This window comes from Pongo pygmaeus, chromosome 9 (genome assembly GCF_028885625.2).
Source record: "Pongo pygmaeus isolate AG05252 chromosome 9, NHGRI_mPonPyg2-v2.0_pri, whole genome shotgun sequence".
Classification (NCBI taxonomy): domain Eukaryota; kingdom Metazoa; phylum Chordata; class Mammalia; order Primates; family Hominidae; genus Pongo; species Pongo pygmaeus.
In genome coordinates, this window is record NC_072382.2 from 992,157 (window position 1) to 1,063,379 (window position 71,223).

General features: G+C 59.1%; 1 protein-coding gene across 1 annotated transcript; it reads left to right on the forward strand.

Moving 5' to 3' along the window:
* Positions 1 to 13,775: 13,775 nt before the first annotated feature.
* Positions 13,776 to 51,749, forward strand: MUC2 (mucin 2, oligomeric mucus/gel-forming). Its single transcript, XM_063672213.1, has 56 exons — positions 13,776 to 13,851; positions 14,529 to 14,799; positions 16,713 to 16,827; positions 17,211 to 17,301; positions 17,382 to 17,491; positions 17,571 to 17,781; positions 18,159 to 18,284; positions 18,782 to 18,899; positions 18,978 to 19,116; positions 19,375 to 19,482; positions 19,572 to 19,641; positions 19,920 to 20,057; positions 20,148 to 20,312; positions 20,786 to 20,880; positions 21,088 to 21,214; positions 21,558 to 21,813; positions 22,047 to 22,099; positions 22,224 to 22,324; positions 22,723 to 22,874; positions 23,212 to 23,350; positions 24,290 to 24,400; positions 24,482 to 24,661; positions 24,793 to 25,032; positions 26,041 to 26,197; positions 26,474 to 26,605; positions 27,299 to 27,446; positions 29,228 to 29,271; positions 29,671 to 29,877; positions 30,365 to 30,382; positions 30,974 to 32,088; positions 32,767 to 33,415; positions 33,473 to 33,868; positions 34,196 to 35,609; positions 35,856 to 36,398; positions 36,588 to 37,913; positions 38,103 to 40,583; positions 40,656 to 40,966; positions 41,698 to 41,886; positions 42,155 to 42,420; positions 42,731 to 42,905; positions 43,392 to 43,639; positions 44,257 to 44,440; positions 44,774 to 45,002; positions 45,730 to 45,908; positions 46,299 to 46,368; positions 46,507 to 46,607; positions 46,852 to 46,883; positions 48,416 to 48,593; positions 48,893 to 48,997; positions 49,247 to 49,287; positions 49,416 to 49,538; positions 49,789 to 49,887; positions 50,522 to 50,650; positions 50,888 to 50,927; positions 51,142 to 51,268; positions 51,377 to 51,749. Exons 1-56 carry the CDS (start codon positions 13,776 to 13,778, stop codon positions 51,594 to 51,596), a joined length of 14,868 nt encoding a protein of 4,955 aa, XP_063528283.1. The 3' UTR covers positions 51,597 to 51,749.
* The last annotated feature ends 19,474 nt before the right edge of the window (positions 51,750 to 71,223 follow it).

Here is a 71,223-nt window from a genome sequence, read left to right on the forward strand (position 1 = left end):
GCGAGGACATCCGGCACAGGCCACACCCTGGGTCCAGCCCCACTGGGGTGGAGTCTGAGGCCCCTGGGAACCCCAGAGTCTATGCACCGCTGTGCCCAGCTAATTTTTTTTAGCATTTCTGCAGAGACAAGGTCTCCCTAGGTTGCCCAGGCTGGTCTCGAACTCCCGGCCTCAAGCGGTTTTCCTAACGTGGCCTCCCCAAATGCTGGGATTATAGGTGTGAGCCAGTGGGCCCGGCCATGTGCTCTTATGTAGCTTATCAGAGTGTATGACGCTGCCTGTCCCATTGCTGGGGATGTTAACCTTGACCCCTTGGTTCAGGTGGCGTCTGCCAGGTCTCTGCACTGCAACATTACTATTTTGCGACTTTGTAATTAATAAATATCTTAGGGAAGATACTTTGAATTCACGTAAATAACTTGTTTCTCTTCTAACCTCAGCCTATTGACTTTAGCATACCTCTGTAGACAGCTGTTAATCCTGTGGTGTCTGATGGTGATTTTCTATTTACTTCATTTCTTCTGCATTAATTAACTGGAATTCTATTAAAATAAGCTGTTTCTTCTTATTTGTTTGTGCAATTATTTACTTCACTATGGGTTTGTAGATACTTATTTTATTATTTGGGTTATAATCCAACATTATCTTTATTTTATTGCTCAAATTGTTCCAGTGTTGGCCATGGCAGCCCGTTCACAGTGGCTCCTGTGTGCTTTCACCCCATCTGTTTTTGAGCCCTGTCTCATTTTCTGACACCACAAAATGCTCCAGGTTTATCTTGTAATTTCCTTCCCCAGAGACCCAGCTACTTCTCTAAGGAGTCCTGATTCTTTTCATTGGAAAATGGTATTTAGAAACCAAGATCTGGGCATTGGTTGTGGTAGTTACTACTGGGGTGTCATTTTTTTTTTTTGTAGAGCTTCTCAGGGGAGAATACTAGAAAGCATATGTATATACCCTAATCCATGCACACACACATTCACACACACAAACACACACACACATGCGCACACACATTTCTACCTATCTCTTCTATCTCTCCGTCTATCATCCATCAAACACTTATTGTTTTAAGCCCTTGGTTTTGGGTGCTTTGTTATGCAGCAATAGCTGACTGATACATGTGGCTGGGATTGTGCACACTGTATTTTCAGGCTCTTTGGCCAGATGGCTTCCTGGAAGGCACTGGTGGGAGGTGAGGAGAGGAGATTTCTGTTCCTTCACCAGCTTCTTTCAGGGCCCTCCAGCCACAGAGGGAGGTGGCTACTCCAGCCCACCACTTCTTTTGGCACTCCCAATACCGGCTCTGCCACTCCCTCCTTTCTCTGTGCTCCTGGGTTCTGGCAGCCCAACCTCTTTCATTTGTTCCCCCAGCCCTAGGAGTGGAAGCTGCTTCCTGCTGTTCACAACGTCAGGTGCCTCAGTGCCCACCTTCTCTTCCAGCCTCCAGCACCTGTGTAACCAGTTTTCTGTATTAACTTCCTTCTGTTTGAAATAACGAGCATGGCTTCCTTTTCCTGACTGACTGCACAGTGATGGATGCCAAGTGGACTTTCAAGGTGAGTCCGAGGTACAGAAGCTGGAGGTGCACTAGCGGGTGGATGAGGAGACAGACCCTCAGGAGGGAGGGGAACGTGCGGTTTAGCCAAAGCTGCATGTAGGGAAAATCCACCACGTTCCACTCCTACATGGGAAAAGAAGGAAAGCTCGAATCAATGATCTCTCTACCATAAGAAATTAGGAAAGAAAGAGAAGAGCAAATTAAGCCCAAAGTGAGCAGAAAAAGTAAAATTATTGATAAAATGACAAAATGAAACACTAGAGAAAAGTCAACAAAACCAAAAGCTGGTTCTTTGAGTAGATCAATAAGACAGATAAACCCCTAGCCAGGCTGGTAGAATAAAAGAGAAAACAGACAAATTACCAATGTTAGGAACAAGAGAGGTGACGCCACTGCGGATTCTACAGATATTACAAAGATATTAGGGGAACATTATGAACTACTTCACATCGAAACATTTGGCAGCCTGGACGGAATGGACAAACTCCTTGGAGACAGGATGAATCGAAGATTACTTGGGCAGAAATAACTTGAATGGCCCTATATGTTAAAGGAATTGAATTGTAAATAAAACACAACAAAACCTTCCTGCAAAGAAACCCCAGGCCCAGATGGTTTCACTGGTGAATTCTACCAAAGATTTAAGAAAGAAGTATATCAACTCTGCACAAACCCTTCCAACAATAACTGAAAAGAGAGGAATACCTTCAACTCTTCCTCTGAGGCCAGTATTACCCCGATTTCAAAACCACATAAAAACATTATAAGAAGACTATGAACCTTTCCTTTGAAAGCAGTCTTTAGATGCAAGCTTTATCTGACACATTAACAGGTTAGACTGCTTTCAAATGAAAGTCTGTGTATCAAATGAAAGAAGGGGCTTATGAAGGTATTGGAAATGAGATCATCGGGAAAAGAGTGTGGGAAGGGGCTTTCCTGTCACTCTTATTTACAACCCAACTTAATAAACACACAGTATACTACTTCCTGCTATTCTTTGTCCTTTGTTTCCCGGTTATTTTGGTAACATACTTTACCACTGTGGCCAGTTCTGGCCAGTTCTTCTCCTGACTCTTTCACGTAAATAAAGTGTCCATATTTCTGAAAAAAAAAGAAAAAAAAAAAGACTATGAACCAACATCCCCCATAAACACAGATGTAAAAATTCTAAACAAATTAAAAAAAAAATTTTACTTTAAGTCCTGGGATACATGTGTAGAACGTGCAGGTTTGTTACTTAGGTAAACGTGTGTCATGGTGGTTTGCTGCACCTGTCAACCCATCACCTAGGTATTAAACCCCACGTGCATTACCTATTTGTCCTGATGCTCTCCCACCCCCCACCCCCCACCCCTCACCCCCCACCCCCCACCAGGCCCCAGTGTGTGTTGTTCCCCTCCCTGTATCCATGTGTTCTCACTCTAAACAAGATTTTTTCAAATTGAATCAAACAATTTATTAAAATTTTAACCACAGGGGATTTATTCCAAGAATCCAGAGTTGGTCTAACATTCAAAATCAATGTAATTCATCATATGAACAGACTAAAGATGACAAATCATGTGATCATGTCAGTCAATGCAGAAGAACGCACTTGACCAGATTCAACACCCACTCCTGATAAGAACTCTCCTAAAAATAGAATATAACTTCCTCATCCTCATAATGGCATTTATAAAAAGCCTGCAGATGACATCATACTTAAACACTAATGCTTTCCCCTGAAATCAGGAACAAGACCAAGATACCTGCTCTCACCACTTCTAATGAACATGGTGCTGGAAAGCATAGCCAGGCAACCGGGAAGGTGGATACACTTAAAAGATCTAGACTGGAAGGGCGAAGTGAAACTGTGACAGACGATGTGATCATCTGTGCATAATCGAGAATCTACAAAAGGCAACGGCAGTTGTCCCTTGATATCCATGGGGCATTGGTGCCAGCAACCCTAGGAAGGACACAAAATGTGTGTGTGCACTAATCCTCTACATAAAATGGTGTAGTCTTTGCATATAATCTACATACATCTTCCCATGTACTTTATTTATTTATTTACTTATTTTTTTAAGACAGAGTCTCTCTCTATCACCCAAGCTGGAGTGCAGTGGTGTGATCTAGGCTCACTGCAACCTCTGCCTCCCGGGTTCAAGTGATTCTCCTGCCTCAGCCTCCCGAATAGCTGGGACTACAGGCAACTGCCACCACCCCTGGCTAATTTTTGTATTTTTAGTAGAGACGGGGTTTCACCATGTTGGCTAGACTGGTCTCGAACTCCTGACCTCAGGTGATCCACCCGCCTTGGCCTCCCAAAGTGCTGGGATTACAGGCATGAGCCACTACACCCGACCACATCCTCCTATATACTTTAAATCATCCTTATATCATGTTAAAATTTCTATTAGGGGCCAGGCTCAGTGGCTTACGCCTGTAATCCCAGCACTTTGGGAGGCCGAGACAGGTGGATCATTTGAGGTCGGGAGTTTGAGACCAGCCTGGCCAACATAGCAAACCCCTGTCTCTATTAAAAATACAAAAAAAATTTAGCCAGGCATGGTGGTGCATGCCTGTAATCCCAGCTACTCTTGTGGCTGAGGCAGGGTGTGGTGGCTCATGCCTGTAATCCCAGCACTTTGGGAGGCTGAGGTGGGCGGATCACCTGAGGTCAGGAGTTCAAGACCAGCCTGGCCAACACAGCAAAATCCTGTCTCTACTAAAAATAGAAAAATTAGCTGGGTGTGGTGGTGGGTGCCTGTAATCCCAGCTACTTGGGAGGCTGAGGCGGAAGAATCACTTGAACCTGGGAGGTGGAGGTTGCAGTGAGCCAAGATTGTGCCATTGCACTCCAGCCTGGGTGATAAAGCAAGACTCCACCTCAAAAAAAAAAAAAAATTAAAAGCAGGTCTTGAAAAGATATTTGCACACTCATGTTCATAGCAGTATTATTCACAATAGGTAAAGCGTTGAAGCCACCCAAGTGCCCCTTGACAGATGAAGGGATAAACAGAATGTGGTCTGTCTTTACAGTGGAATATTATTCAGCCTTGAAAAGGAAGGAAGGAAATTCTGACACAGGCTGCAATACATAGACGACATGAGGCTGAGTGAAATAAGCCAGACACAAAAAGACCAACACTGTATCATTCCACTTATTTGAGGTATCTCAAGTTGTCAGATTCATAGCAACAGAAAGCAGAATGGTGGCTACCTGGGGCTGGGGGAGAGAGGAGGGTGTGTTTAGTGGGAACAGAGTTTCAGTTTAAGAAAAACGAAGGTGTTCTGGAGCTGAATGCTGGTGATGGCTGCACAGCATGGTGACATAGTCAATACCACTGAGCCATGCACTTAAGACTGGGTAAGATGAGAAATTCTGTTATGTGTATCTTTCCATAATAAAAAGTCCCAAAAAATCAACTGTATCTCTCTAGATTAGCAATAAATAATTGGAAATGGGAACAAACAATATCATTATAACAGTACAAAAATATGAAATACTTAGGGAAAAATCTGACAAAGGATGTGAAAGATGAGTACACTGAAAACTGTAAACCACTGGGAGGGAAATTAGAGACCTGCAGAAACAGGTATGTACACCTTGTCCATGGGCTGGAAGACTCCATATTGCTAAGATGTAAGTTCTTTCTAAACTGATAATTATATTTAATGCAATTTCAGTCAAAATCCCTGCAGGCTTTTTTTTTTGGTAGAAACTGACAAATTGAGACTAAATTCAGAGGGAAATGCAGAGGACATAGAAGAGCCAAAGCAGTCCCGAAAAAGGGGCAAAGTTGGAGGAAACTGAAACATTGGCTGGGATTGAGAACTGTTACAAAGCTACAATAATCAAAACAGTGCAGCATTAGCATAATGACAGACAAATAGGTCAATGAACAGAGTAAAGTCCAGAAACAAATTCATGTGTATATAAACAATAATTATTTTTTCTTTAAAAAAAATTTTTTTTGAGACAGGGTCTGACTCTGTCACCCAGGCTGGAGTGCAGTGGCATGATCTCAGCTCACTGCAACCTCCACACCCTGGGCTCAAGTGATCCTCCCATCTCAGCCTCCCCAGTAGCCATATAGGCACACATCACCCCACCTGGCTAATTGAATTTTCAACAAAGGAGCATAAGTACTGCAATTAAGAAAGAATAATCTTGTCAACAAATGGGGCTAGAACAATTGGATATCCATACATAATAAGACAAACTTCAAGCCACACCTCACTCTATACATAAAAAATTAACTCAAAATGCATCATGTAAAACCCCAAACTATAAAATTTCTAGAAGAAAACATAGGGGAAAATATTTGTGTGATCTTGGGTTAGGCAAAGATTTCCTACACATAATACCAAAGGCAAAATTTATAAAAAAGTAAATTGATCAATTGGACTTTATCAAAATTTTAAAACTCCTACTTTAAAGAACACTATTGAGAGAATGAAAAGACAAGCCACAGACTGGGAGAAATATATCTACAAAGGATCTCTCCAATAAATGACTCATATCTAGAATACATAAATAATGTTTAGATCTTAAAAAGAAACCCACCCCAATAACCCAATAAATAATGGGCAAAAGATTTGAGTAGGCATTTCACTAAAGAAGACATATGGGGCTTATAAGCCTGGGAGTAAACTGACTTTTTTTTTTTGTAAGAAATTAGATATCCTAAGTTAAACAGTCACACAAAGGATGTGAGGAGAAAGTGCTTTGACAGGAATTGCTATACTAGTCACAAGTACATTACCAAAGATTTCTCTATAATGGATTTAATATTTAAACACAGCACCCAGTATTTGTTGAAAAAGCAAAACTATATAATAGGGGTTTTTAAAATAATTTTTTTTTGAGACAGAGTCTCACTCTGTTGCCCAGGCTTGAGTGCAGCAGCACGATCTTGGCTCACTGCAACCTCTGCCTCCTGGGTTCCACCGATTCTCCTGCCTTAGCCTCCTAAGTAGCTGGGATTACAGGTGCGCCACCATGCCTGGCTAATTTTTGTATTTTTAGTAGGGATGGGGTTTCATCATGTTGGCCAGGTTGGTCTCGAACTCCTGACCTCAGGTGATCTGCCTGCCTTGGCCTCCCAAAGTGCTGGATTACATGTATGAGCCACTGTGCCTGATCTAAAATAAAGTTTTTTAAAAAGTGAAAAAAAAGGACATATGGATGGCAGATACGTGTATAAAAAAATTCTTAACATCATTAGTCATTAGGGAAATACAATTTCAAGTAATAATGAGACAACATCACACACTTACTGGAGTGGCTAAAATTAAAAAGACTGACCATCCCAAGTGTTGACAAGGCTGTGGGGTAACGGATGTCTCATACACTGCCGGTGGGAATGTAGAAAAGTACAACCACTTTGGAAAGCAATTTAGTGATTTCTCAAAAAGTTGAACATAGACCTAACTGTCTGATCCAGATACTCTACTCCTAGGTATTTACCTGGCAGAAAAGAAAGTGTATGTCCACGCTAAGATTACACAATGTTCGAAGCAGTTTTGTTCATAGTGGCCTCAAATGGACAATGAGCCCAGTGTCCATTAGCAGGGAATGAATGAGCCCAGGAAGGAATGAGCTATTTACACAGCAATACTGGATGCAATCTCAACATAATTATGCTTAGTGAAAGAGACCGAACAATGCATACGGTATAGTTCCATTTACACAGAATCCTAGAAAATGCAAACAAATCTACAAAGTCCTAGAAAATGCAAACAAATGCCACGGAAAAGAAACCCTGGGTAGCTCCCTAGTGGGGAAGGGTGGGAGGGAGAGATTCCAAAGAGGTGTAAGGAGTCCTGTGTGGGTGATGGGTGTGGACATATTCACCCTGATTGGAGTGGTGGTTTCCCAAGTTCAACCTATTTATGTCAAAACTGACCCAATCATACACATAAACATGTGTGGTTTATTGTATGTCAATTCCACCTCAGTTAAGCTGTTTTAGCCTGTGTCAATGCATTTTCCTGACCAGTAAATCCTAAGTGTTTTCCTTGTTGCCACATAAAATCCCAGTCATAATTTATAGCGGCTGCATGTTATTCTAGAGTTGTTTGGCTCTTAGAGATTTAAAATTAATCAGAAAAATATATTAGAGCCAAAACTATAGTGACGGTAAAAAATGACCAGTGGTTGCCAGGGATTTGTGGGGAAGGATGGAATAGCTGAGACACAGGGCATGTGTTAGGGTGGTACAACCATTTTGCATGCTACTGTCCTGGTGGATATTTGACACTCTACATTTGCAAAACCCAGAAAACTTAGTAGTGCAAAGAGTGAACCTTGATGTACACAAACATAAAAATATTCAGGAGGTTGAGGGATGCCACAGATGAAATGCAGAATGTGGCAAAATAATCTAACTGTATTTCAAATGCATGAAATAAACTCACAGAAGGGGGCGGGGGTGGGGGGATGTTGAAGGGCCCTGACCTTTGGACACCTCGGCAAGGAGCAAGGGGGCACTGAGATTCCTGCCCTGGGGCTATGACACCACCCAGGAACCCCTGATCTTTCTGTTACTTATGATTGGGGTTTCTCCAAAAAGCAACAGTCTCCTTTGCAAAAAGTGGCCACACCATTATCAAGTGGTGGACAGTGTATGTTTGGGGCTGGGAAGATTCTCTGGGACCACATTGCAGCTCTGCCATTCTTGGGCTGGGTGAGCCGAAGGAGTGCTTTCACTGTCTCTGAGTCTCAGTTTCCTTGTCTATAGGATGGAGTGAGGTGAGTGCCTTCCTCCCAGGGTTGAGGGCTCCAGTGAGGTGGGGCTATAGAGCAGTTGGCCTGTACTTGCTCATCAAGAGCCCTTGTGAGGTGGAGCCCTGTGGAGCTGCCACAGAAGGTGAACTCCAGTACCAGGGAGATTTCATTTGTCCATCCATGTACCCAACCACCCACCCATTAATCCATCATCCACCCACCCACCCATCCATCCACCCACCCACTCATCCATCTATCTGTCCATTTGTCCATCCATCCATCCATCCACCCACCCACCTACCCATCCACTCACTCATCCTTCCCTTCCTCTGTCCATTCATCCATCCATCCACCCATCTACCCATCCACTCATCCATCTCTCCATTCATCCATCCACCTATCCATTCACTCACTCACCTATCCATCTATCCATCCATCCTTTCATCTATCCATTCTTTGACCCATCCACACATCCATCCCTCCATTCATCCATGCCTCCATCCATCCACCTATCCATTTACTAACCCATCTATCCATCCATCCATCCATCTATCCATCCATCCTTCCATTCACCCATCCATTCATCCATCCATCCATCCACTCACCCACCCATTCATCTATCCATCCATCCACCCACACATTCATCCATCCCTCCCTCCCATCCATCCCTCCCTGACCCATTCATCCATCCCTCCCTCCCATCCATCCCTCCCTGACCCATTCATCCATCCCTCCCTCCCATCCATCCATCCCTCCATCCATCCATCCTTCCATTCATCCATCCATCCACTCACCCATCCATCCATCCATCCATCCCATCCATCTACCCACCCACTGACCCATTCATCCATCCTTCCCTCCCTCCCTCCCATCCATCCATCCTTTCATTCACCCATTCATCCATCCATCCATCCACCCACCCACCCACCCATTCATCTGTCCATCTAACCACCTGTCCCTCCCTCCCTCCATTCATCCACTCATTCACCCAGCCAACCACCAATTCATCCATCCATCCACTCATTTACCCACTCATTTATTGATCTATCTATCCATCCATCCATCCATCCATCAATCCATCCATCCATCCAGCCATCCAGCCATCCATCCACCTACCCACTGACCCATTCATTCCCCCTCCCTACCTCCCATCCATCCATCCATCCACCCACCCACCCACCCAGAAGCAAAGTTATTGAGTGCATCTGCTGTGAGGGTGGCCATGGGGGACCCACATGGGCTGCTGCCCTTGAGGCATTCGGAGCAGGATGGCCAGCAAGGGTCACACGGTGTGGCCAGGGTGGTGAGAACAGTGTTCAGTGTGAGGATGGGACACCTGGACCAAGTCTTGAGGGGCAAGTGCCCCAAGGTGTCTGGACTCCTGAAGCACAGCTATCCACTTGATGGCCCTGGCCCTGGGCTGCCCTTTCCTCAATGGAGCCTGCCCAGTGCCCGCCTGCCCAGTGGAGGCCTGGACTGGTTGAGGCCTCTCTCGATCCCTCACCTGAGAACAAACGCCTCTGTGTGCTCACTTGCTCACCCTCCACACCTCACAGAGCAGTGGCACCAACATCCCGCCTTTCACCTCTGCAGTCCTTGGGAGGTGACATCCACACCTCTAGGTGTCTCAGAACCTTTGGAGGCCCAGAAAGTGGACATGCTTGGGGTGTCTGAGTCTGCCCTGGAGAGTTGGGCATGACTGGCGTTTTATTTGCCCTCACGTGAATCCCCAGATGCTCACGTGCCAGGGTGTAGGTCTGGGCCTTGCCACTGTGTCCCTGTGTAGGGCTGGGGTTGGAGCTGGGGTCCTCCTTGGTATCCAGAGGGCTGAGAACCACGGCTTTTCTGGGTGTGCTCTCCACCTGCCCACCAAGGCAGGGCCAGAGCCGTGGCTCTGGGGTTGGGTGCCAGCCCCCACCACCCTGGTTAAGCCCAGTTGGCTGGGGGCTGGGCAGCCTGGTGCTGGCAGGGTTGGCTGCGGCAGGATGGCTCTGGCCCGCAGAATGGGTGTGGGCCAGCCTGGCCTCTCGTGTTCTGAGGTGCTGGCCTTGCGATGGAGACATGAGATGCTCGGTGACTCAGTTTCCCCTTCTGTAATGTGGGCTAATAATCAGACCAACCACATAGGGTCATGGAAAAATGGCCCCAGATGACACATGTGACTGACGTGTGGGCGGCCTGCACTTGCTGGAGGCCGACATTTCAGTAATCAGCAATGGGGGACACGTTTGGACCAACACAGGAGATAGGGAGAGAGGGGCTGCCACACGGGGATGCCTGGGGCTGCGGTGTGGGTGGGTGGAATGCTCTCCAGGAAAGCAGGCTCTGTGACTGGTCTCCCGCCCCCGTGGGAGGGGTTTTGGTCACATGGGGAGTGCTTGGTGGGGTGGATGGGGATCCTCCAGGGAAGCAACCAGCGGGGTGTGGGCCATTACTTTAGGCAGCCTAGGGTGGGCCACAGGCTGGAGACCCCCGGAGGCCATCAGGAGGCAGCACGTCCTGCTCCTTGGAGGACCGACGTCTTTTCTTTCAAGGCCCTGCACTGATTGTGTCAGACCCACCTGCCTCGCCAGGGTCACATTTGAGAAATCCCTTCACAGCAGCATCCAGCCCGGCGCCATGCCAAAGACTGGAGCCACGGCCAGACAGGCCGACTCACACAGCCACTGTTCGAGCGACCGGGACGCGTGCAGGGGACGCACCTGCTGTCTTCGGCTCCCCCAGCAGCATAGGCGTTCTCTCTTCTCGCCCCCTCCCCAGCCTCCTCTTCCTCTTCCTCCTCCTCCTTTCCCTTCTCCCTCTTCCTCAGGTGGCTCTGACCCCCACATGCCCCTCACCCGGGCTTCCTGGTGAGTCAGGTTTGTGGATACACAGCAGAGGGGCTGTCACTTCAGGTGCCGTGTGACGTCGGTGCTGCCTCCTCCCTGCAGTCACTACTGCAAATTCCATGTAGCCCTTGGCAACAGTGTCTTGTCACGGCAAACACGCTGGGCGTGGGCAGGGTGGGGAGAGGCTGGGGGGGGCCAGGATGCTGTCTGTGTGGGAGCTGTACTCCAGGATGCTGTCTGTGTGGGAGGCTGTACTCCAGGATGCTGTCTGTGTGGGAGGCTGTACTCCACGCAGCCTCGTTCTGAGTCCCAGCCGGGGCCTGAGGCTGGGGCAGCCTGACACGGGGCTGGGGCTGTGGGCTCCTGGCTCAACTGTGTCCGGCCCGCCGTTGGGTGGGTGGTCATTCCCACCACTGCTGTCACGTTCTTGTCACAGAAAGCAGAACCGACAAGCATTTTCCTCGGAGTGGTCAAAGCCCCCACTCTCTCCCTCCACCAGGGCCCCTCGAACCCCATGGGAAAGCCACAGAGTGGCGATGGGGTCCCAGGGCAGTACGGCTGCCCACTCTCCCACTCTGTACTTGCTGGAGGCCGACATTTCGGTAACCAGCAATGGGGGCCACATTTGGACCAACACAGGACTTGGGGAGAGAGGGGATGCAGCGCTGCTGAACTGCCCGGCCCCCATCACCTCCACGACCCCAGTAGATGCTTCGAATCTGGCAGTGGGGACCGGCTGAGGCTTGGAAGCAAAGAAGCTGGGGACACTCTTGCTTTGGGGGTGCCAGTGACTCCATAGTCACCCTGGCCTGATGAAGCCCTCACTGTCCTCTTCCCCAGAACAGCTCCCTTTCCCCGTTAGGAATAGGGTTCAGCTCTCTGCACCCTGCCCCATGCAGGACTGCCTGTGAGCTCAGACAGGGCTCCTACCTGGGATCTTGCCATGGGCCAAGAGGGGTGTTAGGGTCAGACCCCTGAGCCTGGGCACCACCACTGCCCGTCCAGAGGGGACACAGGGTCAGATCCAGGGGACCTACCTCAGGCTTCAGGGCCGGAGGGGCTGTGCTGGGCAGCTTGTGCTCTGCTGGGATTCCTCCAATCCCCCCAGGGCAGGGGGAGCCTGGCCTGGAAAATCTCTGTCCTGAGGCCCGCCTGGGGCATATCAGGGTCAGGAGACTGCAGTTGGGGCCGTCCTTGGGTTTCCCCAGGGCTCAGTGCCAGTGTGCGGAGGCCCACACCGGGAAGTGAACAATGATCTCCTCTGGCCTCACCCAGCTGGCTCCGGTTTCCTAATCCCCGGTCCTCCTGGCAGGGGCCACACACTCAGCTTCCTCCACGTGCCCAGGTCCTGGCAGGGAGTGCAGACCCTCGGGTCTGGTGCTGGCGGGCACCACAGGAGGGCAGGAGGGGCTTTGTCCCAGGCCCTGGGTCTGGGCAGCAGCTCAGCCAGGGAAAGAGGCTTGGTGCTTCGGGCCCCAAGTCTCCATAACTGTTGGGGTGAGTCCCTCCCCACTGCCATCACGCTGCCGGCATGTCCCTGGCATGTTCAGGCCAAAGCCAGGAACTCAACTCAGGGCCCCTCTCTATTTTCAGGAGGAGAAAATTGTAGAGAGAGGGGAGGGCCCCCAGACCTCAGTTTACCCACTGGCGACACAGGAGTGCCTGCCTGTGCCCTCCCGGGCCGGGGCAAGCAGTGGTGGGCCCAGTGGTCTCGGAGTCTGGGGTCAGTGTGAGTTCCGGTTCTCCAGGCTTTTCCAGACAACTGCTGGGATTGGTGGGAGAGACCGAGGCTCATCAGAGGCACAGCCTTGGGGGCAGGATCCCCACCCTGAGTGAGAGGTGCTTCTGGGGAGCCTGGGAAGGCTGTCACCTCCTCAGCTCTCAGGCCCGAGGTCCTCATGTGGTCCCCAGGAGAAGGGGCAGACGGCCACTTCTGGCCACCAGCCAGCTCCCCGTGTGCCTGATTCCGTAACACGTCCCCTGGCGGGCATATACTCCCCAAGTTCTAATTACATGTAATTGCAGAGAAGGGCTCAGCCTGGGAAAACGATGGGCATAGAGGGTGGTTGGGGGCTGGGGCCTCTGACACAGCTCCATGAGCCCTGCCAAGAGTCCCACGCAAGTCAGTGGCCTCCCTGGACACCGAAGGATCCCACATCCTCCCTGCCCTCAGGGAGGCCCCTTTCTGGGGTCAGGCCTGGAAGCTACCCCAGAGCTTGGGCCCCGGGAATGGGTTGGTCCTCCCAGGGTAACGTGAGCCTGATCAGGCCTGGGGACCTGCTCAGCGGGTGTCTGGGGGCCCGCGGGGGGCTAAAGAGCCTGACCGGACTTGCGTTTGGCAGGACGCCCCTCCCCCGGCCACCCTGGGCTCGCCCCTCTAGTAGCTGAACATGTTCCCCGGGTGTGTGTTGGCATTCAGGCTACAGGGCTGCCTCATCCTGAAGAAGGCTGCGTTTACCCAGGGAGCCATAAAGAGATGACCTCTGATAACCTGAATCAATATTTCCCCACTGGGGCTCGGGCCCCCGCAGCTGTCTTCTTGATCATCTGGCAAATGCCACACCTACCCTTGGCCCTCCCCTGCCTTCCTGCCCTCCTACTGTCCTGCCAGGACATATAAGGACCAGACCCCTGCCCCCGGGCGCAACCCACACTGCCCCTGCCAGCCACCATGGGGCTGCCACTAGCCCGCCTGGCGGCCGTGTGCCTGGCCCTGTCTTTGGCAGGGGGCTCGGAGCTCCAGACAGGTGAGAGAGCAGACACAGGGGTCTGGGGCCTGGCAGAGTGTCCTGGGGGCAGGGTTTGGCGGGCGGGCAAGTCGCATCTGGGAGGAGGAGGTGGTCCCAGAGTGCAGCCTGGGCGGCTCCGCTGAGGCTTCCTGGCCCGGGTTGGTCCCCGGCAGCCCCGGCCCTGCTGACTTTCAAGGGGCTGGAAGGACGGGGTTCCCCTGCTATTCCTTTGGGGTTGACTGCCCGATGACAGTGTGGGTCTTGGGGCCAGCACCAGGTGGAAACAGCAGGCCAGGCCCCAGTGAACTGGGTCACTGTCCATAGGGGAGGAAGAGGTGGCCAGGACCCCACCAGAAGGCCCCATTCTCAGATGGCTGAGACCCTTGAAGAGTTGGGGCAGCACAGCCCTTGCTGGGGAGCGGGGTGCCCAGAACCCCCTCTCCTACATCCCGCTTGGCACCCGGCCGCGCTCCTCACCAGGCCGGGGGTAGAAGCCCTGAGACCCCTGTGGTGGGGTGACCAAAGCCCAGCAGAGGGCCCGCGGATAGGAAGGAAGGAACCTTTCCCGGCCAGGGGCCCTGTGCTGGGCTCGAAGCTGCCTCCAGGTGCTTCTGCAGGGGCCTCCTCTCGAAGGTAGCTTGGGCAGCCTTCCCCCTTCAGGGCCACTCACCCCTCATTCCTCGCTGCTCCCTCAGAGGGCAGAACCCGAAACCACGGCCACAACGTCTGCAGCACCTGGGGCGACTTCCACTACAAGACCTTCGACGGGGACGTCTTCCGCTTCCCTGGCCTCTGTGACTACAACTTCGCCTCCGACTGCCGAGGCTCCTACAAGGAATTTGCTGTGCACCTGAAGCGGGGCCCGGGCCGGGCTGAGGCCCCCGCCGGGGTGGAGTCCATCCTACTGACCATCAAGGATGACACCATCTACCTCACCCGCCACCTGGCTGTGCTGAACGGGGCCATGTGAGTGTGGTCGGTGGCACCCCCTCCCACATCCTAGCAACGGGGGCTGATGGTTCCCGAAGGGATATTCCTTGTAGCCCTAGAAGACCCCTTCTGCCCCGGCACACAGCTCAGGAGAACAGCCTTGAGGTTTGGGTTCAGGTCACTAATTGATTCAACAAACACTGATGAGCCCCCACCATTCCCCCCATAGGCAACAGGTTTCACTTATCCCTTTGCCTGTGTGTCCCTGACAGCCCCTCCCCTCGAAGCCCACCAGGCTCGGGACAGCCTTGGCACCCCTGGAGGCTGCCTGTCTCTGGTCCTGTGCATGGAGTGGCCGTGTGGGCTCTCCCCAGGCTAGAGTTACAGAAGCCGGTGCAGGGGGCTGTGGGAGCCCCTTCCCCACCCCCAGCTATTGCTCCCCTATTGTCTCCAGAACAATGAGGCCCTGTAAGTGCATTCCTGTCCAGCGGGTTCCCCACCTGCAGGACTTGCCCCTCTTCTGCCTGGGGATTTAGTTTCCTGCAAGGGGCTCCAGCATGGGCATGGGCAGGTGGGTGGAGGCCCTCAGGTGTGGGCGCGGGCGGGTGTGTAGAGGTCCTCAGGCATGGGCGTGGGTGGGTAGGTAGAGGCCCTCAGGCGTGGGCGTGGGTTGGTGGGTGGGTAGAGGCCGTCAGGCGTGGGCGTGCGTGGGTGGGTGGGTAGAGGCCGTCAGGCGTGGGCGTGCGTGGGTGGGCGGGCGGGTGGAGGCCCTCAGGCATGGGCGTGGGCAGGCCGGTGGGTAGATGCCCTCAGGCATGGGCGTGGGCAGGCTGGTGGGTAGAGGCCGTCAGGCGTGGGCATGGGCTGGTGGGTAGAGGCCCTCAGGTGTGGGTGCGGGCGGGTGTGTAGAGGCCCTCAGGCATGGGCGTGGGTGGGTAGGTAGAGGCCCTCAGGCGTGGGCGTGGGTTGGTGGGTGGGTAGAGGCCTTCAGGCGTGGGCATGGGCTGGTGGGTAGATGCCCTCAGGCGTGGGCGTGGGTTGGTGGGTAGAGGCCCTCAGGTGTGGGTGTGGGTGGGTAGGTAGAGGCCCTCAGGCGTGGGCATGCGTGGGTGGGTGGGTGGAGGCCCTCAGGCATGGGCGTGGGCAGGCCGGTGGGTAGATGCCCTCAGGCATGGGCGTGGGCAGGCTGGTGGGTAGAGGCCGTCAGGCGTGGGCATGGGCTGGTGGGTAGAGGCCCTCAGGTGTGGGTGCGGGCGGGTGTGTAGAGGCCCTCAGGCGTGGGCGTGCGTGGGTGGGTGGGTAGAGGCCGTCAGGCGTGGGCACAGGTGGGTGGGTAGAGGCCCTCAGGCATGGGTGTGGGCAGGTGGGTGGGTAGAGGCCTTCAGGCATGGGCAGGCAGGTAGATGCCCTTGAGGACCGAGGCACAGAGGCTGGGGTGAGTGCCTCTACCTGGACAGGCAAGGGGCACTGGCAGGAGGTGGGGTAGGGCCCCTGACAGTCTCAAGGGCAGCCTGGGGGACTCTGAGGGGATTTGGGACCCCATGGGGGGATGTTTCACCAAGCAGGGGGCCTGAAAGGGGGCTTGTCAGCCTGGCCCTCCCTCCTCTCCCAACCTGGTGCCCTCAGGGCCTCTGAGAGGGGACCCTGCCCAGGACCGTGCCCCGAGGAGGGAGTGGAGAGGAGGGGCGTGCAGGCAGGAGGTGGCTCTGCCGGGGAAGCCTGGCCAGTGGAAATGGACAGGTGCTCTTTGGCCACTGCCTATGTCCCTCTACCCCAGAGGCTGGCCAAGTTGGTGGCCCCAGGGCAGGAGCTGGGCCTGGCAGAGCCATCTCCACCACCCCAGGCGTCCAGCTTCAGTCCCCTCTGGGCGGCGGGGTCCCGGGAGGACAAGCTGGGGTGGGGGGGCCTGGGTGGTGGACCCAAGAGTGACTCCGATGTGCCCCCGCCAGGGTCAGCACCCCGCACTACAGCCCCGGGCTGCTCATTGAGAAGAGCGACGCCTACACCAAAGTCTACTCCCGTGCCGGCCTCACCCTCATGTGGAACCGGGAGGATGCACTCATGGTGCTCAGGGGTCCCCGGGCTCGTTGGGCTGGTGGGGGCTCCGTCAGGCCTCTGGGCAGACCCCAAGGGAGGGCAGGGAGGGCAGTGCTCTGACCCCTCGTCGAGAGGGCATGGGTGGGGCAGGGCCTCGGCAGCGTGGGGCGTCGGTACTGGACTTGGGGGGCAGCAGAAGAAGCCGGCCTGGCCCTGACCCCCCCAGGCCTCACCCTTCCCTGAAACTCACTCGGCTTCTCAGGGACCTGCCCTGCCAGGCCGCTCCCTGGCTGCTGACCCCAGCCTTCTTGCCCCACCTTCCTCTGGCTCAAACAAGCTGCGAGTCTTGGGGGTTCCTGGCGGCTGTGGGCTGGGCGGGCGGCCAGCTCACCTGCTCCCTCCTGCAACAGCTGGAGCTGGACAGTAAGTTCCGGAACCACACCTGTGGCCTCTGCGGGGACTACAACGGCCTGCAGAGCTATTCAGAATTCCTCTCTGACGGTGAGGCCCGGAGGGCTTGGCGAGGGCAGGGTGGGCTACGGGCCCCCAGGAGCCCCAGCTGAAGGGCCGTGCATCCCCAGGCGTGCTCTTCAGTCCCCTGGAGTTTGGGAACATGCAGAAGATCAACCAGCCGGATGTGGTGTGCGAGGATCCCGAGGAGGAGGCGGTCCCCGCGTCCTGCTCTGAGCACGTGAGTCCCCTCGGTCCGGGGTGGGGGTCCTGGCGGAGCTGGCCTCTGAGCAGCATGCTCACCCTGCGTCTGTCCCCAGCGCGCCGAGTGTGAGAGGCTGCTGACCGCCGAGGCCTTCGAGGACTGCCAGGACCTGGTGCCGCTGGAGCCGTATCTGCGCGCCTGCCAGCAAGACCGCTGCCGGTGCCCGGGTGGTGACACCTGCATCTGCAGCACCGTGGCTGAGTTCTCCCGCCAGTGCTCCCACGCCGGCGGCCGGCCCGGGAACTGGAGGACTGCCATGCTCTGCCGTAAGCCCCGGCGCCCTGCGGGCAGGGGACCCTGGGGGGACCCCGCACTGGTGCTTTCCCCAAGCCCAGGTGGGAGCTGTGTCTGTGCCAGGCACTGGGAGCCAGGGGGACCACTCACCGCGCTGGGCACCTTGAGCTGGGGGACACTCACCGTGCCGGGCACCGGGAGCTGGGGGGACACTCACCGTGCCGGGCACCGGGAGCTGGGGGGACACTCATCGTGCCGGGCACCGGGAGCTGGGGGACACTCACCGTGCCGGGCACCGGGAGCTGGGGGGACACTCACCGCGGGCTGAGAGCCCTTCTCGGTGCACTTCGGGGTGGAGTGGCTGCTGTGCCCCAGCCTCACCCTCACTGTGTGGCCTTTGCGGTTCCAGCCAAGACCTGCCCCGGGAACCTGGTGTACCTGGAGAGTGGCTCGCCCTGCATGGACACCTGCTCACATCTGGAGGTGAGCAGCCTGTGCGAGGAGCACCGCATGGACGGCTGTTTCTGCCCGGAAGGTGCGTGTGGAGGATGGCCCCGCCCTGGCACTGCCCGCCAGACGAGAGGCAGCCCTGGCCTGGGGTTCTCGCCTGCGCTGAGGGGACGGCTCCGCTGGATGGTGGGGGCAGCGGCGGCACAGAAGTGCCTCTCCCTCCACCCGATACCGGGGGAGAAGGGGCCTCGGTGTGAGGCCGTTCCAAAAGGGTGGCTTCAGGGAGGCCGAGAAGGGGGCTGCCTTCCTAGTCATCACCCTGGGGACAGACCTCCTCCTGCCCGGCCCCTGGCCTGGAGCCTGAGGCCTTCGGGAGGAGCTCAATTGTCCGGGGCAGGAAGGTGGCCTGGAGGCTGGACCCCCATGGCCAGACCCCAACCCAGGGACCAGGTGGGGACCGCAGGCGTCAACGCAGGGGACCAGTGGTGCCTGCGGGTGGGAGGCCTGACTGGCAGCCCCTCGGTGCGGATTCTGGCTCTTTCTGAGCCAGCTGGGGTGACGTCGCCTCCATGGCTGTCCCAGGCACCGTGTATGATGACATCGGGGACAGTGGCTGCGTTCCCGTGAGCCAGTGCCACTGCAGGCTGCACGGACACCTGTACACACCAGGCCAAGAGATCACCAATGACTGCGAGCAGTGGTGAGTCCCGGGGCCAGGGCTGGGCACGGCAGAGGCTGGGGTGGCTGAGCCCTGACCCTGTGCCCCGCTGCCCAACAGTGTCTGTAACGCTGGCCGCTGGGTGTGCAAAGACCTGCCCTGCCCTGGCACCTGCGCCCTGGAAGGCGGCTCCCACATCACCACCTTCGATGGGAAGACGTACACCTTCCACGGGGACTGCTACTATGTCCTGGCCAAGGTAGGCTGCCCAGGGTCTGGGACATGGGGCAGAGCTGGGGCTGGCATCCAGGCCCTTGGCCATCTGGGGGTGGGTGGGCTGGCTGTCCCTGAAGCAGAGGGTGCCTGTGGGCTGTCCTGGGGCAGGTGACCGTGCTTCTGCTCTCTGGCTGGAGAATAAGAAGCAGGCCTTTCTTTCTAAGCCACTGCCGGGTCCTAGGGTACAGGGCGCTGCCCATCCCAGCCCTCAGCGGCTGCACTGCCTGTTGCCCCATCACAGGGTGACCACGATTCCTACGCTCTCCTGGGCGAGCTGGCCCCCTGCGGCTCCACGGACAAGCAGACCTGCCTGAAGACGGTGGTGCTGCTGGCCGACAAGAAGAAGAATGTGAGTGGTCCTGCCCCCCTCCTTCTGGAGCCCCAGGTCCCTCAAGGGGGGCCCTTCTCAGCCCTGAGCAACCTCGGCCTTTCCTGCAGGTGGTGGTCTTCAAGTCCGATGGCAGTGTGCTGCTCAACGAGCTTCAGGTGAACCTGCCCCACGTGACCGGTGAGTTGTGCCCCAGGGAGGGGCCCGGGCCCTTCGAGCTCTGCTGGGCCTGCAGTGATTCGGACAGTCCAGCCGCCTCGGACCCAGGAGGCCGGGTGGGAAGGTTCCACGGGGGGAGGGTCCCTGCGGCACCTGGCAGGCTCCGTCCTGGGTCCTCTGCTGGAGGGGGCGGTGGGAGGGTGACACCCTTCTGCTGCTCACCTGGGCCGGGCAGGTCCCGGGAGCCCCGCCCCTCACCGTGCCCCTTACCGTGTCCCTCATCGTACCCCTGCCCGCAGCGAGCTTCTCTGTCTTCCGCCCGTCTTCCTACCACATCGTCGTGAGCATGGCCATCGGCGTCCGGCTGCAGGTGCAGCTGGCCCCAGTCATGCAACTCTTCGTGACGCTGGACCAGGCCTCTCAGGGGCAGGTGCAGGGTAAGTGGCCCCACCGGGATTGCCCCAACAAAGGCCCACAGGGGGTCCTGCTAGCCCCAGACTCTTCCCAACCCTGTCCTGGCCCCTCAGGCCTCTGTGGGAACTTCAACGGCCTGGAAGGTGACGACTTCAAGACGGCCAGCGGGCTGGTGGAGGCCACGGGGGCTGGCTTTGCCAACACCTGGAAGGCACAGTCAAGCTGCCATGACAAGCTGGACTGGTTGGACGATCCCTGCTCCCTGAACATCGAGAGCGGTGAGGCTCGGCAACACGGGCACCCCCACCCAGCCCGCCTGGGGTACCTGGCCCGTGGCCTGGAAGGGCAGATGGGGCTCCCAGCAGGATGCATGGGTGGTGAAGGGCAGAAGTTAGGTGGCTCTCCTCCAGGGGCAGCCCGGCACCTGCTGCTTCCTGCCGTGGCTAGTTTATGGCGGCCATGGTGGCAGCCCGCCAGGTGACCCGGAAGAGGGCCTGGGCTGGTCCCTACCTGCCCCGTCACGTCCGGGATGCTGGGCCCTTGGGGGTGAGAGATGGGAGGTGGTGGGTGCCCTGCAGGTGTTTCTATCCAGCCTGGAGCTGCCTGGAAATTTGACTCACAGGGAGGAAGGGGCCTGGGCATCGGTGCACAGAGGGAACCATATCCGGGGCCTAGGCAGCCGGGCAGCAGGGCCCAGGGGATCTCATGGGGGTCCCGGGCCCCGCTGAAGTTCTGATCCCCCACTCCCCAGCCAACTACGCCGAGCACTGGTGCTCCCTCCTGAAGAAGACAGAGACCCCCTTTGGCAAGTGCCACTCGGCCGTGGACCCTGCTGAGTATTACAAGGTGGGTGGGACCCACACCCCCAGGCCCCCATGCCATTGAGGTGGACTCAGGGCACCCCCAGCACCCCCATGCCACCCGTGAGGTGGACTCAGGGCACCCGGTAAGGCCCACTGGTTGCTGTGTGTGTGTGTGAGCTTGCGTCTGTGAGCACCGGGCCACACTCTACCTGCCTGCCTCACTGCCCGCCCACCTTGCTCTGTCACCCAGAGGTGCAAATATGACACATGTAACTGTCAGAACAACGAGGACTGCCTGTGCGCCGCCCTGTCCTCCTATGCGCGCGCCTGCACTGCCAAGGGCGTCATGCTGTGGGGCTGGCGGGAGCTTGTCTGCAGTGAGTACCGTCCCTGTGGGCTGCATCCTGGGGATGGGGTCCAGGCTTTGAGCTCCTGGGATGGAGCTCCTGAGCACAGGTGGTCCAGGGAGAGGGGTCGGCCCCCTGAAGCCACGGACCAGGCTCCAGCTTCGTCAGCCGGCGGTAGCGGGAAACCAGCTCCTTCTACAGCAAGGGGCGGCCACATAGCAGGGGCAGAACCTGGGGTGGGCCTGGAGCTGTGGCGGCCGAGTGAGGGAGTGGGTCCCAGAGTGTGCACTCTCTGGCCCCCTGGCCACCCTGGGGATGGGAGCTGGGTGTCTGGCTCCTCCCGTCCCTCACACCACCCCGTGGTCCCCTGCAGACAAGGATGTGGGCTCCTGCCCCAACTCGCAGGTCTTCCTGTATAACCTGACCACCTGCCAGCAGACCTGCCGCTCCCTCTCCGAGGCCGACAGCCACTGTCTCGAGGGCTTTGCGCCTGTGGACGGCTGCGGTTGCCCTGACCACACCTTCCTGGACGAGAAGGGCCGCTGCGTGCCCCTGGCCAAGTGCTCCTGCTACCACCGAGGTCTCTACCTGGAGGCGGGGGACGTGGTCGTCAGGCAGGAAGAACGATGGTGGGTACCTGCTCGGGGCTCAGGTGTGGCGTGGGGGCGGGGGAGCTCCTTCTGAACCTGCCCCAAGCGGAGACCTGGGAGGCTCTACCTGGGGAAGCTGAGACACCCAAGGCTGAGGGGTGCCTGGGGTGGGGGGCGCTGAGAGGCATCAGGCTCACATCTGTCCGGGGGAAGCTGCAGGCTCTCTGTGGCCGTCCTGCATGGGCTCCACTCATCCCTGGCCTTTTCCACAGTGTGTGCCGGGATGGGCGGCTGCACTGTAGGCAGATCCGGCTGCTCGGCCAGAGTAAGTGGGACTGCCCCGGCCACCCCTCCCTGCCTGCCCTGGCCACCCTCCCCGGCCACCCCTCCCCAGCCTGCCTGAGACCCCCAGCTTCAGCTGGAGCTGAGGTGGCCCCTCCGTCCCACAGGCTGCACGGCCCCAAAGATCCACATGGACTGCAGCAACCTGACCGCACTGGCCACCTCAAAGCCCCGAGCCCTCAGCTGCCAGACACTGGCTGCCGGCTATGTGCGTGCTGGGGGCGCTGCTGTGGGCGGGCAGGGATTCCTGGCTGGCTGAGCCCCGCTCCTGTGCTGTGCCCCCGCTAGGGTTTGGGTGCCAAGTCCTGAGGACGCAGGCCCTGTTGATGCTGTCCCTGGCCCTGGGAGGGAAGTGGCAGCCTGTGAGCCACCGGGGCACAGGGGCCAGTGTGGGGCCTTCGGCCGGGAGCCCTCACCAGTCTCCCTGCCCTGTGGCGGGCCCGAGGGGAGGAAAGCCTGAGTCCAGGCCGGGCAGTGGTGGGAGGTCTGGGACGTGACAGAGACTGCACGGTCAGGCCTTTCCTGGCTGCACATCCAATCCTGACCCCAGGGAGGGCTGCAGCCTCACCTGTCCACCCCTGAATCCCACTCTCTGGCTGTCTCCAGTACCACACAGAGTGTGTCAGTGGCTGTGTGTGCCCCGATGGGCTGATGGATGATGGCCGGGGCGGCTGCGTGGTGGAGAAGGAATGCCCTTGCGTCCATAACAATGACCTGTATTCCTCCGGAGCCAAGATCAAGGTGGACTGCAATACCTGGTAAGCTGGCCCGGCCTGTCCTGGCTGCCTCCCAGGCCCCACGTGCTCCGCAGGGGTGGCCACTGGAGAGCAGGCCAAGGGGCAGATGCCTCTCCTGGGGGGTCCACCTGGGTCTTGCGAGATCCTGTGACAGCCCCTGTCCCACGGGCAGGGTGGTCTCTCATGTCAGCCGCTGGTCGTGAAGCCATGGGGGAAGGGACATTTGGAGCCACTTTTGGGGCCTGCAGGTGTCCTGTGTGGGAGGCACAGGGAGCTGTCTGCACGGTGCCCAGGGTCTCCTCCAGGCACCCATGAGCGAGTCCTGGGTCCCTTCAGGCTCCTCTCCTGTCCTCTTCAGCACCTGCGAGAGAGGACGCTGGGTGTGCACCCAGGCTATGTGCCACGGCACCTGCTCCATTTACGGGAGTGGCCACTACATCACCTTTGACGGGAAGTACTACGACTTTGACGGACACTGCTCCTACGTGGCTGTTCAGGTGTGGTCACGGGCACTGCCTGGCCAGGCTGCTTATGGTCAGGGACCCTCTGCCTGCCCCAAGCGCAGCACTTAGCTCCCCGAGAAACCCTGAGACTTGGGAAGGCCGGCCTTTCCTCAGCCCCAGACCCACACCTGCACCCACACCCGCAGGAGGATTCGTTCTTCTAGCCAGGGCTGGGTAGGGGTGGTAAAACCCCTCTGCACTGCCCAGTTCTGTGGTTCTCCTCTGTGGTCCTCCTCTGGGTCCTCCTCCGAGTTCTCCTCTGGGTTCTCCTCTGGGTCCTCCTCTGGGTCCTCCCTCCTCTGGGTCCTCCTCTGGGTCCTCCCTCCTCTGGGTCCTCCTCTGGGTCCTCCCTCCTCTGGGTCCTCCTCTGGGTCCTCCCTCCTCTGGGTCCTCCTCTGGGTCCTCCTCTGTGGTCCTCCTCCAGGTCCTCCTCTGTGGTCCTCCTCCAGGTCCTCCTCTGGGTCCTCCTCTGTGGTCCTCATTTGGGTCCTCCTCTGGGTCCTCCTCCAGGTCCTCCCTCCTCTGGGTCCTCCTCTGGGTCCTCCTCCGGGTCCTCCTCCGGGTCCTCCTCTGGGTCCTCCTCTGTGGTCCTCATTTGGGTCCTCCTCTGGGTCCTCCTTCAGGTCCTTCTCTGGGTGCACAGGGTGGGTGCACCAGCCATGGGGACTGAGGGCACCCGTATGGGGAGCTGAGTAAGGGCCAGGGCTAGGCCGCTGCCCGCGTGGCTCTCCAGATCCAAATCCCACAGCCCTTTGAGGCACCATGATCCCCAGGGACAGGGGACAGGCCTGCAGCAGGGTCAGGTCCTTGGATGGGCCGGGCCAGGGCATGGTTTGTCTGCTCAGTGGCTGTGGCCCTGCCAACTGGGGTGGGTGTGCCCCGGGACACCTGGGGTCCAGCTGTCCTGGCTGACCTTGCCCTCCTGGCCCCCAGGACTACTGCGGCCAGAACTCCTCACTGGGCTCATTCAGCATCATCACCGAGAACGTCCCCTGTGGCACCACGGGCGTCACCTGCTCCAAGGCCATCAAGATCTTCATGGGGGTGAGTGCTGCTGGCCCTGGGGACGCATGAGCCCTGCGGGACCCTCAGGCCAGCCAGTGACTGGGCCTCTCCTCCGGGCAGAGGACGGAGCTGAAGTTGGAAGACAAGCACCGTGTGGTGATCCAGCGTGATGAGGGTCACCACGTGGCTTACACCACGCGGGAGGTGGGCCAGTACCTGGTGGTGGAGTCCAGCACGGGCATCGTCGTCATCTGGGACAAGAGGACCACTGTGTTCATCAAGCTGGCTCCCTCCTACAAGGTGGGCTGCCTCCCTGCCTGCCCTGCCCTCTCCTGGCCAGCCCCCCACCCCCTGCCCTGGTGTTTGCGGGACAAGCCCCTGCCCTCCCTCCAGCCCCTTTTTGGAGCCCCTGGGGTGCTTGTCTCTTGCAGGGCACCGTGTGTGGCCTGTGTGGGAACTTTGACCACCGCTCCAACAATGACTTCACCACGCGGGACCACATGGTGGTGAGCAGCGAGCTGGACTTCGGGAACAGCTGGAAGGAGGCCCCCACCTGCCCGGATGTGAGCACCAACCCCGAGCCCTGCAGCCTGAACCCGCACCGCCGCTCCTGGGCCGAGAAGCAGTGCAGCATCCTCAAAAGCAGCGTGTTCGGCATCTGCCACAGCAAGGTGGGCTGGCCGGGCCAGGGTCTGGCAAGTAGGCAGAGCAGGGCTGTAGGTGGGCTGTGACTGTGGGCGGGGCCATGGGCGGGGCCGACTGCAGGCAGAGCAGGGCTGTAGGTGGGCTGTGGCTATAGGCTGGGTCATGGCAGGGCTAACTAGGCAGAGCAGGGCTGTAGGTGGGCTGTGACTGTGGGCGGGGCCATCTGTAGGCAGAGCAGGGCTGTCGGTGGGCTGTGGCTATAGGCTGGGTCATGGCAGGGCTAACTAGGCAGAGCAGGGCTGTAGGTGGGCTGTAGCTGTGGGCGGGGCCATGGGCGGGGCCGACTGTAGGAAGAGCAGGGCTGTAGGGGCTATAGCTGTGGGCGGGGCCATGGGCGGGGCCGACTAGGCACAGCGGGGTTATGGGCTGACGGTGGACGTGGTTAGGGTGCCCTAGAGCATGCTAATGATCAGGGCGTGGTCATAGCAGGGTAGGGTCTTGGGTGCTCCTGGGGCTGGGGGGCTTCTCCACATGCTCCTCCACACCTTCAGGAGTTGCCCTGCTGCGTCACCCACCACACAGCACTTGTCCTCCAGCTTTGGCTCTGGCCACTGCATCCTTTGGTCACATGACCATACAATCAGCCTCCTCTCTGAGACCCTGGGCTGGACCCCCGGCCTCGCTCTGCCTCCCCAGGCTCAGATATTCACCCAGAGGGAGAAAGGACATGTGCCCCCCATGCCCACACATCCCCAGCTACAGGCAGCTGGGGAGGATGGGTTCTAGGATGGCCATGTTACGGCTGAGGATGCAGAGGGGCTGGGTGATGGGTCTGCACAGCCACGGTGGGACAGGCGTCTCTGGACCCTCTCCCCAAGGTTGGCCCTGCTGGGGCCCTGACTGGCTGCTGCTGGGTAACGTGCCCTGTCCCAGGAGCAGGGCCGGCCTCAGGGTTCTGAGCTCCAGGGCACTGGGTAAGTCCTGGCCCCATGAGGGCAGCATGGGCCCAGGACAGACCAGGGTGTTCTCCCCAGGTGGACCCCAAGCCCTTCTACGAGGCCTGCGTGCACGACTCGTGCTCCTGTGACACGGGTGGGGACTGTGAGTGCTTCTGCTCTGCCGTGGCCTCCTACGCCCAGGAGTGTACCAAAGAGGGGGCCTGCGTGTTCTGGAGGACGCCGGACCTGTGCCGTAAGAGCCCGCCCGAACTGCACCCAGGGCTGGGAGGGGGGCTGGGAGTTGCTGTATTGTGGGCCGGGGCGGCACTCCTTGCCCTTCCAGGTGATGGGTGTCCATCACCCACCCTTTTCCCGACTTCTCCAGTGTCCTTCTTTGGGGCCCTATGGGACCTAGGTTGGCAGAGCAAGCTTGATGCGTCTGCGCCCCAGCCCCCCACCCCAGATTCACCCTCACCCTGGCCCACGCCTGAGCCCTCCTGCGTCTGACCCTGGCCCCGTCTCCCCCAAGCCATATTTTGCGACTACTACAACCCTCCGCGTGAGTGTGAGTGGCACTACGAGCCGTGTGGGAACCGGAGCTTCGAGACCTGCAGGACCGTCAACGGCATCCACTCCAACATCTCCGTGTCCTACCTGGAGGGTGAGCAGGGTGGGGCGGGCCTCAGCGGGGGTGACGGCCGAGGGGCCTGGAGGGTGAGTGGGGCAGCCCTTGGGAGAGGCAACAGCCCACTGGCCTGGAGGGTGAGCTGGGTGGCCCTCGGGGGAGGCCACGGCCGACGGGCCTGGCCGTGTGGGGCTGAAGGCTGATGTTGTCTGGAGACCCATGGGGACACCCGGAGGGAGGCCTGACCCTCAGGGCACCCACAGCCCAGGGGAGCCAGGCTCCCCTTGCTGCAGGGTCAGGACGGAAGTAGGCTAGCGTGGAAACTGGGAGTGGCAGGGGTGGGAGGTGCTGAGGTTCGTGCAGAGCAGGGCGGGTTGGGGAGCATTTCAAGCACAGGTCGGGGAGGCCTCTGCCGGGTGCTGGTGTCTGAGCTGAGAACCAGTGACGTGAAGGAGGGACTGGTGGGAAGTTTGGGAGGGAGTATCCCACCATGGGAGAGAAACGTGGGTCTTGGGACTCAGGGCTGCTCAGGGGGCCCGATGAGACTGGGCGGGGCTCCTCAGCAGGCAGCGTTCAGGGCTCAGTGGGGTGGGGAGATCCATGCTCTGCTTTTCCAATTCCCGGCCTTCCCAGAGGGGCATCCTGCAGAGAAGGGCCTGCCAGGGTAGGGACGGTGGGTGGGGGGTGGCGGACTGCGGTGGTCCCAACCCCATGCCCTGTGTCCACCAGGCTGCTACCCCCGGTGCCCCAAGGACAGGCCCATCTATGACGAGGACCTGAAGAAGTGTGTCACTGCAGACAAGTGTGGCTGCTACATCGAGGACACCCACTACCCGCCTGGAGCGTCGGTCCCCACTGAGGAGATCTGCAAGTCTTGGTACCTAAGCCCACGTGCCAGGGGGCCTGGGGGAGCTGCACATATGGGCACATGAGTACACACACACGTGTGAGTACACAGTGCACACAGTACACAGACACACAACCATTCCACATGGGTGCACATGCACACAAATGCACACAGCATACTACGGGGACACACACAATCACATGCACACACAATGCACACATGCACACATGAATGGATGCCAACATGCAGGCACACACAGTCACACATGCACACAGTGCACACATGTACACATGCCTAGACACAGATACCCAGGCATACACTTATGGTTACACAGTCACACATGCACATATGCATGGATACAGACACGCAGGCACACACGGTCATATAGTCATACACCACATGCACACAGTGCACACATGCACACATGCATAGACACAGACACCCAAGCACACACTCACAGTTACATAGTCACACATGCATGGACACAGACACGCAGGCGCACACACACATGCACACAGTGCACACATGTACACATGCCTAGACACAGATACCTAGGCACACACAGTCACACATGCACACATGCGTGGACACAGAGTCACACATGCACACATGCATGGACGCAGAGTCACACATGCACACATGGTCACACAGTCATACAATGCACTGCATGCACACAGTGCACACATGCACACATGCATAGACACAGACACCCAAGAACACACTCACAGTTACACAGTCACATATGCACACATGCATGGATGCAGACATGCGGGCACATACAGTCACACATGCACACAGTGCACACGTGTACACAGGCCTAGACACAGATACCCAGGCACACACAGTCACACATGCATGGACACAGAGTCACATGTGCACACATACATACAAGTGGACAGACACAGGCACAGTCACGTGCACACATGCACACATGCACTCACACTCAGTCACACATAAACACATGCTCACATGCATGGACACTGACACATAGGCACACAGTCACACATGCACACATGCATAGACACAGACACCCAGGCACACACAGTTACACAGTCACACATGCACACATGCATGGATGCAGACACACAGTCACACAGTCACATGCACACACTGCACACATGTACACATGCCTAGACACAGACACGCAGGCACACACACATAGTCAAACATGCACACATGCGTGGACACAAAGTCACACATGCACACATGCACACATGCATGGACAGACAGGCAGGCACACACAGTCACGTGCACACAGGCACACACAGTCACACATGTACACGTGCCTAGACACAGATACCCAGACACACACAGTTACACAGTCACACAGTCACACATGCGTGGATGCAGACACACAGGTACACAAGGTCACACAGTCATATAATGCACCACATGCACACCATGCACACATGCACACATGCATAGACACATGCATAGACACAGACACCCAGGCACACACTCACAGTTACACAGTCACACATGCACACATGCATGGATGCAGACACACAGGCACACATAGTCACACAGTCACTCATGCGCATAGGAGCCAGGCCACAGAGCTACCAGTCCCTCACTGGGGTGGGGGGTCTTCTGTTCTCATCCCATCCTCTGGGTCTGGCTTTTTCCTTCCTCTCCTCGCCCCTGCTCTGTTCCCACAGTTAGAACCCAATGGGGGGCTCTTCCGGAGCTGGCTTTGGGGCAGTGCCCGGGGGCTTTGGGCTCGGAACTAGCCACATGGGGAAGCTGGGGGTCTGAGCAGGGTGGGTGCGTGTCAGTGGAGTGGGACTTGTAGCCATGTGCTTGCTTTGCAGCGTGTGCACCAACTCCTCCCAAGTCGTCTGCAGGCCGGAGGAAGGTGAGCTGCCCTCTGCTGACAGCCCTGCGGTGGCCGGGCCCATCCTGGGGAAGCCTGTGGGGCCTTGGATGGGTAGGGGGTGCTGGTCTCCTCCTGGGCTCTGCCCCTTTGGTCCCCCCAAGCTCAGACCCACCTCTGACGTGTATCAGCCCTGGGGGGCTGCCATGACCCCTTTTGTTTCTTCTGGGGTGCTGGTGTCCTGTGGGGAATTTCCATCACCCTCTCCCGTCATCCAGCTTCTGCGTTCTGATGAGATTCCCTTTATTCAAAGAGAGGGGCTCCGGGACGGGTGCAGTTTCACTGGAGCATTTCTTAGCTGCTTATGGGGGCTCGGGCACACCTGGCCTTCCCCCGTCTTGCTCCTGATGAGGTGATTCTTGGCCTCACCCTCGCCCCCAGGAAAGATTATCAACCAGACCCAGGATGGCGCCTTCTGCTACTGGGAGATCTGTGGCCCCAACGGGACGGTGGAGAAGCACTTCAACATCTGTCTCACTACACCACGCCCATCCATCCAGACCACCTCCACCACCATCCCCCTCCCCACCACCCCCACCACCTTCACCACCACCACCACCACCACCACCACCTCGACCCCCAGCACAGGTAAGGCCCCCTGGTTCCCTCCATGCTTCCTCGGGCTCTCACCTTCCCCTGCATCCAGCATCCAGCACAGAGGGCTCTTTCAGGGGCAGGCCCCGGCCCGGTGCAGCCAGGCTCTGACCTCTGCACACCAGCTGCAGAGTGAGGTGACAGTGACATTCCTCTGCACTGAGGTGTGAGGGGGGCCTGCCCTGGCTCCCCTGGCCTGGTGCATTGAGATAGTAGCATCCTGACCACATCCCCAAGCCCAGACCACAGTGGAGGATCACCTGGGGAGATTTCTGAAAACCAGAAGGAAACTATCCCCAAGGGTTAGAGAAATTTTCTCATGTTCCCCTGCGTTTGTTCTGGTTGAAATCGTAGCTACCACTGAACAAGCCACCAGGGGTATGATAGCCACAGAAAAAAGAAATTAAAAAAAAAAAAGACAAGATTTTAAAAGATCTTGAACTATATAATGATATCCTCTTTTCTTCCTGCTTTATTACAGTTTCATCAACAACTCCGAGTAAGTGACGGTGATGATATTCATGATGACAAGCAGAGTGGGAAGAGCTAAGTCTTATAAAATCACCTGCAGGATGCTTCCTTCAGGGCCCAGATGTGAGGCTGGCGGGGCTGGACTCCTCTGCTTAGGGACCAAAGATGGGTGTATTTTGGCCACTTCATTCATGATTTGCTGAGGCCAGGGGCTAAAGTGAGACCTGATTGGCTGTTGGTGACAATATTGTTGGTTAAGAGTGGAGACAAAGCCCCTTCTGGCACACTTCCTTACTGGAATGGGCAGCTCTCTTGTTATTGATTCTTTGAAAAAAAAAGTATTGAAAATAGCTGAGGAAAGGGTCCATCACACCCAGGTGTGGCCCTGGGTGGCCCCATCTCTTTGGGCTCAGGTTTTCAGTTGCAAAATGAGGATGGAAGTGGTGTCCAGCCCTGAGCTCTCTGGCCCTGCACTCTGGTTTTTTGGCAATGACAGGGAAAAGAGAGATTGCAGCTGGGGGACGGTCATGGAGGTCCCTGGGTCCTCTGAATCCTGGTGGCCTCCTGGAGGTGCCTCTCCCCAGGTGTGAGAGACAAGAGCTTGGTTTTGCTTCCCTAGAGCTGTGCTGCCTCTGGTCTGACTGGATCAATGAGGATCACCCCAGCAGTGGCAGCGACGGCGGCGACCGAGAAACATTTGATGGGGTCTGCGGGGCCCCTGAGGACATAGAGTGCAGGTCGGTCAAGGAGCCCCACCTCAGCTTGGAGGAGCTAGGCCAGAAGGTGCAGTGCGACGTCTCTGTTGGGTTCATTTGCAAGAATGAAGACCAGTTTGGAAATGGACCATTTGGACTGTGTTATGACTACAAGATACGTGTCAATTGTTGCCTGCCCGTGAATTGTATAACCAACCCTCCACCAACCACCACCCCCAGCCCTCCAATAACCAACACAACCACCCCTCCACCAACCACCACCCCCAGCCCTCCAATAACCACCACAACCACCCCTCCACCAACCACCACTCCCAGCCCTCCAATAACCACCACAACCACCCCTTCACCAACCACCACTCCCAGCCCTCCAACCACCACCCCCAGCCCTCCAATAACCACCACAACCACCCCTTCACCAACCACCACTCCCAGCCCTCCAACCACCACCCCCAGCCCTCCAATAACCACCACAACCACCCCTTCACCAACCACCACTCCCAGCCCTCCAATAACCACCACGACCACCCCTTCACCAACCACCACTCCCACCCTTCCACCAACCACCACTCCCAGCCCTCTAACAACTACTCCTCTCTCTCCATCAATAACTCCTCCTACATTTTCACCATTCTCAACGACAACCCCTACTATCCCGTGCGTGCCTGTCTGCAATTGGACTGGCTGGCTGGATTCTGGAAAACCCAATTTTAACAAACCAGGTGGAGATACGGAATTGATTGGAGATGTCTGTGGACCAGGCTGGGCAGCTAACATATCTTGCAGAGCCACCATGTATCCTGATGTTCCCATTGGACAGCTTGGACAAACAGTGGTGTGTGACGTCTCTGTGGGGCTGATATGCAAAAATGAAGACCAAAAGCCAGGTGGGGTCATCCCTATGCCCTTCTGCCTCAACTACGAGATCAACGTTCAGTGCTGTGAGTGTGTCACCCAACCCACCACCATGACAACCACCACCACAGAGACCCCAACCACGACACCCATCACCACCAGTACGGTGACCGCAACACCGACCAGCACACAGACCCCAACCACGACACCCATCACCACCACTACGGTGACCGCAACACCCACCAGCACACAGATCCCAACCGTGACACCCATCACCACCACCACTACGGTGACCCCAACCCCAACACGCACCACCACTACCACAGAGACTCAAACCCGGACACCCACCACGATCACTACAGTCACCCAAACCCTAACAGCCACCAGCACACAGACCCCAACCCCAACACCTATCACCACCACCACTGCGGTGACCCCAACCCCAACAGCCACCGGCACACAGACCCCAACCCCGACACCCATCACCACCACCACTACGGTAACCCCAATACCCACCAGCACACAGACCCCAACCCCGACACCCATCGCCACCACCACTATGGTAATCCCAACACCCACCGGCACACAGACCCCAACCACGACACCCACCACCACCACTACGGTGACCCCAACCCCAACACCCACCGGCACACAGACCCCAACCCCGACACCCATCACCACCACCACTACGGTAACCCCAACACCCACCGGCACACAGACCCCAACCCCGACACCCATCGCCACCACCACTACGGTAACCCCAACACCCACCGGCACACAGACCCCAACCGCGACCCCCATCACCACCACCACTACGGTAACCCCAACACCCACCGGCACACAGAGTACAACCCCAACACCCATCACCACCACCACTACGGTAACCCCAACACCCACCGGCACACAGAGTACAACCCCGACACCCATCACCACCACCACTACGGTGACCCCAACCCCAACACCCACCGGCACAGAGACCACAACTCCAACGTCGACCACCACCACTACAGTGACCCCAACACCAACACCCACCACCACTACCACAGAGACTGAAACCCGGACACCCACCACGATCACTACAGTCACCCAAACCCCAACAGCCACCAGCACACAGACCCCAACCCCAACAACTATCACCACCACCACTACGGTGACCCCAACCCCAACACCCACCGGCACACAGACCCCAACCCCGACACCCATCGCCACCACCACTACGGTAATCCCAACACCCACCGGCACACAGACCCCAACCCCGACACCCATCGCCACCACCACTACGGTAATCCCAACACCCACCGGCACACAAACCCCAACCACGACACCCACCACCACCACTACGGTGACCCCAACCCCAACACCCACTGGCACACAGACCCCAACCCCGACACCCATCGCCACCACCACTACGGTAACCCCAACACCCACCGGCACACAGACCCCAACCGCGACCCCCATCACCACCACCACTACGGTAACCCCAACACCCACCGGCACACAGAGTACAACCCCAACACCCATCACCACCACCACTACGGTAACCCCAACAGCCACCGGCACACAGACCCCAACCGCGACCCCCATCACCACCACCACTACGGTAACCGCAACACCCACCGGCACACAGAGTACAACCCCAACACCCATCACCACCACCACTATGGTGACCCCAACCCCAACACCCACCAGCACACAGAGTACAACCCCGACACCCATCACCACCACCACTACGGCAACCCCAACACCCACTGGCACACAGACCCCAACCCCGACACCCATCACCACCACCACTATGGTGACCCCAACCCCAACACCCACCGGCACACAGACCCCAACCACGACACCCATCGCCACCACCACTACGGTAACCCCAACACCCACCGGCACACAGACCCCAACCGCGACCCCCATCGCCACCACCACTACGGTAACCCCAACACCCACCGGCACACAGACGCCAACCCCGACACCCATCGCCACCACCACTACGTTAACCCCAACACCCACCGGCACACAGACCCCAACCGCGACCCCCATCACCACAACCACTATGGTAACCCCAACACCCACCGGCACACAGACCCCAACCCCAACACCCATCACCACCACCACTACGGTGACCCCAACCCCAACACCCACCACCACAGAGACCACAACTCCAACGTCGACCACCACCACTACAGTGACCCCAACACCAACACCCACCACCACTACCACAGAGACTCAAACCCGGACACCCACCACGATCACTACAGTCACCCAAACCCCAACAGCCACCAGCTCACAGACCCCAAACCCAACACCTATCACCACCACCACTATGGTGACCCCAACCCCAACACCCACTGGCACACAGACCCCAACCCCGACATCATTCACCACCACCACTATGGTGACCCCAACCCCAACATCCACCGGCACACAGAGTACAACCCTGACACCCATCACTGCCACCAGTACGGTGACCCCAACCCCAACACCCACTGGCACACAGACGCCAACCACGACACCCATCACCACCACCACTACGGTGACCCCAACCCCAACACCCACCGGCACACATACGCCAACCACGACACCCATCACCACCACTACGGTGACCCCAACCCCAACACCCACCGGCACACAGACGCCAACCACCACACCCATCACCACCACCACTACGGTGACCGCAACTCCAACACCCACCAGCACACAGAGTACAACCCTGACACCCATCACCGCCACCAGTACAGTGACCCCAACCCCAACACCCACTGGCACACAGACGACAACCACGACACCCATCACCACCACCACTACGGTGACCCCAACCCCAACACCCACTGGCACAGAGACCCCAATCACGACACCCATCACCACCACCACTACGGTGACCCGATCCCCAACACCCACCGGCACACAGACCCCAACCACGACACCGATCACCACCACCACTACGGTGACCGCAACTCCAACACCCACCAGCACACAGACCCCAACCACGACACCCATCACCACCACTACGGTGACCCCCACCCCAACACCCACCGGCACACAGACCCCAACCCCGACACCATTCACCACCACCAGTACGGTGACCCCAACCCCAACAACCACCGGAACACAGAGTACAACCCTGACACCCATTACCGCCACCAGTACGGTGACCCCAACCCCAACACCCACCGGCACACAGACGCCAACCACGACACCCATCACCACCACCACCACTACGGTGACCCCAACCCCAACACCCACCGGCACACAGACCCCAACCACGACACCCATCACCACCACTACGGTGACCCCAACCCCAACACCCACCAGCACACAGACCCCAACCCCGACACCCATCACCACCACCACTACGGTGACCCCAACACCCACCGGCACACAGAGTACAACCCCGACACCCATCACCACCACCACTACGGTAACCCCAACACCCACTGGCACACAGACCCCAACCCCGACACCCATCAACACCACCACTATGGTGACCCCAACCCCAACACCCACCGGCACACAGAGTACAACCCCGACACCCATCGCCACCACCACTACGGTAACCCCAACACCCACTGGCACACAGACCCCAACCCCGACACCCATCAACACCACCACTATGGTGACCCCAACCCCAACACCCACCGGCACACAGAGTACAACCCCGACACCCATCGCCACCACCACTACGGTAACCCCAACACCCACTGGCACACAGACCCCAACCCCGACACCCATCGCCACCACCACTACGGTAACCCCAACACCCACCGGCACACAGACCCCAACCGCGACCCCCATCACCACCACCACTATGGTAACCCCAACACCCACCGGCACACAGACCCCAACCGCGACCCCCATCACCACCACCACTACGGTAACCCCAACACCCACCGGCACACAGACCCCAACCCCGACACCCATCGCCACCACCACTACGGTAACCCCAACACCCACTGGCACACAGACCCCAACCCCGACACCCATCACCACCACCACTACGGTGACCCCAACCCCAACACCCACCGGCACACAGACACCAACCACGACACCCATCACCACTGTTACGGTGACTCCAACCCCAACACCCACCGGCACACAGACCCCAACCACGATACCCATCACCACCTCTACGGTGACCCCAACCCCAACACCCACCAGCACACAGAGTACAACTCCGACACCCGTCACCACCACCACTACGGTGACCCCAACCCCAACACCCACCGGAACACAGACCCCAACCACGACACCCACCACCACCACTACGGTGACCCCAACCCCAACACCCACCGGCACACAGACGCCAACCACGACACCCATCACCATCACCACCACAGTGACCCCAACACCAACACCCACCGGCACACAGACCCCAACCACGACACCCATCACCACCACCTCTACAGTGACCCCAACACCAACACCCACCGGCACACAGACCCCAACCACGACACCCATCACCACCACCACTACGGTGACCCCAACACCCACCGGCACACAGACCCCAACCGCGACCCCCATCACCACCACCACTACGGTAACCGCAACACCCACCGGCACACAGAGTACAACCCCAACACCCATCACCACCACCACTACGGTGACCCCAACCCCAACACTCACCAGCACACAGAGTACAACCCCGACACCCATCACCACCACCACTGCGGTAACCCCAACACCCACTGGCACACAGACCCCAACTGCGACACCCATCACCACCACCACTACGGTGACCCCAACCCCAACACCCACCGGCACACAGACCCCAACCCCGACACCCATCGGCACCACCACTACGGTAATCCCAACACCCACCGGCACACAGACCCCAACCCCGACACCCATCGCCACCACCACTACGGTAACCCCAACACCCACTGGCACACAGACCCCAACCCCGACACCCATCACCACCACCACTACGGTGACCCCAACCCCAACACCCACCGGCACACAGACCCCAACCGCGACCCCCATCACCACCACCACTACGGTGACCCCAACCCCAACACCCACCGGCACACAGACGCCAACCCCGACAACCATCGCCACCACCACTACGGTAACCCCAACACCCACCGGCACACAGACCCCAACCGTGACCCCCATCACCACCACCACTATGGTAACCCCAACACCCACCGGCACACAGAGTACAACCCCAACACCCATCACCACCACCACTACGGTGACCCCAACCCCAACACCCACCAGCACACAGAGTACAACCCCGACACCCATTGCCACCACCACTACAGTAACCCCAACACCCACTGGCACACAGACCCCAACTGCGACACCCATCACCACCACCACTACGGTGACCCCAACCCCAACACCCACCGGCACACAGACCCCAACCCCGACACCCATCGGCACCACCACTACGGTAATCCCAACACCCACCGGCACACAGACCCCAACCCCGACACCCATCGCCACCACCACTACGGTAACCCCAACACCCACTGGCACACAGACCCCAACCCCGACACCCATCACCACCACCACTATGGTGACCCCAACCCCAACACCCACCGGCACACAGACCCCAACCACGACCCCCATCACCATCACCACTATGGTGACCCCAACCCCGACACCCACCGGCACACAGACGCCAACCCCGACACCCATCACCACCACCACTACGGTGACCCCAACCCCAACACCTACCGGCACACAGACCCCAACCCCGACACCCATCGGCACCACCACTACGGTAATCCCAACACCCACCGGCACACAGACCCCAACCCCGACACCCATCGCCACCACCACTACGGTAACCCCAACACCCACTGGCACACACACCCCAACCCCGACACCCATCACCACCACCACTACGGTGACCCCAACCCCAACACCCACCGGCACACAGACCGCAACCGCGACCCCCATCACCACCACCACTACGGTGACCCCAACCCCAACACCCACCGGCACACAGACGCCAACCCCGACACCCATCACCACCACCACTACGGTAACCCCAACACCCACCGGCACACAGACCCCAACCGTGACCCCCATCACCACCACCACTATGGTAACCCCAACACCCACCGGCACACGGAGTACAACCCCAACACCCATCACCACCACCACTACGGTGACCCCAACCCCAACACCCACCAGCACACAGAGTACAACCCCGACACCCATTGCCACCACCACTACGGTAACCCCAACACCCACTGGCACACAGACCCCAACTGCGACACCCATCACCACCACCACTACGGTGACCCCAACCCCAACACCCACCGGCACACAGACCCCAACCCCGACACCCATCGGCACCACCACTACGGTAATCCCAACACCCACCGGCACACAGACCCCAACCCCGACACCCATCGCCACCACCACTACGGTAACCCCAACACCCACTGGCACACAGACCCCAACCCCGACACCCATCACCACCACCACTACGGTGACCCCAACCCCAACACCCACCGGCACACAGACCCCAACCACGACCCCCATCACCACCACCACTACGGTGACCCCAACCCCAACACCCACCGGCACACAGACGCCAACCCCGACACCCATCACCACCACCACTACGGTAACCCCAACACCCACCGGCACACAGACCCCAACCACGACACCCATCGCCACCACCACTACGGTAACCCCAACACCCACCGGCACACAGACCCCAACCCCAACACCGATCACCACCACCACTACGGTGACCCCAACCCCAACACCCACCGGCACACAGAGTACAACCCTGACACCCATCACCACCACCACTACGGTAACCCCAACCCCAACACCCACCGGCACACAGAGTACAACCCCGACACCCATCACTGCCACCAGTACGGTGACCCCAACCCCAACACCCACAGGCACACAGACGCCAACCACGACACCCATCACCGCCACCACTACGGTGACCCCAACCCCAACACCCACCGGCACACAGAGTGCAACCCCGACACCCATCACCACCACCACTACGGTAACCCCAACCCCAACACCCACCGGCACACAGACCCCAACCCCGACACCCATCGCCACCACCAGTACGGTGACTCCAACCCCAACATCCACCGCCACACATACGCCAACCACGACACCCATCGCCACCACCACTACGGTGACCCCAACCCCAACACCCACCAGCACACAGACCTCAACCCCGACATCATTCACCACCACCAGTACGGTGACCCCAACCCCAACACCCACCGGCACACAGACCCCAACCCCGACACCCATCGCCACCACCAGTACGGTGACCCCAACCCCAACACCCACCGGCACACATACGCCAACCACGACACCCATCACCACCACCACTACGGTGACCCCAACCCCAACACCCACCGGCACACAGACCTCAACCCTGACATCATTCACCACCACCAGTACGGTGACCCCAACCCCAACACCCACCGGCACACAGACCGCAACCCCAACACCATTCACCACCATCACTACGGTGACCCCAACCCCAACACCCACCGGCACACAGACCCCAACCACGACACCCATCACCACCACCACTACGGTAACCCCAACCCCAACACCCACCGGCACACAGACCCCAACCACGACACCCATCACCACCACTACGGTGACCCCAACCCCAACACCCACCGGCACACAGACCCCAACCCCGACATCATTCACCACCACCAGTACGGTGACCCCAACCCCAACACCTACCGGCACACAGACCCCAACCCCGACATCATTCACCACCACCACTACGGTGACCCCAACCCCAACACCCACCGGCACACAGACCCCAACCCCGACACCCATCGGCACCACCACTACGGTAATCCCAACACCCACCGGCACACAGACCCCAACCCCGACACCCATCGCCACCACCACTACGGTAACCCCAACACCCACTGGCACACAGACCCCAACCCCGACACCCATCACCACCACCACTACGGTAACCCCAACCCCAACACCCACCGGCACACAGACCCCAACCACGACACCCATCACCACCACTACGGTGACCCCCACCCCAACACCCACCGGCACACAGACCCCAACCCCGACATCATTCACCACCACCAGTACGGTGACCCCAACCCCAACACCTACCGGCACACAGACCCCAACCCCGACATCATTCACCACCACCACTACGGTGACCCCAACCCCAACACCCACCGGCACACAGAGTACAACCCTGACACCCATCACAGCCACCAGTACGGTGACCCCAACCCCAACACCCACCGGCACACAGAGTACAACCACGACACCCATCACCGCCACCAGTACAGTGACCCCAACCCCAACACCCACCGGCACACAGAGTACAACCACGACACCCATCACCGCCACCAGTACAGTGACCCCAACCCCAACACCCACCGGCACACAGAGTACAACCACGACACCCATCACCGCCACCAGTACGGTGACCCCAACCCCAACACCCACCGGCACACAGAGTACAACCACGACACCCATCACCGCCACCAGTACGGTGACCCCAACCCCAACACCCACCGGCACACAGACCCCAACCACGACACTCATCGCCACCACCACTACGGTAACCCCAACCCCAACACCCACCGGCACACAGACCCCAACCCCAACACCCATCACCACCACCAGTACGGTGACCCCAACCCCAACACCCACCGGCACACAGACCCCAACCCCGACATCCATCACCACCACCACCACTACGGTAACCCCAACCCCAACACCCACCAGCACACAGAGTACAACCCTGACACCCATCACCGCCACCAGTACGGTGACCCCAACCCCAACACCCACCACTACAAGCACGGAGGCCCCCACCCCCATAAGCACAACACCCATTCCTCAGTCATCCACATCCAAACCTCCGCCTGGGTCCTCAACCCCTCCGACCTCTCGGTCCACCTCTTCCCCTCCCATGGAGTCAACCACCCTTCTGACTACCCTACCACCTGCCATTGAGACAACCAGCACGGCCCCACCCTCCACACCCACGGCACCCACGACCACGAGAGGAGGCCACACACTGTCTCCACCGCCCAGCACCACCACGTCCCCTCCAGGTAAGCAGAGTCGCTCGGTTCCTCCGGCCTGGGATGCTTCTTCCTCCCCTTGTACCAGGCAAGACTGTCCCAGGAAGGGTCGAGGCACGTTCTGGGCGCCTCCCTGCCCCACCAAGCTTGGTCACTGTGTGGGCAGAAGCCGCTGACACTGGCCAGTGCTGGGCAGTGGAGCCAAAGGCCATTCCGCTCACCCATAGGACGGCCTTTTTAGGAGCTGCTGACTCTGGCCAGTGCTGGGCAGTGGAGCCAAAGGCCACCCGCTCGCCCATAAGACGGCCTTCTTCAGGGGCCCACTGCTATGTGATGTGGTGCTGTGAGAGCCCACCAAGGCTTGGGGGCAGAGAGAGGCTGACAGTGAGGCGCCTGCGGGTCCTCCTGCTTCTGGCTGCACCCCCTCCTCGGGGCCTTTTCCTGGTGGACGGCGTGCCACAGCCAGTGCCTTCTGGATGCCTCTTGCTGGCAGTTGGCTTGGCCAGCAAGCTGTGTTGCTGCCGGAGCGCCAGGTCACCTGCAGGCTCTTGTGACACTCGGCTGTGGTGATACTGGCCTTGCCGCTCCACCCTGCCTGGTGACTCTGAGAGCCTGGGAGGTGGGCGCGGGGCCCTGGTCCTCCAGTTCTGCCACCCGGTTGGCTGTCTGGCTCCCTTGCAGCTGGGGAGTGGCAGTTGGGACCCTGTGGCGTCTGAGATGTGCAACGTCTCAGCCCTCACTGGTGTCTCCTGCTCTCACAGGCACCCCCACTCACGGTACCACGACCGGGTCATCTTCAGCCCCCACCCCCAGCACTGTGCAGACAACCACCACCAGCGCCTGGACCCCCACGCCGACCCGACTCAGCATCATCACGACCACAGGCCTGAGGACCAACCCCGCCACTGTGCTTACCTGCTGTGTCCTGAACGACACCTACTACGCACCAGGTACTCAGGCTGTTCACATCCTGTGCTTGGGTGGCCGAGGCTGGCCCTGGCATGTACCGATGGGTCAGGCGCCAGGGCTGAGATCGCAGTGGGAGCGTCTCAGGAGGCGGCAGCCGTCGAGGGTGGCTGTGCCCAGGGCACGGCTTCCCTTGGGTGGCCTCTGTGGGGACCTCCGCTGTGGGGACCTCTGCGGGGTCCAGCGGCTAGCCCTGCCTCCGGCTAGCCCTGCCTCTGGACGGTGTGATTGTGGGTCTGTCTCCCTTCGCAGGTGAGGAGGTGTACAACGGCACATACGGAGACACCTGTTATTTCGTCAACTGCTCACTGAGCTGTACCTTGGAGTTCTATAACTGGTCCTGCCCGTCCACGCCTTCCCCATCGCCCACGCCCTCCAAGCCATCGCCCACGCCCTCCAAGTCAACGCCCACGCCCTCCAAGTCATCGCCCACGCCCTCCAAGCCATCGCCCCCGCTCTCCAAGCCGACGCCCAGCACCAAGCCCCCCGAGTGCCCAGACTTTGATCCTCCCAGACAGGTCAGTGGGCTGCAGGCGGCTTTGTCCCCAAGGCACTGAGCGCAGCATGTCCGGGCAGCCGAGGCCCCAGGCACAACTTCCTGCTGGTCGTCTGAGGGCTGAGGCCTCCTGCAACCCTTGGGTGCGGGGTCTGCCGAGCCCTCCACATTTTCACTGTGCCCCGCCGTGCCTGGCGAGGTGGCTGGCTGCAGTGAGGTCCGTGGAAGCCACCTCGGCCTCCAGCCTCCCGGCTCAGCACCCGCCCCTCCCGAGCGTGGACCACCCCATCCCGTGCCGGTCCCCCTGACCGTCCCTTGCCTCCCGCCCCCAGGAGAACGAGACTTGGTGGCTGTGCGACTGCTTCATGGCCACGTGCAAGTACAACAACACGGTGGAGATTGTGAAGGTGGAGTGTGAGCCACCGCCCATGCCCACCTGCTCCAACGGCCTCAAACCTGTGCGCGTCAAGGACCCCGACGGCTGCTGCTGGCACTGGGAGTGCGACTGTGAGTCCGGGGCCCCCAGGCCCTCCCCGCATCTCCTGCCCTCTCCGTGGGTGGGGGCTGCAGGGCCCGTCTCCCGGGGGCGGAAGGGCTGAGGCTCCTTGGGCACAGACCCCACTGTGGTGTTCGCTGAGGCTGGGTGACTTCTGAGGGTCTTCTCACAGCCCTGCTTTTGCCTCATTGGGTAGGGAGGGCCTGGGCAGGTGGAGGGCTTGCCTGGTGGAGTTAGGGCCCCTCCCTGGAACAAGGGTGCTTCTGAGGCAAGAGGGGGCTGAGTTGAGGTTTGAACCCTGGTCCGTCCTGCAGAATGGGCCGCTGTGGGTGCGCCAGGGCCAGTGCGGCTCAGACGTCCCCGTGCCCACGCACAGCAGTGGGGTTTTCAGGCCCCAGCTTCCTGCTGGCTCTTCCTGACTGTGCCCCGGCCCAGCCCTTGCACCCGACCCCGGCCGAGGGGCACAGGTGGCACGGCTCACTCCGGCTCCCTCGCAGGCTACTGCACGGGCTGGGGGGACCCGCACTATGTCACCTTCGACGGACTGTACTACAGCTACCAGGGCAACTGCACCTACGTGCTGGTGGAGGAGATCAGCCCCTCCGTGGACAACTTCGGAGTTTACATCGACAACTACCACTGCGATCCCAATGACAAGGTGTCCTGCCCCCGCACCCTCATCGTGCGCCACGAGACCCAGGAGGTGCTGATCAAGACCGTGCATATGATGCCCATGCAGGTGCAGGTAGGCACAGCATGGCCGCGGGAGGCTGGCACGGAGGCGGGTGCCCACATGGGCCCCAATGCACCCCGGTTCCCCAGGGGCCAGAGGACTGGGCTGCGGGAGTGCCCAGGCATAGCCTCTCCTAGCACCGGGCTGGAAGGTGGGATGGGGTGGGTGACTGGCTCCGGGACACATCAGCTCTTCCCGCAGGCCCTCCAGGTGCGTCCTGGGCTCCTCAAGCCCTGGCACGCATGCCACCATGCCACGCTGGGCACAGTCTCTGCAGCAGAAGCTGCCTCCTGAGGACAGAGTCAGGGACAGGGCTCTGCACACCCTTGGCTGAGACGCCCCTACTTGCAAGGGAATCATTGGTTCTGAGGCTCAGGAGGCCCCGGGAGCCTGTGCGGGGCTCCACAGTCCCCAGGTGCTCCCAGGAGAGCTCCTTCACTGGCTCACCCATGGGACCAGGGTCTGGTTGGGAGCAGTGGAGTGGAAGCAAGAAAGGGGGTAGAAAATGGAGGTAGGCAGGGCCCTCTCCCTACATGTGTAGGTCAGAGAGCAGGCGGGGTGGGGCAGCCCTGGAGCTCTCCCAAGGAGAGGACCGAGGCAGCTGCAGCTCCCATGGGTGTTGGCCGCAGGTGCAGGTGAACAGGCAGGCAGTGGCACTGCCCTACAAGAAGTACGGGCTGGAGGTGTACCAGTCTGGCATCAACTACGTGGTGGACGTCCCCGAGCTGGGCGTCCTCGTCTCCTACAACGGCCTGTCCTTCTCCGTCAGGCTGCCCTACCACCGGTTCGGCAACAACACCAAGGGCCAGTGTGGTGAGTTCCGTGACCCCCATGGCCCCCGAGGCCCCCCGAGGCCCCCACGGCTCCCACTGTCCCCTGTGCCCCCATGTCCTGCCCCAGGGCAGGTGGCCAGGCCAGGCTGAGGCTGAGGCTGCGTGTAAACACCCATGGGCCCGGCTGTGGGCCTCTTGCCCCGCTGCTCGGGGCTGCTGTGGCCATCATCCCGGGTTCAGTCCCTGTGAAGAGCCAACAGGAGGGGGTCTGGCCTGGTCTCTGCCCTCAGCCCTGGATGGCCGGTCCCGGGCATCTGGGCTGGAGAAGGACAGGGTTTCCCTGTCTGCAGCGTGGCCTCTCTCACTGATACAGGCACGTGCACCAACACCACCTCCGACGACTGCATTCTGCCCAGCGGGGAGATTGTCTCCAACTGTGAGGCTGCGGCCGACCAGTGGCTGGTGAACGATCCCTCCAAGCCACACTGCCCCCACAGCATCTCCACGACCAAGAGCCCGGCCATCACCGTGCCCGGGGGCGGCAAAACGACCCCACACAAGGACTGCACCCCATCTCCCCTCTGCCAGCTCATCAAAGACAGGTGACCCCGCCTGGGCCTGCCTGTGGCCACGACACTAACAAGCTGAGGGCTTCTGTGCCCCAGCCCCCAGCTCTTGCAAAGAGGAAGGAGGCAGCGCGTGGGGCCTGGCGCTGGGGCTGGGAAGGCACAATGCCGCAGAACCAGGATCAGGCACTAGGTCGTCGTGGGGTCCAGGACCCTGGCCCTTAGGTTCCACGGGGCTGAGCTGCCGTGTCTGGCCTGTGCCTTTATTGAGCTCCACAGTCTCTCCTGGCTCCTGGGAAGGTGCAGGGCTGGCCGAGTGTGAGGCCCGGAGTAGACCAGTCAACCCAGGACAGAGCTCAGGGCTGATATTGGGAGGGAAGATTTGGGCTTTGACAGAGAGAGGGGGTGCTCCTAACGCTGGCAGTCATGGGGAGTCAGCATCCTGTCCCTGGAAGTATAGGGGCCAGGTACAGGCTGGGTGTCCGTCTGCCAGGGTTGCTGGAGGGGGTCCTGAAGCTGATGACCACGTAGACGTGGCTTCTATCTCTGGGAGCCGGGCTGCAGAGCCACCTTGCTCGCCCATCCCTTGGTCTGTCCCTGAGCCTTTCCCCTGGCTGGCCTGTCCCTTGACCCTCCATCAGCCACAGGCGCCTCTCTGGTGGGTGCCGGACTCCAGGAGGACAGTCCGGGCAGAGATGCTGGGGTAGGGAGTGGGGGAGAGGCAGGTGCCACCTGAGTGTGACCTGTGCCTTTCCCTGCGCAGCCTGTTTGCCCAGTGCCACGCACTGGTGCCCCCGCAGCACTACTACGATGCCTGCGTGTTCGACAGCTGCTTCATGCCGGGCTCGAGCCTGGAGTGTGCCAGTCTGCAGGCCTACGCAGCCCTCTGCGCCCAGCAGAACATCTGCCTCGACTGGCGGAACCACACGCATGGGGCCTGCTGTAAGTGCCCATCTGCCCCTGCCCTGGAGCTGGGGGCCTGCAGGCCAGACGTGGTCTCTAGGCTCTGCCGGGTGCTGTGCCCAGCCTGAAGCTAGACCTAGGTGGGCTGCGGCCAGGGATGCAGAGATGGTGGGTGTGAGACCAGGGCTGGGGCCATGGGGTGGGGAAGGCCAGGCTGGAGGGGCTGAGGTGCTGGGGCTTCTGCCAGTGTCGCTAAACGCAACTGGGTGCCCACCACCCAGCTCAGGACAACTGCGAGGGTGGAGGTTGATGCCCAGGTAGCTGGCCACCCTCCTCCGTGTGTGGGGCACTGGGCAGCTGTCACTCAAGGGGGTCCAGGCTCCTCCGCCTGACATGAGGCAGCCCTCTGACCCCTGCCCCGTCCCGCAGTGGTGGAGTGTCCATCTCACAGGGAGTACCAGGCCTGTGGCCCCGCAGAAGAGCCCACGTGCAAATCCAGGTATGTTGTTTGAGGGTCCACCAGGACCGTGGGCTCGCCCTCTGCAGTGCAGAGGGTGGCATCATCCGGGCATAGCAGTCCCGCCTGCCAGCTCCTCAGCCCCACCCCACCTGTCTGACAATGCCCTCCCACCCCCAGCTCCTCCCAGCAGAACAACACAGTCCTGGTGGAAGGCTGCTTCTGTCCTGAGGGCACCATGAACTACGCCCCTGGCTTTGATGTCTGCGTGAAGACCTGCGGTAGGCCACCCACTCACACTGTCCCCTCCTGCCTCCCTCCTGCCTCCTCCTGGGTGTCCACGGAGGCTGGGACCAGGAGGCTGACCACCCCTCACCCCTGCTCCCTGCTGCACAAGGACTCTGCTAATACAACTTGTCTCCTGGGTGTTCATGGAGGCTGGGACCAGGAGGCTGACCACCCCCACCCCTGCTCCCTGCTGCACAAGGACTCTGCTAACACAACTTGTTTCTTCCCTCTTCCTAGGCTGTGTGGGACCTGACAATGTGCCCAGAGAGGTAGGCCCCACTGTGTTGCTGGGGGATCCTCCCACAAATTCTGAATTCTGGGGAGTGAGGGATGGACATGAAAACCTGGAGCCTCAAAGATTGAGGAATGAGGTCATCTAAGTCCTGGATGGCTGAGTTGGCAGGGACACCACCCACTCACCCACCCATCCTTCCACCCACCCACTCATCCACCTATGCACCCATCTACCCACTCACCTACCCCTCCATCCATCCTTCCACCTACCTAGTCATCACCCACTCACTCATCTATGCACCCACCCACCCACCCACTCATCCATCCATCCATCCATCCATCCATCCACCATCCACCTACCCATCCATCCACCATCCATCTACCATCCACCATCCACCCAACCATCCACCATCCATCCATCCATCATCTATCTACCATCCACCCACCCATCCATCCATCTATCCATCCATCATCTGTCTACCATCCACGCACCCACCTATCCATCCACCCATCCATCCACTCATCCATCCACTCATCCATCCATCCATCCATCCATCCATCCACCATCCATCTACCATCCACCATCCACCCAACCATCCAACATCCATCCATCCACCCATCATCCATCTACCATCCACCCACCTACCCACCCATCCATCCATGCATCCATCCATCCATCATCTGTCTACCATCCACCCACCCACCTATCCATCCACCCACTCATCCATCCATCCATCCATCCATCCACCCATCCATCTATCCACCATCCACCTACCCATCCATCCACCCATCCATCCACCATCCATCTACCATCCACCAATCCATCCACCATCCATCTACCATCCACCATCCACCCAACCATCCACCATCCATCCATTCACCCATCATCCATCTACCATCCACCCACCCACCCATCCATCCACCCATCCATCCATCCATCCGTCCACCCACCCACCATCTGTCTACCATCCACCCACCCACCCATCCATCCACCCAACCATCCACCATCCATCCATCCATCCATCCACCATCCATCTACCATCCACCCTCCCATCCATCCACCCATCCACCCACCCATCCACCCACCCATCCATCCATCCACCCACCATCCACCCATTTATCCATCCATTCTCCCTCCCTCCATTCACCACCCATTGGTCATATGATACTCTGTCTAGAAGCTCTGACATGACATCTTGGCCATCTCTGTACTGCCCATGCCTCCTACCTGTGGTAGCAGCCATGTGGCTGATTCCTTAGCTAAATTCTGCACAAACCTGAGAGGCCTGAGTGGAGAATTTGCCACGTGCCAAGCCCCTGCTGGCAGATGCTGGTGAGCAGGTCATGACTTTGTGATATCAGTGAATGAGCAGCTACTGTCCTATCCCAGAACTTGCCTGGTGTGCTCAGAAGTGAGGAGGGACACGGTTTTCCCCCAGGATCCCTCAGGACTCTGCTCAGGGTAGCTGTTTCTCCCCGCTGACCACAGCTGCAGCTCCAGGGCTGTGGTGAGGCGGGGCCTGCCTGGCGCCTCCTGTCCTCTCTACTCACCCTTCTTTCCCTGCAGTTTGGGGAGCACTTTGAGTTCGACTGCAAGAACTGTGTCTGCCTGGAGGGTGGAAGTGGCATCATCTGTCAGTCCAAGAGGTGCAGCCAGAATCCTGTTACCCACTGCGTGGAAGACGGCACCTACCTCGCCACGGAGGTCAACCCTGCCGACACCTGTTGCAACATTACCGTCTGCAGTAAGGCCATCCCCTGGGGCCCACGCCACCTCTCAGGGGTGCACACATCCCTGTAGGCTGGGCTGCCTGCTGTACCCTCCTTGGCAAGTGAGGAAACAGCTGGCTTGGGGGCCTCTGCTGTGCCCCTTGAGAGGGCTTGGGAGGGGGCTGCTGGGCCCAGTCCAGGCATCCCTGCTGCAGGGCCTGACCTGGGTGGGGAGGGGACCCTCGGAGGTGCTGGAGGCCCAACCCTGTGCAGTGGCCCCGGGGGCTTTGCCTGGGAGGAGCCACCCTCACGGCCGCGTGCGCACCGTCTTCAGAGTGCAACGCCAGCCTGTGCAAAGAGAAGCCCCCCGTGTGCCCGCTGGGATTCGAAGTGAAGAGCAAGATGGTGCCTGGAAGGTGCTGTCCCTTCTACTGGTGTGGTAAGCAGGGCTGGTGGGCAGGGCAGGGAGGAGGCTGCCGCCCGGGGTGGGGTGGCTGTAAGGGGATCGGCTCCCTCCTGGGGGTCTCAGATTCTGGGGACACAGATGGCTGCACGCTTGGCTGATGCACCCACCCCAGCCCTGCGTGCTCGCTCCATCCACTGGGAGTGCACCGGGAGTGGGGGTCTGGCCAGGTGGCCACCCCGGGGCAGTCTCCAATGAACGGCCTTCTCTGTTCTTTCTCCCAAGAGTCCAAGGGGGTGTGCGTTCACGGGAATGCTGAGTACCAGGTGAGCCCTGGGCTGGGTGAAGGGGAGGAGGGGAGGAGGTCAGCTGCAGCGTGGGGGTCCTGGCAGGCTCTTGGGCTGGCTGGTGTGCTGGAGAGGCCCCTGCCTCACGTCTCTCCCTCTGCCCGAAGCCCGGTTCTCCAGTTTATTCCTCCAAGTGCCAGGACTGCGTGTGCACGGACAAGGTGGACAACAGCACCCTGCTCAACGTCATCGCCTGCACGCACGTGCCCTGCAACACCTCCTGCAGCCCTGTAAGCGGCCGCCCTCCTCCTTCAGCCTGCCCTTTTCCCTCCTCCCAGACAAGCACCCGGGCCCATGTCTGCGTCGTGACCCTTTCTTTCCTCCTTTCAACGCCAACCTGTCCCTGTCCCCACCTCTCCATCCTGACACCTGCCCAGCCTGGGGCCTCCTCCAGGTGGGGGTCTCGGCAGCCCCGCAGGCTTTGTGTGGTGTGGGGTACAGCCTGGGAGTTCAGCTGCAGTGGCGTGTCTGTGTGCGCAGGGCTTCGAACTCGTGGAGGCCCCCGGGGAGTGCTGTAAGAAGTGTGAACAGACGCACTGTATCATCAAACGGCCCGACAACCAGCACGTCATCCTGAAGGTAGGTGTGCGCTGCTGGCCCCGACGCGGCTGGGTTGCTTGAGCCCAGGGCAAGGCACGGGCCACCCAGGATCCCCCAGCTGAGTCCTCCCAGTCCTGGGCGCAGCTGTGATGGGCGTCCTGGGGCTGCCATGACAAATGAGCAGGAGTCTTCAGGGCAGAAAGGGATTCTCCTGGTTCTGCGGCCCAGAAATCCAAGAGCAAAGGGCCTCAGGGCTGTGCTCCCTCGGAGGCGCTAGGCAAGGACCCTTCCCAGCCTCTGGTCACTCCAGGTGCCCCTTGGCTGTGACCACGAGGTTTCCTTCCCTGTGTTTGCCTCTCCTCTCCCTTTTAAGGATTTAGGGCCCCCCAAGCAGGATGATCTCATCTTAGGATCCTTCACTTAATGACACCTTCAAAGACCCCCTTTCCAAGGCAGGTCACGTTCATAGATTCAGAGTTAGAACACGGACAGACCTTTGAGGGTTGTGTGGGCTCCAGGCTGGCGCCTGATGTGGGGCCCTGCCCATGTCACTTGTACTGTGGCCCTGGGCCCCGCCAGGAAGCCTCCCCGGCCAGGTGTCTCCAGGGTGTCTTCTTGGCCGGGCTGGGGCTGGGCCTGCTGCCCTCCCTCACCAGAGCTCCCTGCCCTACAGCCCGGGGACTTCAAGAGCGACCCGAAGAACAACTGCACATTCTTCAGCTGCGTGAAGATCCATAACCAGCTCATCTCGTCCATCTCCAACATCACCTGCCCCAACTTCGATGCCAGCATTTGCATCCCGGTGAGTTGGCCACCTGGGGCCTGGCTGTGTGTGCTCTGCCGGGAGTGGGGGTGCCTGGTGTTCTGGGGCGCTGGGGCCCCAGTGCTGCGACAGTGGTCTTGGGCCTGGTCTGAGCTGCCGCAGGAGGCTTTGCCTGGGGCTTTCTGCAGCAGCTACCCCGGCCCATGGCATGGTGGGAAGGTGCTCTCATCCCCAGGAATGTCTGGGGGTCCCGGGCTCATTCTCCTTTCCCTCCAGGGCTCCATCACACTCATGCCCAATGGATGCTGCAAGACCTGTGAGTACAGGGCACAGCCTGGGGGGTGGATAGTGTGGGGGCACAAGGGCTGGTGCCCTCAGCCCCGCCTGGGGTGGCTGGAGGCTGGACAATGGCCTCCGAGTGGGCAGTGAGGGCTGGGGGCTGAGGCCGAGCCTGGGGAGGGGACGCAGTGAGGGAGAGCCACCTCGAAGATGTGGAGGCCCTGCCCTGAGCCGCCGCCCCCTCTCCCCAGGCACCCCTCGCAATGAGACCAGGGTGCCCTGCTCCACTGTCCCCGTCGCCACGGAGGTTTCGTACGCCGGCTGCACCAAGACTGTCCTCATGAATCATTGCTCTGGGTCCTGCGGGACATTTGTCCTGTGAGTCCCAGGCTGGGAGTGTGCCTGGAGGGGGTGGTGGAGGCCCCAGGGAGGGGAGAGGCCAGCGCTGGCCCCGGGAGGTCACCCCTCACTCCGCCCTCCCCCCAGATACTCGGCCAAGGCCCAGGCCCTGGACCACAGCTGCTCCTGCTGCAAAGAGGAGAAAACCAGCCAGCGCGAGGTGGTCCTGAGCTGCCCCAATGGCGGCTCGCTGACACACACCTACACCCACATCGAGAGCTGCCAGTGCCAGGACACCGTCTGCGGGCTCCCCACCGGCACCTCCCGCCGGGCCCGGCGCTCCCCCAGGCATCTGGGGAGCGGGTGAGCGGGGTGGGCACAGCCCCCTTCACTGCCCTCCACAGCTTTGCCTCCCCCGGACCCTCTGAGCCTCCTAAGCTCGGCTTCCTCTTTTCAGATATTTATTGTCTGAGTCTTTGTTCAATCCTTGCTTTCCAATAATAAACTCAGGGAGACATGCTGCACTGTGTGGTTTAGGTTGGTGCTGCAGGGGTGCGGCTTGGCCACTGTGTCTGGCGGAGGCCACCAGGTGGGCATGCAGGACACGGGGACACCACACACACGCCACGCGGTTGGCAAATCCCTTGTACCAAATGCAGAAGGGACGTGGGGGCTGCCTGCCCTCCGCTCCCCGTTCTCACCCTGGGCAAAACCCCCACGGGGCTGTCAAAATGTGGTCAGATTCCCTTGTAGGAATCCCCCGGCCCTGAATCTGTGAAAAGAGCCCTGGGTTCCTTCACAGCCATCTCCCAGGCTTTCCATGGTTGGTGGGGCCTTTGTGTAGCCCCGAGGGTCAGGTGGCCCTGGGGAGGGTGTGTGTGTGTGTGTGTGTATGTGTGTATGTGCACGTGCGCGCGTGTTTGTGTAGCCCTGAGGGTCAGGTGGTGCTGGGGAGGGTGTGTGCGTGTGTGTGTGTGTGTGTGTGTGTAGCCCCAAGGGTCAGGTGGCCCTGGGGAGGGTGTCTGTGTGTGTCTGTGTGTGTGTGTAGCCCCGGGGGTCGGGTGGCCCTGGGGAGGGTGTGTGTGTGTGTGTATGTGTGTATGTGCACGTGCACGCGCGTGTGTGTAGCCCCGGGGGTCGGGTGGCCCTGGGGAGGGTGTGTGCGTGTGTGTGTGTGTGTGTGTGTGTAGCCCCTAGGGTCAGGTGGCCCTGGGGAGAGGGGGTGTGTGTGTGAGTGTGCAGCCCTGGGGGTTGGGTGGCCCTGGGGAGGCGGTGTGTGTGTGCGTGTGTGTGTGCATGCACGTGTGAGCATTTGCTTGTGTGCACGTGTCTGCATGTGCTGTGTATGTGATGTGTGTGCACGCATCTGTGTGTGTGTGCATAAGCGTGCAAGCATTTGCTTGTGTGCACACGTGTCTGCATGTGCTGTGTGTATGTGAGATGCGCCTCGTCCTGGGTCTCTACACTGGGAAAATGGAGAAAGTCTTAGTCCTCAGGTCACTGTCAGCTCCTGCTGCATAGTGACAAAAGGTGGCCAGGACCTGGTGGCCCCATCAGGGCTTTGGGGAGCTGCCAGGCAGAGCTGCCAACACCTTCAAACCTGCAGAAGTTCTGGTTGGCTCCACGGACCCAGCTGGACAGGGGGCACTGGCTGTGGACCCTGGGCACAGTGCCCACTCGTGTTGGAGAGCTGAGCCCCTGGCCTTCTGGGTGGAGCCCACGGAGGCTGCTTGGCCCAGAGCAGGTGCCTGGTGTCTCCTGTCAAAGGCAGCAGGTGTTTGTGGGGAGGCTGAGGCCCCTGAGCACAGTGATCCAACCTGGAGCATCCTCTGAGGTCAAAGGGGAGGACATTTGTCCCCAGACCACAAGGCTGTGCCACCCCCCTTACACGTGACAAAACCCTCAGGAGGGCAGACACCTGGGCTGGGCTCCACACTTCCAAAGCCAGGGCGCAACGGGTCCTCAGGGTGTGACAGGTCCTCAGGGCATGACGGGTCCCCAGGTGTGACGGGTCCTCAGGGCGTGATGGGTCCCCAGGTGTGATGGGTCCCCAGGGTGTGACGGGTCCCCAGGTGTGATGGGTCCTCAGGGTGTGACGGGTCCTCAGGTGTGATGGGTCCTCAGGGCGTGATGGGTCCTCAGGGCATGATGGGTCCCCAGGTGTGACGGGTCCCCAGGTGTGACGGGTCCTCAGGGTGTGACGGGTCCTCAGGTGTGATGGGTCCTCAGGGCGTGATGCGTCCTCAGGGCATGATGGGTCCCCAGGTGTGATGGGTCCTCAGGGTGTGATGGGTCCTCAGGGCATGGTGGGTCCTCAGGGTGTGATGGGTCCTCCGGGTGTGACGGGTCCTCAGGGCGTTACGGGTCCTCAGGGCGTGATGGGTCCCCAGGTGTGACAGGTCCCCAGGTGTGACGGGTCCTCAGGGCATGATGGGTCCTCAGGGCGTGATGGGTCCCCAGGTGTAACGGATCCTCAGGGCGTGACGGGTCCCCAGGTGTGATGGGTCCTCAGGGCGTGATGGGTCCCCAGGTGTGATGGGTCCTCAGGGTGTGACGGGTCCCCTGGGCGTGATGGGTCCTCAGGGTGCAACAGGTCCCACCTCCTGCTGTCCTGCCTCCCAAATAGTTGTACAGGCATGTGGCACCATGATTGGCTAATTTTTAAGAGCTTGCTTTTTGTTCTTTCAAAACAATCCTATGTTTTACTAAAGTAACATGCACGTGATTTTTGCATAGTTTTGTTTGTTTTGTAGAGACAGGGTCTCACTATGTTGCCCAGGCTGGTCTCAAACTCCTTCCTGGGTTCAAGTGATCCTCCCACCTCAGCCTCCCAAAGTACCAGGATTACAAGCATGAGCCACTGAGCTTGGCTCCTGGCAGGGGGCTGAGGCCACTGCCCTCCCCTAGCTGCCCTCCCCTAGCTGCCCTCTCCCCCATCTGACCCCAGGGAGGGCTGCGGTTGAGCAGCAACCCTGGGGTCTGAAGCCAGTTGGGACATCCCAGCTCATCAGCGCCACCCTGGGTCCTGGAGCCTGCTCGGGCCTGGGGTCTTTCAACTGCTCCACTTGGCCCAGGACAGCCCCCCAAAGGACCTGCTCATCCCCTCTGGTGGCCCCAGGAGCCCACACTGTCTAGGCCTAGGGACTTCCTGGGCGGTCAGTTGGCCTGGGCCTGCCATGGAGCCCCTGAGGCCACCCTAGAGCCTCTGGCATAGCCACGTGGGGATTCTGGGTGCTTCAGAACTGGCCCTTCCATGAAGCGGTCAGCATGAACCCCAGAGCCATCCTTGGGTCATTTCGAGCGTGGCCTGTTTCCGGCCCACCCCCAAAACCTATCCCATCTCTGCCTGGCTGTGCCCCCTGGGCCCAGCAGTCCCTGCACAGGCCAGGAAACGGGCAGGGTGGGGTGGGGGCACTGCGGCCAGAGACCTGGTAAGGAAGAGGTGGTCAGGCTCCCTCCAGCTTCCTCATCTGTCTCCCAGCTTGCAGCTGTGAAGAGGGGGTTCCCCTGGTGGTGCAGCGTGGACACGGGTACGGCTAGGCCCCTGCCTGCTCTTCCCTGCTGTGCCCTTTAAAGCAGAGGCTACCCGGGAAGCTCAGGAGAGCATGAGCCCTGACCCCAGTCCAGTCTTTCCCCAGACAGCCCTGCCCTTTCCCAGAGTAGGCCCCACTCCTTTCCTAGGACGGGCCCCTCCCCTTCCCCAGAGCAGGCCCACCCCTTCCCCAGAGCAGGCCCCACCTCTTCCCCAGAGGAGGCCCCGCCCCTTCCCCAGAGCAGGCCCCACCCCTTCCCCAGAGCAGGCCCCACCCCTTCCCCAGAGGAGGCCCCGCCCCTTCCCCAGAGCAGGCCCCGCCCCTTCCCCAGAGCAGGCCCCACTCCTTTCCTAGGATGGGCCCCTCCCCTTCCCCAGAGCAGGCCCACCCGTTCCCCAGAGCAGGCCCCGCCCCTTCCCCACAGCAGGCCCCACCCCTTCCCCAGAGCAGGCCCCACTCCTTTCCTAGGATGGGCCCCTCCCCTTCCCCAGAGCAGGCCCGCCCCTTCCCCAGAGAAGGCCCCACCCCTTCCCCAGAGGAGGCCCCGCCCCTTCTCCAGAGCAGGCCCCGCCCCTTCCCCAGAGGAGGCCCCGCCCCTTCTCCAGAGCAGGCCCCGCCCCTTCCCCAGAGCAGGCCCCACTCCTTTCCTAGGATGGGCCCCTCCCCTTCCCCAGAGCAGGCCCACCCGTTCCCCAGAGCAGGCCCCGCCCCTTCCCCACAGCAGGCCCCACCCCTTCCCCAGAGCAGGCCCCACTCCTTTCCTAGGATGGGCCCCTCCCCTTCCCCAGAGCAGGCCCGCCCCTTCCCCAGAGAAGGCCCCACCCCTTCCCCAGAGGAGGCCCCGCCCCTTCTCCAGAGCAGGCCCCGCCCCTTCCCCAGAGGAGGCCCCGCCCCTTCTCCAGAGCAGGCCCCGCCCCTTCCCCAGAGCAGGCCCCACTCCTTTCCTAGGATGGGCCCCTCCCCTCCCCAGAGCAGGCCCACCCCTTCCCCAGAGCAGGCCCCACCCCTTCCCCAGAGCAGGCCCCACCCCTTTCCTAGGACAGGCCCCGCCCCTTCTGCCCACTCAGGATCTTCCTTTTGGGTTCTCTGTGTCCAGAACTCCAGTGCAGGTGTTTAGGGTGGGGAAGGAGCTGCCCCTTCAGGTGGAGGCAGGGTTGGTGACAACGGAGGGGCAGGGAGACGCAGGGGCTCCCCCCCACCCCGTCCAGTCACTGTGCAGCCCCCGTCTTTATCCCCAGCGCCCTACTCTTCCTCACATAGCTCATGCCCCCAGCTGGGTCCTCCTGGATCTCCCTAGGGGTGACTTGGGGCAGGGGCTACCTGTTTCCCCGGGCTCCCCACAGTGGGCTAAGCCTACAGCGGAGGAGATAGGGAGCCAGCCAGCCAGGTGGGCAGACCGCCACCTCCTTGGAGTAGCTGCACGGGTTGGGGCCAAGTTCTCGCATTCTCTGGAAGAAGCTGGCTGTTCTGTTCCCACGGCGGCCTCCCTGGTTCTGGGAGCAGACGGAAGGCCCCAGCGCGCACTCCTCCCTTTCCCCCAGGTGAGACTTGCTGTTGTTCCCTGGGCTGAAACAAGCCATGCGCCTGGCTGTCGGGTGCTCCGGGCTGCATCAGCAAATCACCACAAACCGGGGGCCGAAAGCCACAGGAAAGCTCTCTCCCGCAGTCCCGGAGGCCGGAGTCTGAGGCGAAGGCGTGGCGGTGCCACACGGCCGCTCAGGCTCCTGGGAGGATGCTTTCGGCCTTTCCAGCTGCAGGTGGCTCTGGGCGTTCCTTGGCTTGTGGCTGCATCGCCCACACCCTGCCTCTGTCTCCGCGGGGCTTCTCCTGGGCGTTTCTCCCTTTGCGTCTCTTCTAAGGACATTGGTGGTTGGATTTAGGGCCTACCCGATAATCCAGGCTGATCTTGTGAGGTCCTCAATTTAATCACATCTGCAAAGACCCTTTTTCTTTTTCTTTTTTTGGAGACAGATTCTCGCTCTGTCACCCAGGCTGGAGTGCAGTGGTGTAATATCGGCTCACTGCAACCTCCACCTCCCTGGTTCAAGCGGTTCTCCTGTCTCAGCCTCCTGAGTAGCTGGGATTACAGGCGCCCACCACCACACCCAGCTAATTTTGTATTTTTAGTAGAGATGAGATTTCACCATGTTGGCCAGGCTGGTCTCGAACTCCTGACTTCAGGTGATCTGCCTTCCTCAGCCTCCCAAAATGCTGGGATTATAGGCGTGAGCCACTGCACCTGGCCCCGAGTCTTGGTGGTTCACGGCGGTAGGGTTCTGTCTGGTTCATGCTCCGTTTGTGGCTGCATGGCTGGTTCCCTCCTCCACATCCGCTCACTCCAGGGCCTAGGCTGCAGGAGCAGCTATTGCCTCCGTGGTCACGGTGTGGGGACGGGAGACCGAGGGTCTTGGTCCATGTCCCAGTCCCCTGAAAGGTTCTGGCTCTGCTCAGAGTCCCTGGGGCTGCAGTACCACCACCAGGCAGGAGAGGGTGCCAGAGACGTGTGGAGGATTTAAAAACGGAAGGATCTCAGGTGCAGGCAGGTGTCTGATGGAGTCAACAGCGTGTCTCAACTTGCTATTATAAAAAGAGCAAGCCCAGACTAGAAGGAAGCCTTCTTAACCTGTTTAGGAACATCTGCCCAGAAACTACAGCACACATTGGACCCCTCCGCTTGCTGGGACTCGAGAATCACTCCCACAGAAGCCAGCGGACACGGGAGATGTTGGCGATGGCTGTGCCTTCCCTCTATGGGGGTGCTGGAGGCTTCATCAAGGCCGTGAGACAAGAGCAAGAAGAAATAAAGACCAGCTTTGGGAAACAAAACTGTCCTGATTTGTTTCATTTTTATTTATTTTTTATAGAGACAGGGTTTTGCTATGTTGCCCAGACTGGTCTTGAACTCCTGGGCTCAAGTGATCTGCCTGCCTTGACCTCCCAAAGTGCTGGGATTACAGGTGTAAGCCATTGTACCTGGACCTTATTTAATATAATATGATTATCAAGATGTAAAAGCCAACTGGCTGGGCACGGTGGCTCACGCCTGTATTCCCAGCATTTTGGGAAGCTGAGGCGGGCAGATCACCTGTGGTTGGGAGTTCAAGATGAGACAGGCCAACATGGTGAAACCCTGTCTCTACTAAAAATACTAAAATTACCCGGGGGAGGGGGGTGGTGGTGGCGGACACCTGTAATCCCAGGTACTCGGGAGGCTGAGGCAGGAGAATGGCTTGAACCTGGGAGGTGGAGGTTACAGTGAGCCCAGATCACACCATTGCATTCCAGCCTGGGTGACAGAGCAAGACTCTGTCTCAAAAACAAACAAACAAACAAACAAACAAACATGAAGATGTAAAAACCAAGAGAATTTTTGACTCTATTATTTGAACTAATGAGAGGGTTCAGTAATATTGTTGGAGACGAGGTTGATGAAGGAAAAACAATAGCTATGTTTACTCCAGTAGAAACCAAGTTGAAATATAATAGAAAAATACTTCATTAACAGCAGCCTCAAAACCTATGAAGATACCTATGTAGAAAACATCAGATGGAAGGTGTCCAGGCCATTATAACATTGCAAAGGGCATAAAAGAAGACTTGACTGATGGAGACGTATGTCACGTTCGTGAATGAAAAGTGTCAGTTTTGAAAAATGAGGTTAATTAAAAAAAGTGAAAAACGAGGTCGATTCTCCGCAAACAGCCTTTCTCAATCCCAGTTGAGTTTTTCGTGGGATTTGGCCGGCTGGTCCAAAAGTCCACGTGGAAGGCCAGAGAGCCAAGCAGAGCTAAGTGAGTTTCAGAGAAGAATCATGTGGGACGCCTGCCTCTAAGACAGCGTGGCATTGATGCTGGGATAGGCAAGTGGATGCCTGGAACAGCCCATGTGCTTATGATGATGCTTTGAGGTGGGTGGGCGCTCCACATCTACAAGGAAGGACGGTTGTTCTCTGAGGGTGCTGGGCCGGGCTATTCCCTGAGTGTGCTGGGCTGTCTCCTGAGTGTGCTGGGCTGGGCTGTCTCCTGAGTGTGCTGGGCTGGGCCGTCTCCTGAGTGTGCTGGGCTGGGCTGTCCCTTGAGTGTGCTGGGCTGGGCTGTCCCCTGAGTGTGCTGGCCTGGGCTGTCCCCTGAGTGTGCTGGGCTGTCTCCTGAGTGTGCTGGGCTGGGCTGTCCCCTGAGTGTGCTGGGCTGTCTCCTGAGTGTGCTGGGCTGGGCTGTCCCCTGAGTGTGCTGGCCTGGGCTGTCCCCTGAATGTGCTGGGCTGGGGCTTCTCTACATGGGGAAAATTAGGTGCGTGTGTCATGCTCTAAACAAAAATAAAACACCAGGTAGATTAAACAACTCAGATGTGAAAAGCTAAACCTGAAAACATTTAGAAGGAAAACAGGCATAATATTTATGACCTCAGGGTAGGAAAGGGTTTCTTAATCAAGTCACTAAAGTCACAAACCATCAAAGTAAAGACAGACGCACTTGACCACATTACATTTTAAAAACTGTGTTTGAAAAAAGACAACATAACTAAGTAAAAATACAAGCCAGAGAGTGGAAGGAGGTCATCTCTGTGCATCTGGCGCTGAGGCCAGAGTCCAGGAGATCTAGCGAACGTCATGGTCAGACAAGCAGCCCAAGGTTGAGGCGGGGACAGGCGGGGGTCACACGAGCAGGAGGAGACGGGGACAGGTGGGGGTCACACAGGAGGAGACGGGGACAGGCGGGGGTCACACAGGAGGAGACGGGGACAGGCGGGGGTCACACAGGAGGAAGCACAGACAACACAGTGAGTAGCCAGCAGGGAGGCTCAGCCACTGGGACCCCAGGAGGGGTGTGGTAATCCTCGAGACCGGCTGAAGGTTCTCACACCTCCAGAGAGAACATGCTTGTGGCGTTCAGGGGAGAGCGGTTGGTCAGGGCAGCCAAGCTGAGGACACAGTCCTGCTTCTGGGCACCCAGGGAGCTGCCCACCCGGGAGGATGGAGACTGGAAATGGCCTGCATGCTGGTCCACCAGGAAGGGGCTGCTCCTCCGGGCATATTCATCCTCTGGATGGGGCCCAGCACTAAACCGGAACTTCCTGTCTTGACACGGAGGCATCGCAAACCCAGCATAGAGCAGAAAGAATGAATCGCGGGTCTCTAATCCTGCACCCTGATGCTGTCCATTTCTGTGAATGTGAAACAGGACCCTAATGCTGGACACTTACAAAAGTAGTAAAATTATAAAATATTTTGAGAGGCACTGGATTCAGGGTCATGGTTGCCTCTGGAGAGGGGTGGGGGGCAGGGAGGGGCACCCACTTCTGCCCCTGATGTTTATTCCTTGATGGAGAGCACCTGAGTTAGAGAGTGGCAGGTCTAATATTAGTTACAGCTGACGGTGAGGAGGTAATGGTCATGTCCATTCCATTACTCCGTTCTTCACAGGGTTTGAAATCATCCATAATAAAAAAGTCAGAGGGGCCAGGCACGATGGCTCATGCCTGTAATCCCAGCACTTTGGGAGGCCGAGGCGGGTGGATCACCTGAGGCCAGGGGTTTGAGACCAGCCTGGCCAACGTGGTGAAACCCCATCTCTACTAAAAATATAAGAATTAATTAGCCGGGCGTGGTGGTGGATGCCTGTAATCCCAGCTGCTCGGGAGGCTGAGGCAGAAGGATCACTTGAACCCGGGAGGCGGAGGCTGCAGTGAGCTGAGATCATGACACCGCACTCCAGCTTTCATGACAGAGAGACTTTGTCTCAAAAAAAAAAAAAAAGAAAAGAAAAAAGAAAGATTTAGCACTATTCATTCATTTGACGAAAAAAGTGACCGGCGCTGTGGCTCATGCCTGTGATCCCAGCACTTTGGGAGGTTGAGGCGGGCGGATCATGAGGTCAGGAGCTCGAGACGAGCCTGGCCAACATGGTGAAACCCTGTCTCTACTAAAAATACAAAAATTAGATGGATGTGGTGGCGGGCGCCCATAATCCCAGCTACTCGGGAGGCTGAGGCAGGAGAATTGCTTGAACCCGGGAGGTGAAGATTGCAGTGAGCCAAGATTGCGCCACTGCACTCCAGCCTGGGGACAGAGCAAAATGCATATCAAAAAGACAAAGACAAAAACAAAACAAAACCAAAACAAAAAAAGTGAGTGGGCCCCGTGCGTGTGGGCTGAGCCATTCAGCAGGGGCTCCGTGGAGTCCAGAGCTGAGCCCCTGGGAGCCTGCAGGTTCTGCCACAGTGGATGGGGAGGCAGGCGAGGGAGGTGAGGCAGGCTCTGCTCACCCTGCTGGGCAAGGGTGCTCCCCGCCCGCCTCTGCGAGGCCAGGTTGCTATGCTGGGTCCCCGTGCTCTCGCGGAGAATCCCTCTCCAGCCTGAGACAGCCAGGACCCACCCCCACAGCAGGGACCAGAGGCCAGGGCTGAGTGAGGCCGCAGAGCAGCTGGGCTCTGGCAGACCCTGGGAGAGAAGCCCCCAGCCATGCTGAATGTGTGGTGTGGAATCAAATCCTGACCCTGCAGGGTTCCACTGGCCACACCTGCACCACAGCCCCTAGCGAGCCCAGAAGGAGCTGGGGGTTCTCTCTGGGGGGTCTGGGCTCGCTGCCTCTGCTGTTGTTGTTGTGGGTTGTTATGACAGAGCTGTGCCCCACCCCCATTAATATGTTGAAGTCCCACCGCCTCATACTTCAGAGCTTCAGAGTGATTTGCATTTGGAGATGGAGTCTTCACAGAGGGAGTTAAATCAAAATGAGCCAGTAGGGGAGGCCCCGATCCCATCTGACTAGGGCCCTGGTGAAAGGAGATGAGGATGTGGACAGGGTCCGCCCTGTGAGGACTCAGGGACAAGGTGGCATCTGCAGGCCCAGGAGAGAGGTGTGGAAGGGCCAGTCCTGCAGACTCCTGGATCTCGGACTCCAGTCTCCAGGGCCAGGAGAAGTGTATGCTGCCTGAGCGGTCTGGTCCATGCTCATATACGGGTCGACCTGGACTTCACGTGATGGGACCCAGTTGCACAGAACGCGGAGCTCAGAGAAGCCGTGGGGTTCCCAGCCGCCCCGCTGAATAGCTGGAGGAAGAAGGGGCAGCATCATCGGGGAGGGACTGGCCCCTGTGGGACATTTAACTGCTCACTACCATCCAGGCTGCAGGGGAGGGCGGCTGGCTGCCATCTTCAGTTAACAGGTGGCAAAGCTGGCTGAAGTGGGCCAGCGGCCTTGGGGGTCCCACAGCTGGGGCTGGCAGTGTCCCTCACCACGCTGCCCCCCACGAGGCATGGGTCCCCTGCTCAGGGTCCCCCCGGCCCCAGCTGCCCCAAGTCCATGGTCTCTAGCCCTCAGCTCAGGGTGCTGAGACCCGCGCCCACCTCACTCTTCTTTTTCTGCCACGTGGCCGAGGGGCCACTTGTCTGTTTAAACCTGATAAAAATGGGCAGATGGCTCCGCGCAGCCAAACCACCTGCTCCTGCACAGCCAGTGGGTCCCTCGGGCATTTTCACCCCAATCTCGCGCATCAGCGGGCATATTGAACAAGGCCCTGGAGAGACTGTGGGGCTGGTGCTGCCTGGTGTCGGAGGGGCTCCTCCCAGTGGCCTTGGGCCAGCGGTGCCCTCTCATCTGGGGGCTGTCCCGGGCTGTGCTGCGGGCCACAAAACCGCGGCTTATCATGACTCCGTGGGCTCCACGGGCAGTGAGTCACCCGGCCGCCTCCCCCACTTCCTGCATTGGCAAGGGTGGTGCCAGCTGGCCAGGGACACGGAGAGCGGCTTGGCGGCCCCGCGGCAGGGTGGGCAGGGGGCCAGGACACCGCATGCACTAGGGCTTCTTAACTTGCAACTCTTGATCTTGGCTTCCGGGGCCTCCAGGGAGGGACAGGGCTCCTTGCCTATCCCCGGCCACTTGGTTCTGGGCTCTGTGGTTTGATCCACGTTAGAGGGATGGTGACCGGAGACCCTTCACACTTGCTTGGTGTCTTTGGCCTCAGCTGCAGGGTCCAGGACGGGGCACAGCCAGCATGTTCTAGTCAGGGCGGCCCCAGGACGGCCCCATCTGACCAGCGGGGTCTTCCCAGAGGACGAGGTGGGCACCCCGCTCCAGCATGGTTTGCACAGGCTGGACAGGAGGACTTCTGTGGCCTGTGCTGAGGGAGGTGACTGAGAGCCCAGCTTTGCCCAGCTGACTGCTGGGAGAGGGGTTCTATCCTGGCCCACCTGCCTGACCATGGGCTGCTCCTGCCCAGCACCCGCTGGCTCATGTCAGCCACATTGCCCACTTTCGAGGGCCCCGCCCCACTGGCCACCCTTCAGCCCCTGAGTCACAGAGGGACTTTCTTCTCTCCTGGGACCCCCGCCGGCCAGGCCCCTCCCCAGAGAAGCCTGTTTCACTGCCCAGTTGTCACTGCACCCTCACTTCTGCCCTCCGTGCTGGCCTCTCCAGCTGGCAGCCACCCCTGCCCCGCCTGAAGACTGAGGGCCCCAGCAGACCCTGGGCTGGAGCCTGAGGACTTGTGGGATCTTTCCTGCGGTGCACCCCCCAACACCCCTGCTCAGTCTGGGCCTCCAGGACCCCTCCCTGAGAGGGAGCCAGGACAGTATAAGCTTGGGGTTGGGAAGATTCTCTGGGACCACACTGAAGCTCTGCCATTCTTGGGCTGGGTGAGCCCAAGGAGTGCTTTCACCCTCTCTGAGTCTTGGTTTCCTTGTCTATAGGATGGAGTGAGGTGAGTGCCTTCCTCCCAGGGTTGAGGGCTCCAGTGAGGTGGGGCTATAGAGCACTTGGCCTGTACCTACACATCATGAGCCCTCATGAGGTGGATCCTTGTGGAGCTGCCACAGAAGGTGAACCCCAGTACCAGGGAGATTTCATTTGTCCATCCATCCATGCACACACTCATTCATCCATCCATCCATCCTTCCACCCACTCACCCATCCATCCACCCACCCACACACCCATCCAACTAACCATCCAACCAACCACTCAACCAACCATCCATCCATCCATTCATCCATCCATCCATCCATCCATCCATCCATCCATCCACCCACCCACCCAGCCAACCATCCATCCATCCATCCACCCATCCATCCACCCATCCACCCATCCACCCACCCATCCATCCATCCATCCACCCATCCATCCACCCATCCACCCATCCACCCACCCATTCATCCATCCATCCATCCATCCATCCATCCATCCATCCATCCCTCCACCCATCCATCCATTCACCCACCCACCCATTTATTCATTTATCTAACATCCATCCCTCCCTCCCTTCCTCTCTCCCTCCCTCCCTCCTCCACCCATCCATCCACCCACCCACCCATTTATTCGTTTATCTAACCATCCATCCATCCATCCATCCATCCATCCATCCATCCATCCATCTATCCCTCCACCCATCCACCCACCCACCCATTCATTCATCCATCCATCCAACCATCCACCCTTCCATCCATCCACCCACCTCTTCATCCATCCATCCAACCATCCAACATCCATCCATCCATCCATCCATCCATCCATCCATCCATCCGTCCATCTGTCCATCCTTCCAACCATCCAACCATCTGTCCATCCATCCATTTGTCCATCCATCCATCCATCCATCCATCCATCCATCCATCCATTGATCTATCATGTCTTGCACCAGGACACCAGCATTCAAAATCAGTCTTCCAGCAAGACCTAGACCCAAAACAGCTGAATTCAGACAAACTGCAGGCACCTCAGAGCCCTTCCCACCCAGTTGGTGGGAGAGCATTGGAGAGGACTTTCTGATCTCCCTCCCTGGGGCTGAGTGTGTGCAGTTTCTTGATAAGCTAGTTGTGGGCTCACTGGGAGAGCTGAGGGTGCTGGTCCCACCCTTGGAGACTATGGGCCCTTCCAGGGTTGCTCTGCCTCCTTGGTCCACTGGCAGTGGCTGCCCTCTCCTGCCTCTTCCCCTGAGTGGCCATGCCAGGGCAGCCATAATGCCATGATGGACCCAGACCAGCCACTGCTTGAGGGAGCCCATAGGTATCCTCAGACACCTGGAAGTCCCTGTCCTCCTGCCTGACCCCCCTGATCCCTCACGCTGGATGCCAGTGCTTGGAACAGCAGCCCGAGGGCCTCCAGGGCCCTGGCAGCCGCCTACTTCTGTTTGGGATGTGGCCTGAGCCTGCCCCATACCTTGCTCTTCCTCTCTGCTGAGGTGAGGTTGGGTTGGGAATTCTAATTCTGGCTTACCGCGGATCCATGCTCATTCCCACCTTTCCTTAGTGCAACTTTGAGTTTTCCTGAGGGTCCTCCTCACATTCCCCACCTGTCCTGCAGCATCTCAGCACCTCCCCCCAAGACAGGAGCCCCTCCCTAGATGTCCTCAACATGGGTCTCTGAGGCCTGGGGAACCCAAGGACAATTTAGTCACATCTGAGGGTATGAGTGACAGTTTTGCTGGGTATAAAATTCTAGACTCAATGTTATTTTCTTTCAGCACTTTAAAAATAGCATCCCTTGTCTTTTTGTAAATAGCAGCCCTCATCTTTTTGTAACCAGAGTGACAGAGAAGTCCAAGTCAATCCACTCTTTCTCTCCCTCCATCCCTCTAACTGGGGTTTTGTGTCCCTTGGTGGTGCATGCGCCTCTCTGGTGCAGCCCTGGTGCATCCCACGTCCCTGTTTGGGGGCCTGGGTTGGACACTGGCTCGGTTGACCACAAGCTCAGGGTGGCTCTTCCTCTGCCCTGTCCACCATGGTGCCTGCTGGCCTCCCGCCCTGCCTGGGGTCCCGAGGCCCCCATCTTCCTGGGGTTGCAGACCCCACTGCCCAGTGGCTCATGTCTGGGTGGGTCCGGGGGCTTCTGTGTCTCTGGAGCTGGTGGTGGACATGGGTTAAGTCCGGAGGTGCCAGCCCTTCAGCCTTTTGGGAGTTTTGTCCCGGGAGGAATTTTGCCTCCCTGATGCGGGATGCCCCCTGGCTTGGCCAGGCCCATCTGCCTCCCATTCAGCAGCTGCTGGATCCCAGGCCCCCAGCTGGGCAGGCTCCCACCCCTGAGCCCTTTGACTCTGAGTGATCTGATTTCCGGGGTGTGTTATGATGCATGTGTCCTGCTTGGACAGTGGGAGCTGAGCCGTGTCCACTCATGGCTCCGTTAACTGCCCATGGCTGCTTGGATGCACAGGCCTGCAGTTCTTCTATGTCTCTCCCAGTTTCTTATTTATCTCATCTGGTCGGGGCAAAAGCACATGCTGAGGTTGTCCCAGTGATGCACCCCTGTCCAGGCTGGGCCACTGGGCAGCTCAGGGGGGTCATGCCTGTCCAGCTCCCTGTTCTCACAGTTTTGGCTGTAGGGACGGTGGTGTTGGAGGCCGGCCAGAGGGGGCCCTTCATGGGCTCACTGAGGCTGGCTAAAGGGGCTGGGCCATCGAGATGAGCAGTGGTGGGCTGGACGGGCCACACCAGGATAGAGCTCCTTGTCGGTCACGCCCGAGACCCCAGGGTCTGTGGAGTGGATGTCTGAGCCTGGGGTCAGAGTCCCAGCCACCATCCTCTTTGCTGTCATCAAAACACAGGCTTGTAACCCTCTCTTCATGGCAGGGGTGGGTTCAGGGAGGTCACTCTGCTGCACCCCTGATCCCCGAGAGCCGTGGCTGGTGGTTGCACTCATTTGGGATGGGGAGGCATCTCTGGCAGGGGGAGCTCTATGTGCGGATGGAGCCCCGGAGAGGCCACCTGTCAGAGTGGGTGTCCCCTGCTCCCAGACCCCAGGACTGGCCCTGACTGCCCCCAGCACTGCTTGGATAAATGTTTAAAAAATAGGGCTGGGTGCGGTGGCTCATGCCTGTAATCCCAGGACTTTAGGAGGCTGAAGCGGGTACATCACCTGAGGTCATGAGTTCGAGACCAGCCTGGCCAACATGGTGAAAACCCATCTCCACTAAAAATACAAAAAAAATTAATTAGCCAGGAATGGTGGTGCATGCCTGTAATCCCAGCTACTTGGGAGGCTAAGGCAGGAGAATTGCTTAAACCTGGGAGGTGGAAGTTGCAGTGAGCGGAGATGGTGCCACTGCACCACAGCCTGGGCGACAGAGTGAGACTCTGTCTCAAAAAAAAAAAAAAAAAATAGAAATAGGATCAGTGTCCTTGGTGATTGATCGTTGAGGGTGGTGGAGCAGCATCCCTGGGTCTGTCTCTGCTGACCCCGCCGACGCTTCCTGGGACACCCCCATCTCTCTTGGGGTGCTTTGTGCAAGGTGGGATCAGAAGACCAAGACCCCAGGGTTGGCTCCCTAAGAACAGCCTAAACTGCCAGGCCAGGGCTGAGGGCATGGCCAGAGCTGGGGCCCTCGCCACCCACCACCCACCTGCATGGGGAGGGGCCTTGGGGGTGACTGAGTGTGAGAGGGGCTGTGCAGAGGTGGCTGTGATGGTCTCTGGTCCTGCCTCTGGGGCAGGTGATGTGGACAGGGCAGGGTTTGGGCAGCGGGAGTCAGGGGATCCCAGGGCAGCCTGGAGAGGCTGAGCATGGGGTTGGACCTCATCAGGCACTTCTGGGAAACATTGTTGGGGGCCGGGGCTGGTGGAGAAGAGTTGGGGGCCTCGTGGGAGGGCAAGGCAGGCCTGCTGGGGCTGGGTGGGGCTGGGGAGGGATGAGAAGGAAGAAGTGTTTCCTTTTTTTAAAAATATTATACTTTAAGTTTTAGGGTACATGTGCAAAACATGCAGGTTTGTTACATATGTATACATGTGCCATGTTGGTGTGCTGCACCCATTAACTCATCATTTACATTAGGTATATCTCCTAATGCTCTCCCTCCCCCCTCCCCCCACCCCACAACAGTCCCCGGTGTGTGATGTTCCCCTTCTTGTGTCCATGTGTTCTCATTGTTCAATTCCCACCTATGAGTGAGAATATGCGGTGTTTGGTTTTTTGTCTTTGTGATAGTTTGCTGAGAATGATGGTTTCCAGCTTCATCCATGTCCCTACAAAGGACATGAGCTCATCATTTTTTATGGCTGCATAGTATTCCATGGTGTATATGTGCCACATTTTCTTAATCCAGTCTATCATTGATGGACATTTGGGTTGGTTCCAAGAAGAAGTGTTTCTAGAAGGATCTTCCAGAGGCTGAGAGAAGGAGGGAGTGGGGAGGCTGGTGGGAACTGGGAGGGCAAGGGGAGGTGAGGCGTGGGGGCCAGAGACCCTGGAAGGGCCCCCCCAAGTGGACAGAGTGTCTGGAGACCCAGAAGGTGGAGGATATGGTGGAGGCTGGTGGGCTTCAGAGGGGCTGGGAGCTGGGTAGTAGGGACCCCCCTCAGGCACTTGAGAAAGACCCCCCCACGCTGAGCTCTAGCCATTTATTCCAGTCCAGAGGTGTAGGTCTTGGAGTACCCGAGACCACTCCTGTCCCCAGGTCACTGTGGCTCCTGACCAGCCCTCAGGAGCCGAAGGGCGGGACCCGTCCCCGTACCCCACGCTGGGTGCTGACCAGGCACTGTGTGCGTCATTAGGTAGGGCTGAATTAAAACCCCATAAATCTCATAAATAAATAAGGTGGCCGGGCCAGCCCTGTGTGCAAACATGCAGCATTGGTGTGGCCGCGCCTGTTGTTGGGGGAGCCCGGGACCCCCCTCCCCTCCTTGCCCTTGTCCCTGGTCCCTTGCTCTCCTCCGGTGGCCTGCAGGGATGGGCAGCCCCGGGGCAGTGGGAGGGTGGCGCGTGGCCGGCCACCTACAAGGAGTGCTGATTGCGGTGGACAGTAAACTGCGGGTGCCCATTTGCGGTGCCCGGATACCTGGCGGGGAGCCCTGGGGGCCTGGTGGCTGCCCATGAGCCAGTGCCCACTTTCCTGCCCCTGGCATAGGCTCGGCATGGGACCCAGTGCCTGCTGCCCACTGCATGCCCCCCTCCTGCCCCAACAGTGGGCAGCACTACTGGCCTGCTTGGCCTCACCTCGCTGTGTGGACGGGCGATGCCTCAGGGCTGCCCAAAAATCCTGAGTCTGTGTCTCAGTGGAATCCCAAACCACAGAGGCCAAAGAGGGCAGGGCCCCAGGAGGATGAGCCACGTTGTCAGGAGGGGCCGGTGCACAGAGGATGGCAGCCCCCTGGTCCCTGTCACGGAGTCCCCGCCTCTGCCTGTGCTGTCACTGCCTGTTTGAGTCCCGGAGAGCAGGTCACATCTGTGCCTTGCAGCTGCATCCCCCACTCCCAGGCCGGGTCCTGGTGCACCCCGGGGTTGGAGGGATAAGGAAGAAGGCGTTCACACTGCACTGTGACCTCACCCGGGGCCGTCAGCACCGGAGGGTCTTAGGCCTGGCTTGAGGACGGCCCCATCCCCACCCCATCCTCCTGGGCCTTGCCAGCATCACTGGGTGGTCGTGGCGCCCCACTCCTGTGTGGGTCCAGAAGTGACCTACGAGTCCCACTCAGCGCGGCACCCTGGCAGCCTGGCATGGAAGGTTGTGGGTCAGGAGCATCCCCTGCCGCCCTGGGAGACCCCACCCACCCAGGCTGGTGGCGGCTGCTCAGGGGTGACTTGCAGGCAGGACAAGAGCCGAGGCCACAGGGCAGCCCGGGCGCTGTCTTTGAGAGTCGGTCAGAGCTGCCCCAGCCTCCTCTACCTTCCTCTTGGCCCAGGCAGCAGCCTCGGCTGCAGAGATGTCTGGTCAACCCGAGGGGGGCCTGGGATGTGGTCTTGGTTGAGTCAACGTTTCCCTCTCTCCCCTGAGGGCCCGGCCTCTCCTCCCTGGGGCACGTTCCCATGCTCCAGTCCAGATGAGCCGTGTCTGTTTTCCCGCGGAGACGGGAGAATATCTTTTCCTTTTCTGTGAATAAATGCACCTGTTGCTGGCACCTGTGCCAAGCGGCTCCCAGGCCCGATAACCCTGCCAGGCTGTGGTCCTGACCGCCCCAGGGAACCTGGAAGTGCCTGCACCTGGGGCTGGGAGAGATCCTGGATTAGCCTCCGAGAGCAGGCATGCAATGCCCGGGTCAGCCATGGGAAGTAGCTGTCCACACATTCACAGGCTGCATGCCAACCACGGCTGCATGGCTGGGGCCTTCTCACCCGCCAGGGCCTCTCCACCAAGCAGCGCCTGCCTGGCCACCTCTGGACAGCCCCTGGGTTGGTCAGCAGGCTCCAGGCAGGCCAGCAGGGTCTGCCCACACCACCCAGTGAGCGCTCTTGGAGGGGATGGGGGGCCTGGCACACAGTCAGGCTCAATGAACATTTGGTGAATGACAGAAGGAATGAAGGGTCCCCCCCCACAGGCAGCTGGACGGGAGTCCGCTGTGCCCCAGCACCATGTGCCCAGCCCTCTCGCTCTGGCCGCCGTGAGGCCACCCCTTCTGTGGTGGATGGAGGCCTGGGCTGTGAGCCCTGTGTCAGCCGTGGACCCGCCCTCCCTCTCTTTCCTTCCTCTCTCCCTTTCTATCTCTCTCCATCCTTTCTCTCCCTCCCTCTTTCCTTCTCTTGCTTTCTTTCTCTTTTCCCTTCTATTTCTTTTTTCTTTTTCTCTACCTTGCACCCTCCCTCTTCCCTCCTTCCTCCTGCTTCCCTCCTTCCTCCCTCTTCCCTCCTTCCTTCCTCTTCCCTCTCTGTCTGTCTCCCTCCTTCTTTCTTCCCTCCTCCCCCTTCCTTCCTCCCTCCGTCTTTCCTTCCTTCCCCCCTCCGTCTTTCCTTCCTTCCCTCCGTTTTCTCTCTCCCTCCCTCTGCCTCCTCTCTGTTTCTCTCACTCCCTCTGCCTCCTCTCTCTCTTCCTCTTCCTCCTCTCTCTGTCTCTCTCTCCCTCTGCCTCTTCTCTCTCTTCCTCTTCCTCCTCTCTCTGTCTCTCTCTCCCTCTGCCTCTTCTCTCTGTCTCTTTCCCTCCTTCTGCCTCCTCTCTCTGTGTCTCTCCCTCCTTCTGCCTCCTCTCTCTGTCTGTCTGCCTCCCTCTGCCTCCTCTCTCTGTCTCTGTCTTACGGATCCCTTCCTCCTTCCATTAGTACATCACATGGGATGCAATGGACCCTGCCTGGGCTGCTTCCACTTCTTGGCCCTTGTGAATGTGGGTGTGCAAAGACCTGGCTTGTAAAGAGCAGGTGAACGTGGTCTGTGAGTCAAATAAGAAACACAGAAGCCAGGAGCAGTGGCTCATGCCTGTAATCCCAGCACTTTGGGAGGCCGAAGCGGGCGGATCACAAGGTCAGGAGATAGAGACCGTCCTGGCTAACACGGTGAAACGCTGTCTCTACTGAAAATACAAAAAATTAGCCGGGCGTGGTGGAGGCTGCCTGTAGTCCCAGCTACTCGGGAGCCTGAGGCAGGAGAATGGCGCGAACCCGGGAGGCAGAGCTCGCAGTGAGCCAAGATCGAGCCACTGCACTCCAGCCTGGGCGACAGAGCGAGACTCTACCTCAACAAACAAACAAACAAACAAACAAACACAAAAACCAAACAAACAATAAAAAACACAGAAGGTCTCACACCAGTAGGTGTGCTGCCCCACAAAGTGGGAGC

Bases quoted from the DNA above. Each gene is read 5' to 3' on its own strand.
- MUC2 (XM_063672213.1), top strand. From the start codon at position 13,776: ATGGGGCTGCCACTAGCCCGCCTGGCGGCCGTGTGCCTGGCCCTGTCT. The intron at 37,914-38,102 runs AACACCCACCGG...CACCACTACGGT, and splicing joins ACCACCACTACGGTAACCCC to AACCCCAACACCCACTGGCA. The intron at 50,928-51,141 runs GTGAGTACAGGG...CCCTCTCCCCAG, and splicing joins CAATGGATGCTGCAAGACCT to GCACCCCTCGCAATGAGACC.